At 36.0% G+C, this 72,089-nt stretch overlaps 2 protein-coding genes across 5 annotated transcripts; both read left to right on the top strand.

Moving 5' to 3' along the window:
- The first annotated feature begins 16,044 nt into the window (after window positions 1-16,044).
- On the top strand, window positions 16,045-59,275 carry LOC125665761 (uncharacterized). 3 transcript variants are annotated; one of them, XM_048898584.2, is made up of 9 exons: window positions 16,045-16,206; window positions 33,243-33,506; window positions 34,091-34,213; window positions 39,669-39,917; window positions 41,584-41,676; window positions 47,911-48,089; window positions 49,013-49,148; window positions 50,475-50,513; window positions 56,426-59,275. In XM_048898584.2, exons 1-9 carry the CDS (start codon window positions 16,155-16,157, stop codon window positions 56,509-56,511), a joined length of 1,221 nt encoding a protein of 406 aa, XP_048754541.2. In that variant the 5' UTR covers window positions 16,045-16,154; the 3' UTR covers window positions 56,512-59,275. The 3 variants fall into 3 exon arrangements, with proteins under 3 accessions (XP_048754541.2, XP_048754540.2, XP_048754542.2); XM_048898583.2 differs by having other exon boundaries at window positions 16,060-16,206; window positions 50,475-50,525; XM_048898585.2 differs by lacking the exon at window positions 50,475-50,513 and having other exon boundaries at window positions 16,061-16,206.
- A 3,661-nt stretch (window positions 59,276-62,936) lies between these two features.
- LOC130050749 (uncharacterized) lies at window positions 62,937-71,362 on the top strand. Of its 2 annotated transcripts, none has more exons than XM_056151106.1 (3): window positions 62,937-64,223; window positions 69,400-69,618; window positions 69,797-71,362. In XM_056151106.1, the coding sequence occupies exons 1-3, from the start codon at window positions 64,088-64,090 to the stop codon at window positions 69,967-69,969; spliced, it is 528 nt and encodes a 175-aa protein (XP_056007081.1). In that variant the 5' UTR covers window positions 62,937-64,087; the 3' UTR covers window positions 69,970-71,362. The 2 variants fall into 2 exon arrangements, with proteins under 2 accessions (XP_056007081.1, XP_056007082.1); XM_056151107.1 differs by lacking the exon at window positions 62,937-64,223 and adding an exon at window positions 66,887-66,940.
- The last annotated feature ends 727 nt before the right edge of the window (window positions 71,363-72,089 follow it).

The raw sequence follows: 72,089 nt of genomic DNA, 5'->3' as shown, positions 1-72,089 counted from the left end.
AATATGGACATACAGAGACCGTAAATAATTATGTGGTTCCCAATGAAACAATAAAACTATATTTTCGTTTATACATTTCCTTTTATATGTGTCTTTGTGTAATCAACTGTTTATTATGGATTACAAATGTAATACCCGCATTTTTAAACAGATGTATATTTTCGATCATTATTCCCTTATTTGTATATCCAAATTTGTATATGATCATCGATAAATTTTGAATTGAGCACGCAATATATCCAACCAGATGCTCAATGTATATGATTAGATTCCCGGTTTCTATCAACTGCAAAACTTCGACCAGACAAGCATTCAATGCAGGAAAAATTTTCGACTCTGACATCTCCCCTGATTGAAGACACCCTATTTGGCACGGGTGAAGTGTGTCGCAGTCTGTATAATAGAATGACAACGTGTTGTAAAGTTCTAACGAGATACAGATGGAGTTTATCATTTTGTTTCGTGGATTTATCAGAATAAAGAGAATCTAATATTTTCGGTAAGTGCACATCTCCGATACCTGTTGAATAGACGTCCGTATTTGATACGGTGTTTTTTGTGGCGAATATGCCATGTGCATTAGATATTATGCATATGGCATGGACCTGTATTTTGCAAGAATTGATATAAATAATATATTTTATGCTCTTTGCTTATTCCATTCTATCAGTATGTAATTGGCAAATGATTTCTTCGCATTTATTTCATAAGAAAATGCAAATACTTGCTTGCACTTGCAAGTATGCAAGAAAAACTTTTTTGTGCATTTTTTTTCTAAATTATCTAATCTTTCGGAATGTTGCATTGGTATACAATAAATATTTTGTAACTTTGAGCAAAGCATAATGTTTTAAAATGTGATTTTATTTGTTTCGCATTTCCCTATATATTACTATCGGAGATGTGCACTGGTCGAGTCCACCTAGAAAAATCACTCAGGTGTGACAATCACATTTGGGGTATATACGGGTAGAGTAAATTAGGCTACCTGAGAGAAATATGGCGGATAAGATGAAAAAGGTGTACGTATTTATTAATTCATGTCAGCTTTAAATCTAAGAAGGAACTATTCTTAGCGAACAAAAAGAACAAGCAGGCATTTAAAAAAAAAATCTGTTAAGCGAAAATTAACAACCAGTGGACTACGGACGAAACCCGCGGAAAGCGGATGCTGATGTTTGATAGCACAAACAGGACCAACAAGTACACCGTATTACTAGAAAATACAGACCTTGTCATTCTTTTGTACCATGCTAAATTGACTTCCTATCAGATTTTTTTTTCAAGACTTTAAGTTCGTCAAAGCTTACTACGAAAATATGGGATGTTTGTGAAGACGATAGTTGTGCTTGATCCTAAAATGTGTTCTCTGTTGCCATTAATACATGTTATAAGTGGTTGTGACACAACCTTATACATGTTTAGTGTCCGAAAAGGAGCTGTGCTAAAAAAAATCGAAGAGAACGATTTTGTAAAATCACAAGGCCACAGTTTTTGCAACGCTCACGCAAGCGAAGAAATAATTAGTGCAGGTGGACGCTCACGCAAGCGAAGAAATAATTAGTGCAGGTGGACGCTCACGCAAGCGAAGAAATAATTAGTGCAGGTGAACGCTCACGCAAGCGAAGAAATAATCAGTGCAGGTGAACGCTCACGCAAGCGAAGAAATAATCAGTACAGGTGAACGCTCACGCAAGCGAAGAAATAATCAGTACAGGTGAACGCTCACGCAAGCGAAGAAATAATCAGTGCAGGTGGACGCTCACGCAAGCGAAGAAATAATCAGTGCAGGTGGACGCTCACGCAAGCGAAGAAATAATTAGTGCAGGTGAACGCTCACGCAAGCGAAGAAATAATCAGTGCGGGTGGACGCTCACGCAAGCGAAGAAATAATTAGTGCAGGTGAACGGTCACACAAGCGAAGAAATAATTAGTGCAGGTGAACGCTCACACAAGCGAAGAAATAATTAGTGCAGGTGAACGCTCATGCAAGCGAAGAAATAATTAGTGCAGGTGAACGCTCACGCAAGCGAGGAAATAATCAGTGCAGGTGAACATTATTTTTTCTCTTTATGGTGGAGTACCCTATGAAGGATTGAACGTATTCCGCTACAGAGAATTTGCTGGCAGAGTTTTATAAAATAAAACATGTGTCCAGATTTACCCCTTACCACCAACATCTGACGCAGCGAAATTTCATATCCTGCGAACATATTTGCAAGTACAATGTTGGATCGGAACTGAATAGTTAGATCCTTTTAAATGGGGATGGAAACGAGTAAATGAGAAGCTTCTCCCAATTAAGTGTCTCAAAGGTGCAGCACCACCATATCTGCTTAATATCATAAGATGTAATTGTAAAACCAATTGTGATACGAAAAGGTGTTCATGCAGAAAGATTGGGCTTAAAAGAATGGTCCTCGGCATGTGGGGAATGTAAAGGAAACGGTTGTTCCGCTTCAAATACGGACTTTGACGAATGAAATGCTGATAATCTACGTGTGGCTGTCGTTCTGTCTGAGAGAAATCTTTTGAATGTTTTTTTAAATCAAAACAGTATTTCTTTATAACTCTGATGTCCTCTTATTACAACAGCAAATTATTACGCAGCAATTTTTATACCCCACACCCCAAAAAAATCTTCGCACAAGCAAAACACATGTAAAATATAACAACGTTATCACTTATTATTACTAGTATTTAATGTTATTTCCAAGGTCAATCGTTAATGTCACAAAGCCAAAAATATTGTTTCCAATTTTGATACACATATGAAACCTGAAAGCACTGTCACTTACCAATCAAAAGTTATGTACGGCCAAGATTAAACATTTTGCGGATTGATACACAAACGACAAACCAAACATTTATCACGGGAGCATACACACTCCTGGATATTAAAATCCCTAAGGGTCTAATTATTATGTAAATTAATTATCACTTCTTTAACGTTTTCTTGGAAATAGTATCTCATTTTGTTCCAACAATAATGCTTATGAATTTCACATTACCTCTTTCCAATTTTCATCGATTTTTCGTCCAAAATAAGGCATTTCATCCCCAAGTTCATTAACTTGAAAATCTGGTGTGTGAATGTCAACATCGTTCTTGATAATTATAATAATGGAATAACTTATATTTCAGACATGTGTGAAGATAACTCCCAGTTTTGGACGATTTTTGATCAGAATTAAAGATTTTGCCCCCAAAATACACATCTTCCCTTTTGTGTGGTCTCGGTTTTTAATATACACCAGAGGATCCCTTAATTCACCGTTTGAAGACAAAAACATTTCTGTTGCAATTAGTTTGAGGTTCAATCTAATTGAAGTCAGATCCTCACAATCACTACAATAGTAGAATATATGGCGCGGATCTAAGAAGTCTGATTTTAATTAGATTGGTTTGAGGTTACAGATGTTTAAGCAAAATGCTGTCTGATGAGTTTCATATCAATTGAGGTCGTTCTTTGCACATTGATTTTGACGATGGATTACTCTGTTTACCCGATCGAAATATAGTGCTCACGGCGGGTGTGACCGATCGACAGGGAATTCTTCTCCCTCTTAGGCACCTGATCCAACCTATGGTATGTGCAGGATCCCAGGTTGCCCTACTCTTAATTTTGTATTCTTTATAGGAGTTATGAGATTTACCTTCACCTTCTCATAGGTACAGTAACTCATATTCATTAAGTTGTCCCATTGTCTGGGATATTAAATGTGTTTAAAATGAAATGTGATTTTGAAGAAATTGTTTTTTTTTGAAAGAAAACTTGGATTATACTACAGTAATTTGAATTACCAAATATGGTAAAGTTCGTTTAAAATAAAGTTGCAATGATGAGCATTACAAACAAAAGACAGTGTTGTTACACGCTTTGTCAACTGGAACCAATTCCTCATATAACATACATGTATCTCATCACTCCTGGTTTACACTGGTCGCTGTAGTTCAGTGGTAGAGCGTACGCTTCGTAACCGGGAGGGCGTAAGATCAATGGATCCCAAACTCGTGCCATGGCCGTGTCAAACTTAAGGAGTAAAATAGGTAATGGTGGTTCCTTCACCAAATGCTCGTGATCACGGGTCTTTCGGTTATGACTTTAGAAACAGAGTCCCATATCGCGGCAGGCGTTGGCACGTTAAAAAACCCTACCTGTTACAGCCCTGAGCGCCAACCGTAGGTATAAAGCTGTGGTACTTCACCTATACAGCTGTTGGTGTCTCAATATGTGTGAACATTTTTCGACTACATATACATAGTATATGCGAAATCCCCGGAAGCTCCTGGATTTTACAGATTTTATAGGGCTTGAAATATGTCTCCTATGTAGTCATTTTCACTATTTTTTGTCATTCTAAATAAGGTGAAATTAATAATATGATGCAAATTTTAAGGGTTTTTGGAAAACGTGTAAGTTCTCCGAATAAAAGTAATTCAATAAATCAAATGATTTTGTCATTTATTTATTTGAGAATGGACGAAATTCTTGCTTCTTTTATCGTTTACATTATTCTAAACAAGAGACCACGCTTTGCCTTAAATTTGAAAAGTTTAGGGGCTGTGCCCCCTTAAATCCGCCACTGTGTACTGTGACACGGGACCTCGATTTTTGCGGTCTCATCCAAATGGCCGCCCCATTAGCCACCTCTTACGACAAGCAAAGGGTAATGAGGACCTATTCTAACCCGAATGCCCACGGGTCCATATACAAAGGACTTTGACTGCTCGACTGTATAATGACGAAGTAATACAACCCCAGTAATGTAGCACCCAGTAGCCGTACTTCAATAAGACACAGTACTACTATACACTGCATAACTGACACGCTAAACAACAGCATGCACGGTTCCTCCTTGGCCTGGATGGAAGATTGGATTTGAATTCTGTCGAACATGCATAGGGACGAACTGGAAGGCGCATCCGCAAAAGACAACCGCAGCCTCTACTAGAATAGAACATCGTTCCTAGACAGTGGTTTTTAGGTTGTCATTGATGTACAGAGGGGGAATTTTTAGATATTGTTAAAATCCACTTCATAAGTGACCCTGAACTACTTGGCATCCATGACTGTAAAATGTTTATAAATGTTTGATATCAATAAATCAATCTCTTAAGTACTCTTCATTTCTTAATATGTCTATAAAATTTTATTGTGCGTCCATTCCCGTCACATAGTAAAAGCACATCGAGCATTCGATTCTAGAGAAGTTGATCCTGCCGCTTCTGTAGTTAATATTACCAGTCGAACAGTATATGACGCCAGAAATTAATTCATTTATGCGGGATTTTTCAACCATTCTTCATTCAGTGACTGTACATTCAATTTCTCGAAGTGACAACATGGCCTACTGGCACCCGTTCACTACTTTTTAGTGATTGTACCTAAGCTGTTTACATGAATATGAAAAACATGCACTGTTTAAAGATCCGATTGTACAACTCTGTTAATTCATATAATTTACTGTTTTTGATATTTAATTGAAAAGCAATCCAAGAATTGGATCATTCATCATTTTTCAGCATTGTGCACTATTTTCTTTAATGATATGACATCATATTGTTGTTTCAATGGCCGTTAATTGCTAATTATCCAAAGGATTATGTTGGAATATTAGAACAGAGATAAATTGATTGATTGATTACGAATTTATGCCGTTTTGGAGATGCTTCAGCCATTTAAGGGCGGATAAAATACCACACCTTAAGGGACTGGTTCACGTTTTGCGAAAGGAATGTTTTTCATTTTTTATATTAAAAATTAACAATGTGGCTCAATTAATGTTGACAACCAAAATTTGGACGGTCTGAATGCAAAGATAAGAGCAATATTTTAGCTTTGATTCTGTGTTATGTAAACAAAGACTCGAGTCTTTTTTTGTAAACAAACAATCCGATGAAACGATAATTTCGTAATTTAAAGCATCTTCTTTTTGTACAATCACAAATTTTAACTTTTAAATAACACATTTTACCTAAAGTATACTTGAGATGTGATATATATATATATATATATATATATATATATATATATATATATATATATATATATTATATAATAAACATGGTCAATATCCATTTATTTTGAAAACCTATAAACAATAACACACCTCAATCTTTGTTTTCAAAACAAATAATAAACCCTCTATAATGAGCTTCGGTCATGATGAATAACCTTAATCTTTTTGTGACACCTTCTAAACATATTAGACTGTAAATTTTGATCATTTAATGAAATTAATAAAATCGTGAATCAGTCCCTTTAAAAAAGGTTTTTAAAAAGTAAATATAGGCAATAAATTGCATAACGCGCGTTATGCAAATTGTATGCACACATCGTTGCAGTTATGAGACTACATCTTACAAAAAATAAAAAAAATTATATAATGGAAAATGGTATAAGAGCGTCACGATAAGGAAAGTCGGAGTCATCCTCCTCAGTTGTCTACAACATCAATAACTCTTCATAGTCATCCCCCTCAGTTGTCTACAACATCAATAACTATTCAGTCATCCTCCTCAGTTGTCTACAACATCAATAACTCTTCATAGTCATCCCCCTCAGTTGTCTACAACATCAATAACTCTTCAGTCATCCTCCTCAGTTGTCTACAACATCAATAACTCTTCAGACATCCCACTCAGTTGTTTACAAAATCAATAACTCTTCAGTCATCCTTCTCAGTTATGTACAACATCAATAACTCTTCAGACATCCCCATCAGTTGTCTACAACATCAATAACTCTTCATAGTCATCTCCCTCAGTTGTGTACAACATCAATAACTCTTCAGTCATCCCCCTCAGTTGTCTACAACATCAATAACTCTTCATAGTCATCTCCCTCAGTTGTCTACAACATTAATAACTCTTCAGTCATCCTCCGCAGTTGTCTACAACATCAATAACTCTTCAGTCATCATCCTCAGTTGTCTACAATATCAATAACTCTTCAGTCATCCCCCTCAGTTGTCTACAACATCAATAACTCTTCATAGTCATCCCACTCAGTTGTCTACAACATCAATAACTCTTCAGTCATCATCCTCAGTTGTCTACAACATCAATAACTCTTCAGACATCCCACTCAGTTGTCTACAACATCAATAACTCTTCATAGTCATCCCACTCAGTTGTCTACAACATCAATAACTCTTCATAGTCATCCCACTCAGTTGTCTACAACATCAATAACTCTTCATAGTCATCCCACTCAGTTGTCTACAACATCAATAACTCTTCATAGTCATCCCACTCAGTTGTCTACAACATCAATAACTCTTCAGACATCCCACTCAGTTGTCTACAACATCAATAACTCTTAATAGTCATCCTCCTCAGTTGTCTACAACATCAATAACTCTTCAGACATCCCACTCAGTTGTCTACAACATCAATAACTCTTCATAGTCATCCCCCTCAGTTGTCTACAACATCAATAACTCTTCAGTCATCCTCCTCAGTTGTGTACAACATCAATAACTCTTCAGTCATCCTACTCAGTTGTCTACAACATCAATAACTCTTCATAGTCATCCTCCTCAGTTGTCTACAACATCAATAACTCTTCAGTCATCCCCCTCAGTTGTCTACAACATCAATAACTCTTCATAGTCATCCTCCTCAGTTGTCTACAACATCAATAACTCTTCAGTCATCCCCCTCAGTTGTCTACAACATCAATAACTCTTCAGTCAACCCCCTCAGTTGTCTACAACATCAATAACTCTTCAGTCATCCCACTCAGTTGTTTACAACATCAATAACTCTTCAGACATCCCACTCAGTTGTCTACAACATCAATAACTCTTCAGACATCCCACTCAGTTGTCTACAACATCAATAACTCTTCAGTCATCCTCCTCAGTTGTCTACAACATCAATAACTCTTCAGTCATCCTCCTCAGTTGTGTACAACATCAATAACTCTTCAGTCATCCTACTCAGTTGTCTACAACATCAATAACTCTTCATAGTCATCCTCCTCAGTTGTCTACAACATCAATAACTCTTCAGTCAACCCCCTCAGTTGTCTACAACATCAATAACTCTTCAGTCATCCCACTCAGTTGTCTACAACATCAATAACTCTTCAGACATCCCACTCAGTTGTCTACAACATCAATAACTCTTCAGTCATCCCACTCAGTTGTCTACAACATCAATAACTCTTCATAGTCACCCCCTCAGTTGTCTACAACATCAATAACTCTTCAGTCATCCCCATCAGTTGTCTACAATATCAATAACTCTTCAGTCATCCCCCTCAGTTGTCTACAACATCAATAACTCTTCAGTCATCCCCCTCAGTTGTCTACAACATCAATAACTCTTCAGACATCCCACTCAGTTGTCTACAACATCAATAACTCTTCATAGTCACCCCCCTCAGTTGTCTACAACATCAATAACTCTTCAGTCATCCCACTCAGTTGTTTACAACATCAATAACTCTTCAGTCATCCTCCTCAGTTGTCTACAACATCAATAACTCTTCAGTCATCCTCCTCAGTTGTGTACAACATCAATAACTCTTCAGTCATCCTACTCAGTTGTCTACAACATCAATAACTCTTCAGTCATCCCCCTCAGTTGTCTACAACATCAATAACTCTTCAGTCATCCCCCTCAGTTGTTTACAACATCAATAACTCTTCAGACATCCCCCTCAGTTGTCTACAACATCAATAACTCTTCAGTCAACTCCCTCAGTTGTCTACAACATCAATAACTCTTCAGTCATCCCACTCAGTTGTTTACAACATCAATAACTCTTCAGACATCCCACTCAGTTGTCTACAACATCAATAACTCTTCAGTCATCCCCCTCAGTTGTCTACAACATCAATAACTCTTCATAGTCATCCCACTCAGTTGTCTACAACATCAATAACTCTTCATAGTCACCGCCTCAGTTGTCTACAACATCAATAACTCTTAATAGTCATCCCCCTCAGTTGTCTACAACATCAATAACTTTTCATAGTCACCCCCTCAGTTGTCTACAACATCAATAACTCTTCAGTCATCATCCTCAGTTGTCTACAACATCAATAACTCTTCAGACATCCCACTCAGTTGTCTACAACATCAATAACTCTTCATAGTCATCCCACTCAGTTGTCTACAACATCAATAACTCTTCATAGTCATCCCACTCAGTTGTCTACAACATCAATAACTCTTCATAGTCATCCCACTCAGTTGTCTACAACATCAATAACTCTTCATAGTCATCCCACTCAGTTGTCTACAACATCAATAACTCTTCAGACATCCCACTCAGTTGTCTACAACATCAATAACTCTTAATAGTCATCCTCCTCAGTTGTCTACAACATCAATAACTCTTCAGACATCCCACTCAGTTGTCTACAACATCAATAACTCTTCATAGTCATCCCCCTCAGTTGTCTACAACATCAATAACTCTTCAGTCATCCTCCTCAGTTGTGTACAACATCAATAACTCTTCAGTCATCCTACTCAGTTGTCTACAACATCAATAACTCTTCATAGTCATCCTCCTCAGTTGTCTACAACATCAATAACTCTTCAGTCATCCCCCTCAGTTGTCTACAACATCAATAACTCTTCATAGTCATCCTCCTCAGTTGTCTACAACATCAATAACTCTTCAGTCATCCCCCTCAGTTGTCTACAACATCAATAACTCTTCAGTCAACCCCCTCAGTTGTCTACAACATCAATAACTCTTCAGTCATCCCACTCAGTTGTTTACAACATCAATAACTCTTCAGACATCCCACTCAGTTGTCTACAACATCAATAACTCTTCAGACATCCCACTCAGTTGTCTACAACATCAATAACTCTTCAGTCATCCTCCTCAGTTGTCTACAACATCAATAACTCTTCAGTCATCCTCCTCAGTTGTGTACAACATCAATAACTCTTCAGTCATCCTACTCAGTTGTCTACAACATCAATAACTCTTCATAGTCATCCTCCTCAGTTGTCTACAACATCAATAACTCTTCAGTCAACCCCCTCAGTTGTCTACAACATCAATAACTCTTCAGTCATCCCACTCAGTTGTCTACAACATCAATAACTCTTCAGACATCCCACTCAGTTGTCTACAACATCAATAACTCTTCAGTCATCCCACTCAGTTGTCTACAACATCAATAACTCTTCATAGTCACCCCCTCAGTTGTCTACAACATCAATAACTCTTCAGTCATCCCCATCAGTTGTCTACAATATCAATAACTCTTCAGTCATCCCCCTCAGTTGTCTACAACATCAATAACTCTTCAGTCATCCCCCTCAGTTGTCTACAACATCAATAACTCTTCAGACATCCCACTCAGTTGTCTACAACATCAATAACTCTTCATAGTCACCCCCCTCAGTTGTCTACAACATCAATAACTCTTCAGTCATCCCACTCAGTTGTTTACAACATCAATAACTCTTCAGTCATCCTCCTCAGTTGTCTACAACATCAATAACTCTTCAGTCATCCTCCTCAGTTGTGTACAACATCAATAACTCTTCAGTCATCCTACTCAGTTGTCTACAACATCAATAACTCTTCAGTCATCCCCCTCAGTTGTCTACAACATCAATAACTCTTCAGTCATCCCCCTCAGTTGTTTACAACATCAATAACTCTTCAGACATCCCACTCAGTTGTCTACAACATCAATAACTCTTCAGTCAACTCCCTCAGTTGTCTACAACATCAATAACTCTTCAGTCATCCCACTCAGTTGTTTACAACATCAATAACTCTTCAGACATCCCACTCAGTTGTCTACAACATCAATAACTCTTCAGTCATCCCCCTCAGTTGTCTACAACATCAATAACTCTTCATAGTCATCCCACTCAGTTGTCTACAACATCAATAACTCTTCATAGTCACCCCCTCAGTTGTCTACAACATCAATAACTCTTAATAGTCATCCCCCTCAGTTGTCTACAACATCAATAACTTTTCATAGTCACCCCCTCAGTTGTCTACAACATCAATAACTCTTAATAGTCATCCTCCTCAGTTGTCTACAACATCAATAACTCTTCAGGCATCCCCTCAGTTGTCTACAACATCAATAACTATTCAGTCATCCCACTCAGTTGTCTACAACATCAATAACTCTTCATAGTCATCCCCCTCAGTTGTCTACAACATCAATAACTCTTCATAGTCATCCCCCTCAGTTGTGTACAACATCAATAACTCTTCATTCATCCCACTCAGTTGTCTACAACATCAATAACTCTTTATAGACATCCCCTCAGTTGTGTACAACATTAATAACTCTTCAGTCATCCTCTTCAGTTGTCTACAACATCAATAACTCTTCAGTCATCCCCCTCAGTTGTCTACAACATCAATAACTCTTCACTCATCCTCCTCAGTTGTCTACAACATCAATAACTCTTCAGTCATCCCCCTCAGTTGTCTACAACATCAATAACTCTTCAATCATCATCCTCAGTTGTCTACAATATCAATAACTCTTCAGTCATCCCCCTCAGTTGTCTACAACATCAATAACTCTTCAGTCATCCCCCTCAGTTGTCTACAACATCAATAACTCTTCAGACATCCCACTCAGTTGTCTACAACATCAATAACTCTTCATAGTCACCCCCCTCAGTTGTCTACAACATCAATAACTCTTCAGTCATCCCCCTCAGTTGTCTACAACATCAATAACTCTTCAGTCATCCTTCTCAGTTGTCTACAACATCAATAAGCCTTAAGTCATCCCCCTCAGTTGTCTACAACATCAATAACTCTTCAGTCATCCCACTCAGTTGTCTACAACATCAATAACTCTTCATAGTCATCCCCCTCAGTTGTTTACAACATCAATAACTCTTCAGTCATCCCCCTCAGTTGTCTACAACATCAATAACTCTTCAGTCAACCCCCTCAGTTGTCTACAACATCAATAACTCTTCAGTCATCCCACTCAGTTGTTTACAACATCAATAACTCTTCAGACATCCCACTCAGTTGTCTACAACATCAATAACCCTTCAGTCATCCCACTCAGTTGTCTACAACATCAATAACGCTTCAGTCATCCTCCTCAGTTATCTACAACATTAATAACTCTTCATAGACATCCCCCTCACTTGTCCACAACATCAATAACTCTTCATAGACATCCTCCTCAGTTGTCTACAACATCAATAACTCTTCATAGTCATCCCCTCAGTTGTCTACAACATTAATAACTCTTCGGGCACCCCCCTCAGTTGTGTACAACATCAATAACTCTTCAGTCATCCTCCTCAGTTGTCTACAACATCAATAACTCTTCATAGTCATCCCCTCAGTTGTCTACAACATTAATAACTCTTCAGCCATCCTCTTCAGTTGTCTACAACATTAATAACTCTTCAGTCATCCTCCGCAGTTGTCTACAACATCAATAACTCTTCAGTCATCCTCCTCAGTTGTCTACAACATCAATAACTCTTCATAGTCATCCCCCTCAGTTGTGTACAACATTAATAACTCTTCAGTCATCCCCCTCAGTTGTCTACAACATCAATAACTCTTCATAGTCATCCCCCTCAGTTGTCTACAACATTAATAACTCTTCAGTCATCCTCCGCAGTTGTCTACAACATCAATAACTCTTCATTCATCCTCCTCAGTTGTCTACAATATCAATAACTCTTCAGTCATCCCCCTCAGTTGTCTACAACATCAATAACTCTTCAGTCATCCCCCTCAGTTGTCTACAACATCAATAACTCTTCAGTCATCCCCCTCAGTTGTCTACAACATCAATAACTCTTCAGACATCCCCCTCAGTTGTCTACAACATTAATAACTCTTCAGTCATCCCCCTCAGTTGTCTACAACATCAATAACTCTTCAGTCATCCCCCTCAGTTGTCTACAACATCAATAACTCTTCAGACATCCCCCTCAGTTGTCTACAACATTAATAACTCTTCATAGTCATCCCCCTCAGTTGTGTACAACATCAATAACTCTTCAGTCATCCCCCTCAGTTGTGTACAACATTAATAACTCTTCATAGACATCCCCCTCAGTTGTGTACAACATTAATAATTCTTCATAGTCACCCCCCTCAGTTGTCTACAACATCAATAACTCTTCAGGCATCCTCCTCAGTTGTCTACAACATCAATAACTCTTCATAATCATCCCCCTCAGTTGTCTACAACATCAAAAACTCTTCAGCTGGGAAAATAACATGAGACGTGCACTACCTTCTTTTGAACAGAAAATCTAGATATCTAAAATAGATATAATAAGTACTCATTTAAAGATTCAAATCAGTATTTTGAGCTCTCGGAAATTCATAATCATGGTCCTGGGTTTAATATGAGGCCTCAACAAGGTATCAAACTTTGATATGCCGGTAATGTAAAAGTCTTTTAAAATCGTCTTTTCAAGAGCAGCAGGGTCGTGATTATGCAAACAATCTCAGGTAGCGCGAATTCCATATCATTCAAGGCCCCCCCCCCGGGGGGGGGGGGGGGTATAGCCAAATAGGGGGTCAGCGTTTTACATGACAATATAAGAGGCTAAACATCTTCTCATTTCCATTCCATGATCAGTCATATCATTATATGTCAGCAGCTTTATCAAACACAGTTAGATGAATTAGAAATACACTGATTCCAAATTAGATTGTAGACTGAAGCGAACAGCAGTGTCACCTAAGTGCACATTAATTGCTAGAACCGGCCGAAGCTGAAAGTAAATTTCCAGACATGAACTATGAAGGACTGCTCCGAGATTCGATGAAGGCGTCAGTCCAAATATTCAGCCAAGCCGAATCTCAGCCGAGATTAAAGTTTTAATATATATATGAATCTCTACAGGTCATGAAATCATTGACATGTACATAAAATGTGGGCTCCAAAGTCCAACCCCTCGTCCTCGCCGTGGAGCCTGGAAACGGCGTTAGCCGGCTAACGGGGCTCTGGTGAAGCTGGAGGGCCAACCACCCACCAGTGGATAAACGTCTACAGTAGCAAAAAGCCACTGTAGCCGCCCTATGTCCCCCATGGGACGAAGTGGATTAATGATGATGATGATGAAATTGGATGTATGTACATGTACACGTACACCACTTACGCCAGTCTAAGTAGATGCAATCTCATAAAGGAACTAATAGATGCCGTCCCAGTAATTTTGAAAAAGGAGAGAGGATAAGGAAAAAATTACAAATTCATGAAGGTCGGTGGAAAAAAACCACAACCCACACCACAAAATCTCAACTTAAAATTTGACTGATAAGAAGATAAGAACACCCAGGAAAGAATTGATATCGGATATTCATATCTCACGGAAGCGTGGTTCCGCATTTACATTTTTCATATATATATATATATATATATATATATATATATATATATATATATATACACACAGTGGCGGATTTAGAGGGGGCGCAGCCGGCGCCCCCCCCCCCCCCCCTAAAATTTTCAAATTTAAGGTAAATCGCGGTATCTTGTTTCGGAAAATGTACTAAACGATAAAAGAAACAATAATTTCTTCCATTCCCAGAGAAATAAATGACAAAATCTTTTGATTTCTTGAATTGCTTTATTGGGAGAACATAATTTTTTCCAACAAACCCTTAAAATTTGGGTCATATTATTAATTTCACCTTATTAAAATGATAGAAAATAGTACAAATGACTAAATAGGAGAAATATTTCAAGCCCCATAACATCTGTATAATCCAGGAGCTTCCGGGGGCTTCGCCCCCTGGACCCACTGCCTCATAAAGTGGTGCCCCTCGTAACCGCAATTCCTGGATCCGCCCCTGTATATATATATATAGATACACAAAGCACTAAAATAACCAACGACACGAACAACCAGATTGTCAAATTTTCGGGACGACCCGTCCCTTCTTCGGGACAAACGAAAGAATTACGTAATGTAGCCAATATCAACAGAGAATAATGACAAATACTACACAACTACAAGTTCTACACTAATCTACAAACGTATTTACAACGCAGACTACCTGATTTTTGGTCTTTAGGCTTGTCAATCAATGTTAAAAGTGGAGCGAATTATTCGTCCAAAGAGCTGATCCAAAATGTACGAAGTGATAAAAATAGACTTAATTAATCTCAAGTGGAACGAGTTAACCCTATTACGTTGACAAATAGTAAAGTTAACCTGTACCCTGAGAGATTCTATAAAAGATAATAATAAGAAAAAAATATTAACACCCCCCCCCCCCCAAAAAAAAACCCAAACAAAACACACCCCAACCCCTAAAAATAAACTATGTAAATGAATGAACACTATAAAAAATGAAATTAGAAATGAACAAAATTTGAGATAGATAGGCCTGGCCCTTCTCGGATTTTTTCTACACCCCATACACTGAAATTCGGCTGAAACTGCTCCAAATGCTATGCAGTATTAATGCATTCTAAATGTATATTTAAATTCATCATGCATGTTAATGGCCTATATATATTTTCTGGGTTTCATTTTAACATCCTGGTCTCTGCACAACTTAATTCCTCTCTATCACGTACACTGCAAACTTGTACAGTATTAACAGTAAATCTTATGGCAGGACCTTAAACAAATCAATGGTTCAATCCCGGGAATTTCAGCCATTTTTGAAGTGATGATGAGTGTGCTAATGTTGTGTTACTGTATCGACATTAAAGCTGACAGTATGTACATGTATATAGCCATATAGATATGTAATCTCAAAATGGTCAAATTTCAGCTGAGTCTCAAAAGGAGTGTGTGGTTCTGCTTCAGCTTCCTGTAATGAGGTACCCCCTTTCACATTAATAATTAATCGTTATGCAATGGATACGATGGCATCACTATTAGCATATCGATTATTCCGCCAGAAATCGCCAAATCCGAATCGATATCAACTGTTTTCACCCTAGTATTATATAAACCATTGTTCCGCATTATTTCAAATGTTTATAAATGCACTTTAAAATGATAAAGTTCTGCCAACATGAAATGACAATAACGACGAATAAAATGAAATAAAATAGGACTGCCACATTATGCATGCATTGAAGTATTTTCCATAGAGGGCACTTGCTTCTGTGACGTCACGGTCTCACAGCGTGGAGTCACTGATGTATTTTTGAACTTGGACAACAGTACAGTGTTCGAAAGCGAGAAAAATGGGATTTATGAATTATTCTCTGGTCGTCTTTATTTTCTTTTATTTGCAAGGTATGTTATGTAATGAGTGTGTATTGCACGTATATCGTAATAGGATTGAAAGTATTACTTGACTCGCTTACCTGTGAATTTTCATCAATGCCGGTAAAAGGGTGACGCCATATAAACGCCATTTTTGGCGGAAAGCCAGTAGCATGTTGATATCGAAAGTATTTAATCAGAACGGATAAAGGAGAATCTCAAATATAAATATGATTTATGTCTCCTCCATGGCATATTTTATATTTTTGCATTCTACCGCATGTCATTGTCTCATGTGTATCCTAGTAGGGTAGGATTCCTACTCTGATTAGGGTAGTTGCGTAATATTCAGTGTGTTGTGTCTATATTTGGGGTAGCTGCGAAATTTTCAGTCTAAAATTAGATTAGTTGGAAACCACAGAGTTTCAGTATTTTTGAGCTTTGCAGAGCACATCACGATACATGTATACATATTGAGTGTCACCCCTCAGTGTAATAATAATCTGTGATTTATGAAGGCTAGGTTGTTGCCCCCACAATTAGGCCTATAAGATATCTCATACATCCCTTGCATTATTTAAAAGAAAATGACATATTTATGAAGTTGTTGATGAACTGCCCACAGGCAAGCATAGAATGCAATTTCATCCAGGTGGAGCACATTCCTGGGTCTCCACAGAATTTAGATCATAAATCATACACATACATACAGGACCTATGTGGCATATTAGCTATGTAGGGTACAGCCAAATTCAGACTGTTTAGGAAAGGACACTGGTGCATTCACATGTTAATATTGCCTTAAAAAGTTAAAAGATGCAAATCATTTCTTTGATTAAACTGAGCAGATTGAAGAAATTTCTTGTACAATATTTAAAATTTGCTTACTGTTACAAAGGTTTTCATTGTCTTAGTTTGATGGTTTTGACTTTAAAAATTTGTGTTCATTGTTACATACAGTACCATCCCAAAAGTATATTCATGTGAAAAGAAAATGGTGGATGTTGTAAACAAATATTGTTTTGAAAGCTCTGAGCAGAAATGAATTAATATTAGAAATGATGATTAGACTTGTGATTGGCTCTCCTGGGTTTCTTCTTCCGAGCCACAGAAGTCCCACTTTTCCAAAAACTTTGACTACTTTTCCTGAGATATTAGCAAGGTTTTTGTCTTGGTACGTACACCAGCGAAAATCTGTGGTGCACATGACATGAGGTGGTAGGAGTTGACTTAAAATAACGTAAACAAGTTAACTAAATATAACTGCATGAGTTATCAAAGTACCGCATGGTATTTGATGAAGGAGTTAGAAAGACAGGAGCAGAGAGAGGTAACACATTGATACAAGAAGATATGTTGCATGTGTTATTTCTCTAATATCGTGTTTGCATTATGCTCCTGACTGAATATATTAAAAGGAACAGTTTGTACAATGGAGAAACTAACTGCATGTACATGTCTTAGCTAGGACTTCATTATCAAAGCTATATTATAATGCCATATTCTTTGGATTTTCCATATTAGGAATATTGATTGTATATTGTAAAACATCCCTCTTGAGAATCTTTCACTCATATGGAGACGTCACCATTGCCGGGAATAGCTGCAATATTAGGCTTATGCTCGGCGCTTATGGTCATTGAGCAGGGAGGGATCTTTATTGTGCCGCACCCGCTATGACACGAGACCTCGGGGTTTTTTTTTTGTCTCATTCGAAGGACTAGCTGCCCCATTTTGTCGCCTCTTATGACAAGCAAGGGGCACTGTCAGGGTTGGCCAAAAAGTGGTCAATATGAGTATTGACCAGGCCGGTGGTCAATACTGGTTAAAACCAGTCAATAATGGTTAATACTGGTCGATTGAAGATTATTTGGTCATTATAGTCTGTTATTTATTTTAAATTTTTAAGTGACCATTATGGTAAATACTGTAATTCATAACATGCACTGTCAGTTTATAAAATACTTATAAGTCATAATATTAGATAAATAATGTACAAATGACTCTGTTGAATTGGGGAAAATGTAAAAGTTTCTGTTCAAATTCCTTAGTTTAACAAGAACTACCTATAAGTATTGTTTCATCAATTTTCATTTTAACTGAAAGTTGAATAAACATTTGAGGGGGTGTGTTGGTCATGCTTTCATAACAACAGGGACTGACACTAACGGCTGTCCGATTGTCCGGGACAACTTAAAACGGTGGTCGGACAACTAAGTTCTGTAGTTTACCTGTCCGATGGGACAACCAAAAATAAATGAAGGGTATCCGTGAAATTTTAATAAATTCTACGTGAAAAGAGTCCTTAAAGTTTTTGAAGTACATCTCGTCGATAGAAATAATCTGATAATCAATATGGCGTTTTTCTGGTTTTCCCTGATCTAAATTTAGATTGTTCATTAATATCGACCAATCAGCTTCACGGTGTATTTTAATCGCGCCAATCAGATGTCTCTATTGTCGCGTGATTCTTGGAAGTGAACAAACAGATATAGAACACTTTTTCCGAAGTTAAAATTCAGTAATTTTTACGAAAAACATGTCCAAAATGAAAAATTATCAATAGGTTATCAAATAATAATTTATTAAAAAGAATTTAAGGGGAATATTCTCTGATTATTTGATCCATTATAGTCTTAAATAAAACATATTACGACGTAAGAAATGACATGTCAGCTTGATGCCAGAAATGAGTGTCATTCAGATCGGGCATCATTTCTACATCATAATCTTTATTAGTTTATAAGTTGAAGACCGTCTGACAGCAGACATGGCCCAACAATTATCGTTGGCAAAGTATTTTAGTGGGGTAAAAGATCGTGAAAAGCGACAAGTTTCGGACAAGTACATTTTCCATTCGGACAACCTAAATTTCATGTTAACTTGTCCGAAGGGACAGGTTGGTATTAAAATTAGTGTCAGTCCCTGAACAATAACAGGCACACTGGTCATCTCTAGTCCCAGCCTGCTTATTAACACCTGTTAACTCTGCTTCCTGTGCTCAGGTAATGCCCAGCTATCTTTTATTCTTAATCTGTCCAGTACATGTATTAAGAGGTCCATCTCCAATCCTCAAGCTATGGTATGGAACTTTGACCCTCTGGTAGCTAGGTACTGAAGATATTTCAGTCAGTTTCAGCAAACCAAATATATTAAACTTATGAAATTACATTTGATTAGCTAATGAAAAATATTAATTAACAATTGATCCATATAATGAAAAGACTTAATTTATCTTTATCTTTGCAAGAAATGTACAAAAATAGGAAAATGGACAGTTTAAATCTGCAATTGACCACTTGGGGAGTATTGACCAGGACGGTTAAAACCACTGGTTAAAACCGGGGGTGGTTTTAACCGGCCAACCCTGGGCACTGAGGACCTATTCTAACCCGGATTCCCATGAGAAACCATAGGAATAAAAATAATGTTTTTATATCAAACTATATAAATTATACACATTACACAATTTAAGTCAATGAGATTAAAAAGTCGATAATCAAGCTAATTTCTAATTTATTCTCTTGATTTGGTTAGTGGTCATCCCTTTTCTGATTATTCATGATCACATGATGTGTTTGAATACAATTCTTTTTTTTTAAATTTTCATCCACCTCAACAACAAAAAAATAGCACATATCAAATTTTTTAGTACAACTAATTGATATTTTTCATAAAAAGAATCTTTCTATTTAATAGAATTTAAGTGTGTGCATATAACAGATTTATGAAATAAAGGCTCTTAACTCTTTTCAATAGTTTGAAATTGTCTGGGTTTTTATTTGTTTTTTTTTTGTTTTTTCATTCCATCTCAGCCTAGATATTGCTATTTTTTTCATTTGGAAAGGCCCAGGCCCCTGGTTTTGAAGGGGTTAAGAAAGAACTTAACTGGCCCACAGTCAGCCGGCCTTCAAAACATGAATTAACCTGGCAGGGAAACAGCTGAAATAGGAGTGTGTGTGCAATGTGAAATATGATTAGTCACATTGCTACTGGAGATATAGAGTTTCTATTTGTGACACAATAGTTATTAAAGGCCAAAAATGTTAACTGTTGAGTGTTTGTCCTTACCCCGGTTCATGTTCGGAAATTAATCTTTTCCATGTCAAGATATTTTACTTCTCTTAATCATTTTTTTTTACCTGTTTATAACTGCCTCTGTGTGAAAGTTGGATGTAAATATAAATTCTCAGAAGAAAATTTCCTATCGATAGTCACCAGTATTTATCTAGATATTTTTAAGGGTTGCCTTGCTGGCCTTGGCTGTTTAATTTATTCACTGTTTTACACCCAACAAATTATGCATGTCCTCTCTCACCGCTTCAGGTTAACCAGGCCCACATTCTTACAATGTGTCAGATTTTACATTATTAAAAGGTGTAACAAAGCCAACTAAAAGCTGTCTACTAATATTTTTAGGACGTGTGATTGATACATATATATCACTATTTGCCTGTATTGTCATTTTTAAAGTGTACATATTATCAAAAAGGTAGCCAGTCTTGCACGAAATATTTTTGGGTGAAAGGGTTCGTTTCATTTTTTAATTATAATCAACTCTAGACACATGTGTCCTTTTAAAGGGAATTTGGGAAAGATAGTAGATTGTTTAAAAAATCTTTGCTGCTATAGAAACTTTACTTTTTAGTAATATTGTTCAAACCATGATGTATAATCCAAATAGAAAGAGTTGATATCACACAGTCAAAATAATTTCCTGCTTTTTTGGAACTGCATATTTTCCTGCTTTTTTGTTGAATTATATTATATATTTGAGTTTTAAACTCAATATATTTCCATAACAGTGTCCTCATAAATTCTCATAACATTTATCAGACGTCGACGTTTTGGATAACTATTGCTTTAAACCTAGAAAATCGGCATAGAGAATTAGGTATAGACCGGTGTCATTTGACTTAGTATCAGTCTATGGTTAATTTCAAGCACTGTACATTGTACAATGATAAACAAAATATGATATAAATTGGATTAAATAATGAGATATGATATATTTGTGTGTATCAGTCGATAACTGCCTGCTGATCACACATATTGCTAGGAGATTTGGAGGTCATGAGTTTAATCCTGAGTAGGGGCGGAAATGGGTATCCAAAGATAGTGGATTCTTCTGTGGGGATTAAATATTTCTTCACTAAGGGCAGTTATGTTTATTTAAGATATTTATGCTAAGTTCCAACAATACCCAATACATAGGGGTGTCGGATCCATGTCAAACACAAAAATTATACAAATTGCTAAAATGACCAATGACACGGACAACCAGATTTTAGAAATAGGTATAGAGAAATATGTACTTAGTAGTGTAGAGTATTATGAAAATATAGTATAGAGAAATATACACAAGTAGTGTAGAGTATGATAAAGATATATAGTATAGAGAAATATACACAAGTAGTGTAGAGTATGATAAAGATATATAGTATAGAGAAATATACACAAGTAGTGTAGAGTATGATAAAGATATATAGTATAGAGAAATATACACAAGTAGTGTAGAGTATGATAAAGATATATAGTATAGAGAAATATACACAAGTAGTGTAGAGTATGATAAAGATATATAGTATAGAGAAATATACACAAGTAGTGTAGAGTATGATAAAGATATATAGTATAGAGAAATATACACAAGTAGTGTAGAGTATGATAAAGATATATAGTATAGAGAAATATACACAAGTAGTGTAGAGTATGATAAAGATATATAGTATAGAGAAATATACACAAGTAGTGTAGAGTATGATAAAGATATATAGTATAGAGAAATATACACAAGTAGTGTAGAGTATGATAAAGATATATAGTATAGAGAAATATACACAAGTAGTGTAGAGTATGATAAAAATATATAGTATAGAGAAATATACACAAGTAGTGTAGAGTATGATAAAGATATATAGTATAGAGAAATATACACAAGTAGTGTAGAGTATGATAAAGATATATAGTATAGAGAAATATACACAAGTAGTGTAGAGTATGATAAAGATATATAGTATAGAGAAATATACACAAGTAGTGTAGAGTATGATAAAGATATAGTATAGAGAAATATACACAAGTAGTGTAGAGTATGATAAAGATATATAGTATAGAGAAATATACACAAGTAGTGTAGAGTATGGTAAAGATATAGTATAGAGAAATATACACAAGTAGTGTAGAGTATGATAAAGATATATAGTATAGAGAAATATACACAAGTAGTGTAGAGTATGATAAAGATATAGTATAGAGAAATATACACAAGTAGTGTAGAGTATGATAAAGATATATAGTATAGAGAAATATACACAAGTAGTGTAGAGTATGATAAAGATATATAGTATAGAGAAATATACACAAGTAGTGTAGAGTATGGTAAAGATATAGTATAGAGAAATATACACAAGTAGTGTAGAGTATGATAAAGATATATAGTATAGAGAAATATACACAAGTAGTGTAGAGTATGATAAAGATATATAGTATAGAGAAATATACACAAGTAGTGTAGAGTATGATAAAGATATAGTATAGAGAAATATACACAAGTAGTGTAGAGTATGATAAAGATATATAGTATAGAGAAATATACACAAGTAGTGTAGAGTATGGTAAAGATATAGTATAGAGAAATATACACAAGTAGTGTAGAGTATGATAAAGATATATAGTATAGAGAAATATACACAAGTAGTGTAGAGTATGATAAAGATATATAGTATAGAGAAATATACACAAGTAGTGTAGAGTATGATAAAGATATATAGTATAGAGAAATATACACAAGTAGTGTAGAGTATGATAAAGATATATAGTATAGAGAAATATACACAAGTAGTGTAGAGTATGATAAAGATATATAGTATAGAGAAATATACACAAGTAGTGTAGAGTATGATAAAGATATATAGTATAGAGAAATATACACAAGTAGTGTAGAGTATGATAAAGATATATAGTATAGAGAAATATACACAAGTAGTGTAGAGTATGATAAAGATATATAGTATAGAGAAATATACACAAGTAGTGTAGAGTATGATAAAGATATATAGTATAGAGAAATATACACAAGTAGTGTAGAGTATGATAAAGATATATAGTATAGAGAAATATACACAAGTAGTGTAGAGTATGATAAAGATATATAGTATAGAGAAATATACACAAGTAGTGTAGAGTATGATAAAGATATATAGTATAGAGAAATATACACAAGTAGTGTAGAGTATGATAAAGATATATAGTATAGAGAAATATACACAAGTAGTGTAGAGTATGATAAAGATATATAGTATAGAGAAATATACACAAGTAGTGTAGAGTATGATAAAGATATATAGTATAGAGAAATATACACAAGTAGTGTAGAGTATGATAAAGATATATAGTATAGAGAAATATACACAAGTAGTGTAGAGTATGATAAAGATATATAGTATAGAGAAATATACACAAGTAGTGTAGAGTATGATAAAGATATATAGTATAGAGAAATATACACAAGTAGTGTAGAGTATGAAAAAGATATATAGTATAGAGAAATATACACAAGTAGTGTAGAGTATGATAAAGATATATAGTATAGAGAAATATACACAAGTAGTGTAGAGTATGATAAAGATATATAGTATAGAGAAATATACACAAGTAGTGTAGAGTATGATAAAGATATATAGTATAGAGAAATATACACAAGTAGTGTAGAGTATGATAAAGATATATAGTATAGAGAAATATACACAAGTAGTGTAGAGTATGATAAAGATATATAGTATAGAGAAATATACACAAGTAGTGTAGAGTATGATAAAGATATATAGTATAGAGAAATATACACAAGTAGTGTAGAGTATGATAAAGATATATAGTATAGAGAAATATACACAAGTAGTGTAGAGTATGAAAAAGATATATAGTATAGAGAAATATACACAAGTAGTGTAGAGTATGATAAAGATATATAGTATAGAGAAATATACACAAGTAGTGTAGAGTATGATAAAGATATATAGTATAGAGAAATATACACAAGTAGTGTAGAGTATGATAAAGATATATAGTATAGAGAAATATACACAAGTAGTGTAGAGTATGATAAAGATATATAGTATAGAGAAATATACACAAGTAGTGTAGAGTATGATAAAGATATATAGTATAGAGAAATATACACAAGTAGTGTAGAGTATGATAAAGATATAGTATCTGATGAAGTATTCTCTTTCTTCATATAAGAAACTGGTTAAGGTTGAAGTATACTTAATCAGCTCTTTGATACTTTTGTTATTCAAATTTTCTTATTCAATAATTTTATGATTATGAAATTTATTAATTCAAATTTATTATTAAGATCTAGAGAGAGAGAGAGAGCTGTGATAATTATATATATAGAGAGAGAGGGGGGGGGAGGGAGGGAGAGCTATGATAATTATATATATATATAGAGAGAGAGAGAGAGGAGGGAGGGAGAGCTATGATAATTATATATATATAGAGAGAGAGAGAGAGAGGAGGGAGGGAGATATAGTGTACATGCATACATGGTTGTCGAGTGCTTCTCAGCTGGCTTCTTAAAAAGTCTGCTAGCATGAAGTGTTGTCGTTTATACCCTCTGTACTTTTAAAAATGAAAATTAAGATAGGCATACTAGATATATCAAGATGTTAACACTTGTAATGCACTCATGAGGAAATTGATAAAGCACTTCAAGCAATGAGAACTCGATCTATTTTAAAGTAGCCATGCAGTACCAATTAGTCATAGGATCAGATCATTTACAATACATATTTTTAACTTATCAATGTTATGAACTCTATCTCTGCAAGATGCTGATGTTGCAGACAAGCAAATCTTCCCTTTTTTTTTCGTTGTTATGGAAATGAACAAATAACTTTATTAAACATGTTAAAGTGGCCGGGTAATTGTGATGTTCACAACTGCAGTTCAATCAGTTATGCATAAATATAAACATCCCAAGATAGGGATCGTGATGTTAAGATTTTGTTGTAATTAATGGATTATTCTTCCATATTTAAAGTCATGTCTGGCTTGGTGTATTTACTGTGAATTAAGATAAACTATACAGATAAACTAATCAGAAATTTCATAATTTGACCCCCAAAATAAAAAAAATCAACCATGCATGTTTTCAATCAGAACAAATTTCCAATCTTTATGTAACATGGATAGAATATCTGTGTGGTCAGGGCAGGGCCAATTAATTAGGGCCATGTAAACAAGCTTGACCACAATGGATGTTGAATATAGTTTCAAATGGAAATGCAAATTGTTCAGGTTAACAGTTAAAGATGTAGTTCATTAAAACTCTCATTTCTCTCTTGTCAGGGGATCTATTCTATACATGCATGTACCAAATATGTATTGCTGAATAAGGCTGGTTGAAAAGTTTTTCCCTCTTCAGGTGACAGTTTGGTTGAAACTTAACATAGATTTTTCCTTTTCTCAGGGAACAATGACTGATATATTGCCACAGTCACAAAGCGTTGTTTTAATCTGGAGTCCACTGATAGCAGTGGAGATTTTAATCAATACAGATGTAGTTTGGGGCAGACTAACTGTACAGAGGCAAATAATAATTAATGCATTGATTAGTTTGAAACCATTACACTGTGTTTTTGGAAGGATATCATATGTAGGAGAAACCGGTAATATATTGATTGGCAAAAGAGGAGATTATAGGCTGTTTTTTTCTGTAATGTGTATCAGAATCATTAGCAGTATATGTATGTATATGCATGCTTCCAAATCTTTTTAAAACTTTTTAAAAATTCATGAAGTATAACAGTCCCAGAGTTTTCAAAATATTTGTCATGTAATATTATTAATGATAAAAGAATGATACATAGGATATCTTTTTTTATTTATTTACATTTTTTTTCATCATTAAATCAGATACATATAGATCTATAACAAAGAATGATTTTCATTGCCTTATACCTATACCTATAAGCACACACACACACACACACACACACACACACACACACACACACACACACAGTCTATATAGAGTTATTTTGTTGCTTAAATTTGCATATATATGATACAAGTAGATAACGGGTTAAAAGTCAAAAATATTTTTCAGATCTATATATACATCACTGTTTTGAATAGCAATATGCTTTTCAATGTTGAATTTGAATTTCAAGTGAGATAATAACCCATTTATATTTGTTAGTTTGTTCTGTTTTAAACTTGAAAAAAATATACTGTTTTGTGTAAGGATAAAAAAATTCAGTACTTTGTTTCTTTTTGTGAGTGGAAGATCACCAAATAACACATTTTGCACATTAAACCCAACTCTTTCTTTGGTTTTTACATATATATGTAAACTAAAACTACTCCATAATGACATAATTTTTTCACAATCAATAAAAAACTTGATATTTTTTCTACTTCTTCTCCATAATTGCTTGGTCAATTTTAATCAGATTTGCTATCCTTGGTTGAAGGAGATTGAAAATTGCTCAAATGACAAATTACAAACTTTATATATTATGTGGAAATCTTTAAAAATCTTCTGAACAAGGATCACTGGGCCAGAAAAGTAGAAATTTATGAAATATAAAAGCTTTCTGACATATGATAGAGTAAATGATCAAATAATTTGTTTGGATCCTAGCCCCTGGGTATAGGGTGGGGCCACAATAGGAGATCAAAGTTTTACATGCAGATGTAATATAAAAATATTCTCCAGAACCTTGAAGTGTAGTTGTTTAGGGTACTTTGTTGTTTGGGATGAAATCAATTATTCATTGGGATTTTCTACTTTTTATACAGGTAAGAATTGATTTGCATAGGATGAGAATGTTTCTGAAGGCTGTGTATGCTACTAATTAAATAGCAGTGGTATAGAATTTGAGTCGAGGCACCTTGGTTTTGGAATGAAAAAAAACCAAACTCTATAGTTTAAAGATGTAAATGCATTCTAGTATTTCAGTTGGTTGTACAATTTGCAGTTCTAATCCAAGCTATAACTGTCCTAGGAGAGATGATACTCATCTGTGAATGCAGCCATCCATGATCGACCAGAAAAAAATGGCTTCTTGTCAGGGAAGGTGGTGGAGACAGACTCTGCTCACTGAGATGGGGGACTTTCAGAACAAAGGGAAAATATGAGGCCATTGATAAATCTTTAAACAAGTGTTAGGAATGTAACACTGATAAAATCTGGATTTTATGAAACATTAATGAAATAAGTTCCATCTTGGTACAATTGCCAATGAAGGAGGGCTGTGCATGGGTGTGGTAAAGGGAAGCTTTTAGGAAATTAGAAGCACATATGCTATCAAGGATTCAGGGGTTCACTAATGTAATTCAGATTATGGGATACATACCCTTGATGGGATATTTGTCATTCCAAAAAGAATTGATTTTGCAAGACAAACAAATTATGTCCCGTGCGATGTATAGCAGGATTAGCAATGTGGTCCACGGGCCTCTTGTAATCAAGCTGCAGATGCGTTGACAAGGTGTTGGTCTATTTGCCTAATATGAGTCTCAGATTACCATAAATATATACCACATCATCAGTCACTTCAGTTACAAGTTTAATCACCATACATAGGACCACATTTAAAAATATGTTTGTTTCCCCTCTCCCGACCCTAAATTTCAGAGGAAGGTCAGTAGGTAGGTAAAAAGTTTTTTTTTAACTAGCAGAATTTTATTTATTATGAAATTCCCATAACCATTAACAATGCCCGATACCAAACGTCGTGAAGCACATCATCCATGTTTCCTCATCAAACTCGTATAGTCAGTTCTCGCGTAAATTCTGCTTTGATTGCCACGTTTTGCAATTAGGGAAGGTGTCGATATTTCGGACAGTACTTCATGTATTTTGGAAATGCTCATTATCTAACCACCAAACTTAGGCATTGGACTACATGTATACATATTGGTTGATTCGACGAACATTGGGTTTCATCAGAATTTTCTCTGCTGTTTATGCCACATACTAACACTTAAATAAAGTTAGGGAGAATGTTGCAACTATGGACAATGGTGTTAGTTTTGGACACATGGTGTTATAAAATTGGTAAACTCGGTTGCTGTCTTTTATTTATGGTTCACTGACATTTTGTGCTTTTGTTTTTTGCACATTATCTTAATTTATATATGATAGTGATTTTGATTATATTTTTAAATGATATCGGTAGATCTAGTTTACCAGAAAACGTTTCAACGGGACTTGATTTTGTCGATCAAACAAAATGGATGCTGACATCAACCAATCAGAGCTGAGTTACACATGTGCATATAATTAGGTGTTTTCCAGTTTGTAAATATAGCATTAGTTCAGAAATAAGTTAAATTGAGAATGCTTCAGATTGACTGTCAAAAATATCGCATCCGTCTGAAATATCAACACTTTCCCCTACTGAAGAACACAACTTGCACACTGGATGCCCCGAATTCTCTTGTTTCCTCGCTTCTCGTATAGACAACATTTCTCCATCTCGATCTTGCAGATCACTAGTCTGAATTGCGAGCCGAATTCAATGTTTAACTCACTTGTAACTAATCAATAAAACAATCATGATTCTTGTACTTATTAATATCGATTAAAAGAAAATATCAATCCAAAATTCGATATTAAACAGAAGCCAACAATTGTAGTCAACCGAATTTTCACTGCCATTTGAGCAAACGAGTCTCGTGACTCAAAACAAAGCTCGACAGTTTGATAAAATGTTTTCAAGAGACTGTTTATGTGATGAAAGAACCCATAAAATCGATATTAGTAAGTACAAGAAGAATCGTTTTATTGATTAGTTATGAGCTTAAAATTGAATTCGGCTTGTAAGTATTTGAAATCGGCCAGAGAATGCCGCCTCCAGCTGGAGGCGGCGAAATTTCTAGATTTCGGACCAGAACACCTCCTGTATTCGTATTATTATTTTTTAATTTTGGATCGAAACCAAAGAAGATATAGAAAATTTTTGTCATTATAAAATACTGATCTGCACCAGAAACGACCTTGAAATTTTCTTAAAATTAAAAAAAAAAAAACTTCACCAGAATGGCGTAATAAAAACTTATGGGTCGGTGTGAATATTCAGACTCGGTCGGGCGAGGGGAAACAAACAATATTTTTATTTTGGCCTAGTGCAATTTACTTCACCATCATCTTCTAATGTATGGCACACAAATTCAATAAAGTTTGGAACACAGGACACGGCACAGCGTTGCATAATTTTGTATTCGATGGCATGTCCATTACATCAGTTTTAGCTAGCCCTACTTATGCAGTCACTTGATGCATGTACCTTTATGATAAAAAAAATATGTTGATCACCATGGTGGGTCAAATGGGGAAAAATTAATTCCAATATTCAACACATATAACTTGACAAATATGACAGAATTCCTGTGGTTTTTAGAAATGAGAATGACATAACCTACAAATTAGTATGAAGGTCAAGTGACCCTGACCTCTGACCATGAACATAAGAAACCTTTAAAACCGGGACTAATAGTGGCATTGGGTCTTCAGAAATGGTTATAGGATGACAGAACTTACAAACTATAGTATCAAGGTCAACTGACTCTAGTGCCCTTGACCTCTGACCTAGGAACATAGCATTGGTATTAGTTCAGAAACAGGTCTGATGGAGACATGGGGTCTTCAGAAATGATGAAAAGATATTGGGATCTACAAATTAGAATCATGGTCAAGTGACTCCATTGACCTTGACTTCTTACCTTGAACATAAAACTCAGATAACTTTAGAACTGGCAATTGTAGAGACATGGAACCTTCAGAAATAAAAAGGGGATGATGAGGTCTACAAATTTGTATCAAGGTCCAGTGACCTTGCCCTCTGACCTTAGATCATAAACTTGGTTTTACTGAAGAACTAGGTATGATCGAGAGATGGGATGGTATAACTTTAGAACCAGGACTGATAGAGTTATCCTCCCTTTACAGAAAAAGAGGCAAGTAATGACTCAAGTTCACCTCATCTCAAGTTATTGAATGCTCCATGTCTTTACGACTCATTGATTGACAGACATCTAATAAATTGGTTTTGGCATGACCTGTAGATAATCCTTATTGATTTTGAGAACAAAAGTTAGAACTAAGTGTTGTCCATTTCAATTGATTGACAAGACTTCAATGTTGCTACTTATTTTTATCAAAATAGAGTAGCTAGCGAAGTTTTTGATCCCAGTATTTATTTTTGGGATAGAAGGTCACAAACTGAAAATGATTTTAGTGGCTTCAATGATGGTAATATGATTATCTGTTGTTTATCAGAGCATTGTATCACTCGTAAGATAAAATGGCTTGGTATTTGTGTATGTTATATAATCAACACATACACACTGCACATCTCATTGATTGTGTGTAAGCACATCTCATTGGTTGTGTGTAAGGACATCTCATTATGTTCCTTGCATTGTGTGTGTTCAGCTAAATGTGGTTGTAACTATAGTCTGCTGTTATTATCAAACTTTTGTTTGTTGTATAAACAATTTTGTTTAAAGGTCTCTGAATGGTTTCATATTAAAACTGCACAAGAATCTGTGTCTGGAATGCGTATTTGATATTGTTGAGAGTAGAATTATCAGTGTAGCATAACTACCTTAATTGTGTCATGATCATTTATGCATGCAACATTTTCCCAGGGTACATTCTGGTATTTTGTAATATTGATCTTTGAGACAGGTTTTCGGGGAATTTCTGAAGTCATAGTTTGCACAGGTCACTGAATGATGGCATTTAAACAGAATACATAATATCGTATACAGGATGTGAAATATCAAAAGGGACATTTCTCAACATTTTAGATTTAAAGACTCCGTTTGACACGACTTAAGGCGCCATTTCCTAGAACCTGCACTTTCTGCATACAATTCAGTTAAACTGCATCATTGTACATTCAATTACCTTGAAATGCATCACCTGAGACCTCTATTTTAAGGTAATATCTGAAAGGCATATAATGCTGAGCATTTTGCAAAGGAGCAATCTCTACCAGGCCTAGAGGTTATGTAAAACTTTTTTGAGCACGTTTTCATACTCAAAACTCTGTGCTTTAAATTGTACTCAACTCAAAAGTGAAGGTTATAAAGTTTTATAAAATCATTCTCATACTAAACTGGATTGCATGCTCAAGATTTATCGAGTATGCGAGGAGCTTGCTCAGAGTTGTACTCACAACAAACATGGGTGAGTATGATACTCATACTATGATGAGTATGGGAAAAGTTTTATAACATCCAGCACTAGCAGGCCACTTTCAATCTAGTTTCTGTGGAAACGAGGGGGTTATTATTTATAGTAAGACCGAATATAAATAATCCCCTCGTTTCCACAAACACTACTTTCAATCAAACGTGGTACAAATCATCTTGGTTGAAGGGGATTCAAGTTTGTTCAAATTAAGGGCCATGCCACCTTCAAAAGAGAAATAATCACAAAAATTGGGTTTTTAAACATTTTAAACTCTTTTTCTGAATAACCACTAGGCCAGAAAAGTTCCAATTAACATGGCAGCTTCCAGTCATGTTTGTTAAAATCATGGCCCATAGGGGGGGGGGGGGGGGGGGGTAGTTGGTGCCACAATAGGGGATCGGAGTTTGAACATGCAAAGATATTGGAAAAATCTTGAAAATCTTTTCAAAAGAAGGGTGGAGCCAAAGTTTTACATGTGAATATATTGGGAAAATCTTTAGATATGGGCCAAGGTGAGCGATGTGGCCCATGGGTCTCTTGTTGATGTAAGTGATTTTATATTTTCATGCAGTATCATCAACTATTTATGAAATGTGCTGTCAAATTTTTTGTGATGTATATGTAGATCCCAAACTTTAAATTAGGATGATGTCAGAAAAAGTTTTAATACAGTGTCTGACATCAAAGTGATTTAGAACTCTGAAACAAAGTTTTTGGGACATTACTAATGGGAAATATAGAACTTTTGCCAATGCTACATCATAATGACTTTAGATTAAATTTAATTATCAGAGTACCACATATCAAATTAAAAAAATTGCATAATTATTCTAGAAGTTTGGATGCAACAAAAAAATTGGGCTATTTTTGTGTACATGCAGTAATAAATGCTTTACTAGCTGTGTGTAAAATAAGCATAGAAATTAAAAGATCTCTGCGTCAAAATGACTCCTGAAAAAATACATTTGATTTGAAAGTTCTGCAACAATCTACCCATTCTAAAGAAAACTGGAAGTTCAAATAAATAGAATGGTGATCTTTACTTCAGTACATGCTTTGTCAAATGGGCTATAGAGATAGGAATAAAAAGAAGTTTTTGAAAGAAACACCCAATAAATCTGCCATTATAATGAAGATCTGATGATGATGTATCAAGTTGGCATCAAAGATTTCAAAGTACATCTTCCAGTGATTCTGAAGGTCCAGTAATTTTTGTTTTGGTCCGATCAATATCAGTTGTTGGCCGGACCAAGTGTCCGATAATTTTTTAGCAGCATGTCCCAAAATTTATTCTGTTCTTTAGTCAAATGTTGCAAACAGAAAATGTGTTTACGTTTAACTCCAATATTTATCAAACAATGATAGTACAAACTGAGCAATATATTGCAATAGGGGATCAAAGTTTTACATGGGAATATATAGGGATCACCTTTTAATCTTCTTCTCAAGAACCACTTGCCAGAAAGTTCAAATTTACATGAAATTTTAAGCTTCCTGATATAGTGTAAATTCAAGTTTGTCAAAACTATGGCCCCCAAGGGTAGGATGGGGCCACAATAGGGGATTAATTTGCATATAAAATTTTGGTCTGGTATAATGTGATTTGGTTCAGTAATATCTCAACCATTACTGGACCAAATGTCCAGTAAGTACCATAAGACCTTGGGAAGCACTGATCTACACATCAAACAATATGTCAAATGATTAGATGTATATAGATCTATAAACACTGAAAAATAGAGAGTAGAAGCTGCTGAAGCTGTTTACTGCATGGGTATGTCATAAGAGAAAGCTCCCTGTTATATCTGTAGAAATCTAGATGCTGTACTGAGTCGCTAACTTTATATTTTAGGGAACGTGCAGGCTCAAAGGTACTCAGTAGAAGTGACCTCTGCAAACTCCATGGTAAATCAAGGAGATAACTATGTAGCTCTCTGTAACATTCCGGGTCACGGGGCACTGGACATCATCTCCAATTTAAAGGTGAAGTGGTACCACAATTCAAAGCATGTCACCAATCTGTGCACCTTGGTGGAATCCTCAGAAGCGGAGAAATATTCATGTAAGGTGCTCTCCCCTCAGCCGAACAACATTAGCTTGGAGTTGACAGTAATGGGTAAGTATCTAATTATGTGTCACCTGTGTAACAGTTATTGTTGTTTATTAGTCAAAAGCAAATACAGCTTATAGACTTAGTATCCAATGCAATAAATCTAAAATCATATAAAGGTCAAGAAAGAATAGAAATTGTGCTTATACATTGGTATTTCTAATTTCAAAGTTAACTGAGAAGAAAATTGTTTGCCAGTCAAACTTGCTACAATTGCAAGTGAACAATTAAAATGTATCTCACCCATTCTCAATATAAGGCAGGGTTTTATCCGGCATTTAGTTACTACCCATTTTATATTTATGGGGAATTTTTGAGAATGTAGTCATGAGCTTCCAGGGGATGGGGTCATCCATGGAGTATGATATCCACAGATTGTAATAAGGAATCGCAACAGTTACTGTAATAATTTCTGTGAATTATTGCATGTTAGCGAAAAGAGCAATTCTATGCCCTTGTCTTTAAAATTTGGAAATAAAAAATGGTTGGTTTGGTCATGCTTATGACTTGATGTTACGCCATGCTCCCATATCTAGGTCATTTTGGCGAGGTCACTGGGGGAATCTAAGCAATTTTCATATGTCATTTAGATGTGCAGAAAAAAGATGTTGGAAACTTATCCTGTGAAGTGCTGGAGCAAATCAAGGATCAGAACAGTAAATGGGTGAGAGACGAATTGGTAGCGAAAAACTCCGTGGCAATCAAAGTGAGAGGTAATGAAATATGTGTGTGATTAGTTATTGTGTATTTATGAATGTTGCTCTGATTTGAATGGAGGCAATGAAATCTGTATGTGATTAGTTATTGTGTATTTATGAATGTTGCCCTCATGACTTGAATGGAGGCAATGAAATCTGTGTGTGATTAGTTATTGTGTATTTATGAATGTTGCCCTGACTTGAATGGAGGCAATGAAATCTGTGTGTGATTAGTTATTGTGTATTTATGAATGTTGCCCTGACTTGAATGGAGGTAATGAAATCTGTGTGTGATTAGTTACTGTGTATTTATGAATGTTGCCCTGACTTGAATGGAGGTAATGAAATCTGTGTGTGATTAGTTATTGTGTATTTATGAATGTTGCCCTGACTTGAATGGAGGCAATGAAATCTGTGTGTGATTAGTTATTGTGTATTTATAAACCTTGCCCTGACTTGAATGGAGGCAATGAAATCTGTGTGTGATTAGTTACTGTGTATTTATGAATGTTGCCCTGACTTGAATGGAGGCAATGAAATCTTTGTGTGATTAGTTATTGTGTATTTATAAACCTTGCCCTGACTTGAATGCAGGTAATGAAATCTGTGTGTGATTAGTTACTGTGTATTTATGAATGTTGCCCTGACTTGAATGGAGGTAATGAAATCTGTGTGTGTTTACAGTTACTGTGTATTTATGAATGTTGCCCTGACTTGAATGGAGGCAATGAAATCTGTGTGTGATTAGTTATTGTGTATTTATGAATGTTGCCCTGACTTGAATGGAGGCAATGAAATCTTTGTGTGATTAGTTACTGTGTATTTATGAATGTTGCTCTGACTTGAATGGAGGCAATGAAATCTGTGTGTTTACAGTTACTGTGTATTTATAAATGTTGCCCTGACTTGAATGGAGGTAATGAAATCTGTGTGTGTTTACAGTTACTGTGTATTTATATACCTTGCCCTGACTTGAATGGAGGCAATGAAATCTGTGTGTGTTTACAGTTACTGTGTATTTATGAATGTTGCTCTGACTTGAATGGAGGTAATGAAATCTGTGTGTGATTAGTTATTGTGTATTTATAAACCTTGCCCTGACTTGAATGGAGGCAATGAAATCTGTGTGTGTTTACAGTTACTGTGTATTTATGAATGTTGCCCTGACTTGAATGGAGGTAATGAAATCTGTGTGTTTACAGTTACTGTGTATTTATAAATGTTGCCCTGACTTGAATGGAGGTAATGAAATCTGTGTGTGTTTACAGTTACTGTGTATTTATATACCTTGCCCTGACTTGAATGGAGGCAATGAAATCTGTGTGTGTTTACAGTTACTGTGTATTTATGAATGTTGCTCTGACTTGAATGGAGGTAATGAAATCTGTGTGTGATTAGTTATTGTGTATTTATAAACCTTGCCCTGACTTGAATGGAGGCAATGAAATCTGTGTGTGTTTACAGTTACTGTGTATTTATGAATGTTGCCCTGACTTGAATGGAGGCAATGAAATCTGTGTGTGTTTACAGTTACTGTGTATTTATGAATGTTGACCTAGCTGACTTGAATGGAGGTGGTAACAAAGTAAAGAACATCAACATTTTAGGAAGATGTATGCTCAATGTGGCAATTTATTGGAAAGTCTGGAAGAAATCCAGGTGCTTTAGTTCCAAGCAAGATCACCTGAATAATTGAAGCATCATCATTTATTAGATCTGTATAAAAATTTTAAACATGCAACTTCATTGATTTCCTTACATTTAATCAATCATTTACTTAAATTCTAATAAATCATTATATTAATATTAAGATTTTACACATATGTATGGTTTATTGCAAACAGTGAAACAAATAAATTTACATGCAAATATCATATGATAATAATTATACATACATACACATGTGTAAATAATATGCCAGTTTCGAGATAAATGCTCTTCTGTGTAGGAGGTGCATTTAGTGGAACTTTGAATGCCTAAGTGGGAAAGAGTGGATCTATACAGTCAGTGAGGAAGATGATAGAATGCATTAAAAGTGGCTTCTCTTTAATATGTAAATGTAGGAAATACAAATTACTATCGAAAGAAATGTTTTACTAAAGCGGAATCGTAAAAACAACGTTATATTTGAAAGTAATATCCTGGATATGATAAATATGACCAACGAAATAACATGATGAATAATAATTCTATGTATTTAATTACTCCCTGAATACTTACCATTTACTTAGTTTATGTATCAGTTGAATTTGGATGATGAAACGGCGTTATAATGAGAAACCTACTGAGTACATTTATTTATATTCAATGATGAATATTTGTCCCACTCTCTCATGTAAACAAATTGTTTCGCTTTGCGCCTTACTATACATGCAAGTTCTCCAAAGGGAAATAATTCATGTATCTCATAACCGGAAGACTTTGTGTGGTGTTATTTAGATCAATCAGTGTAGATAATTGGAATATGAGTTTTAATTGAATTAAATCTTTCAGTTTAGATACCTATCTTATTTCTCCTTTGTTCTTCCTTTTCTCTCTCTTCTTTCTCGCAGCTATATAACACCTGTCCAGCGCAGATCTCTGAAATGGTTTGGTGCATGTTCACAATATTTTATACGATAGGCTTAGATGTTTTTAGGTGATATTAAGCATTCATGTTTTGCAATACTAGTATGTGGGAGTTCTAGTTTAGAATCCATTAAAGTAGGTACATGTATATAATTCTCAAAGGTTTACTTAAAAGGGATGCAATTTTTGTAATAGGTGAGTCCCATTGGGATCCGGGTTAGAATAGGTCCTCAGTACCCCTTGCTTGTTGTAAGAGGCGACTAAATAGGGCGGTCCTTTGGATGAGACCGCAAAAACTGAGGTTCTGTGTCACAGCAGGTGTGGCACATTAAAGATCCCTCCCTGCTCAAAAGCTGTAAGCCCCGAGCATAGGCCTAAATTTGCAGCCCTTCACCGGCAGTGGTGATGTCTCCATATTAGTGAAAGATTCTCGAGAGGGACATTAAACAATATTCAATCAATCAATCGTAACAAGTGTTTGAAACATATCATTTCTTGTTGGTTTGACATAGTTGATATATAAAATACAATGTCTTCATTAACTAATAGCACTTTTAAAGCTTTTTCGTCTTACACATATTACACGTATGCTGAAAGAATTTCCTGTCATTTTAAAGGATATCAGGGGAATTAATTTTCCAGGATTTCTAGACGAGTGTAAGTAGAAAAAAAAATATAGTTGGTTTATTTTGCAGAAAGTGGACTTCAATAATTTTTATTTTAAGGGGAGACTTTTATGCCCCCCTTTGAAAAAGAGGGGGCATATTGTTTTGCAACTATTGGTCGGTCTGTCTGTTGGTCGGTCTGTAGACCATGTGTTGTCTGCTCAATATCTTTCTACCCCTTTGCTTGATAACAACCAAACTTGGTACAGGGGTTGGCTCTGGAGAGTAGATGATCCTTATTGATTTTCAGGTCACATGGTCAAAGGTCAAGGTCAAACTGCTGGTCTTTACCCCATGTGGTAGACCATGTGTTGTCCACTCAATAACTTTTGATCCCTATGCATGATAACTACCAAACTTGGTACAAGGGTTGCCCTTGGAGAGTAGATGATCCCTATTGACCTTCAGGTCACATGGTCAAAGGTCAAGCTCAAACCTCTGGTCTTAAGCCCATGTGTTGTCCGCTTAATATCTTCTGACCCCTTTGCTTGATAATAGCCAAAATTGATACAGAGGCTTTCCTTAGAGAGTAGATGATCCCTATGGATTTTCAGGTCACATGGTCAAAGGTCAAGGTCAAACTGCTGGTCTTAACCCCATGTGGTAGACCATGAGTTGTCCGCTCAATATCTTGAGAACCATTCACTTTGATTGTAATGCTATTTCATATGTGGGTTGGTTATAAAAAGAGGACCCCTATTGTTTTTCAGGTTAAAGGTCAAGGGTCAATCTACTCTGGACATAGAAATATACTCTCCGCTCAATATCTTGAGAACCCTTTGCTTGACAGACATCAAACTTGGTACACTGGTACATCTTCAGGAGTTGATGACCGCTATTGATTTTTAGGTCACATGGTCAATCCACTCTTGACATAGGAAGATATTGTCTGCTCAATATTTTGAATTGATGATACTACTCTCAATTAAATGATGTGTGTGTGTGTATAACCCTTTTCAATTTTGCACCATGGAGGGCATATGTGTTTTACAAACATCTCTTGTTCTAACAACATCCTATAGTAATAAAAATGAAAGTTCCACAAATGAATGCTCTTAAAAAAAATTATCATTGAATTACAACATATTCAAATATCATATAATATATATATATATATATATATATATACATTTATATATATTTGCCATTTATAGTCACTACCCGTATTAACATGCATATTAAAGCAAATATTCATATGTATTCCTGAAGAATTGAAACTAGTCGAGTATTTTCATTTGGCTTTGTGATATTTTTATTTTATATATTAATATCACACAGCAGATAGAGTGGATCACTACTTGACTATAGTTTCTCTAATTCTTCAGGAGTGTAATCTATGTATATATATATATATATACTATATTTTACACAGGGGTTTGACACAATCTGAGCAAACTGGTATAAGAAGTATAGTATAAAAGGAGTTTGCTCAGATTGTGTCAAAACCCTGTGATATTTTATATAATATTATACTCCTGAAGAATTATAGAAAACTAGCCACACAATTTATAGGGTATCAAAGTTTTACATGGGAATATGTAGGGGAAATCTTTACAAATCTTCTCAAGAACCACTGGGCCAGAAGAGCTGAGATTTACATGAAAGCTTCCTGACATAATGCAGATTCAAGTTTGTTCAAATCATGACCCCTTGAGGTAGGTTGGGGCTACAATCTGGGATCAAAGTTTTACATGGGAATGAATAGGGAAAATCTTTAAAAATCTCCTTCTCAAGAACCACTGTGCCAGAAGAGCCGAGATTTACATGAAATCTTCTTGAAATAGTGCATATTCAAGTTACCCCCAGGGGTAGGGTGGGGCCACAATAGGGAATTAAAGTTTTACATTTAAATATGTAGAGAAAAATATTTAAATATGAGCCAAGGTGAGTCAGGTGAACTATGTGGCCATGGGCCTCTAAGTCTTGTTAAAATTTGACAACTTACAAGAATGCTACCACACAACTGACATGAAATATAGAAAATTTATTCAGGTTGGCCTATGTTGAATGTATATATACACCGTATTTTATCAAGCATGTTAGGAGAGGGACTTGTAAGTTGTTAGAATTTGTTCCTAGTCCTTTTGATTTGATCAATAAAATATGTTCAAAACAAACATGTTCATGGTAGTCACTACTTCGTGAAATGTGTTCAGTCACCACAATTTTAAACATGTTTAAGTGAAAGGTAATATCTTATCACAAACACCCATCACTTTTTCTCTTTATCTTTACAGAACCCATCAAGGAGATGTCCTTTAAGTTTGATATGACCATTATGGAAACCTTAACACTAGACAACAATGTTGCACCCCATCCTCTGGAAGTCTTGCCGGGGATGTACAGACCCATCTGCATGGTTAGGGGAAGTACACCTCCTGCGAAAATTATGATCATGATGGACAATAAAGAGATGAAGGGACGAGTGGTGACAGCATCAACAAAAGATGGAATACAGTTTGTTGCTGACGAGACTGAATTCAAAGGTTTCCTTACTTTAATATTGAAAATGGTTTCTATTTCACTTCATAATGGTGTTTAGGAGAATTTTAGATCTGCCCTGAGGATATTCATTAGAAGCTACAGTCTGCTGCATTCATATTGAAATCACTTGTATTGAACTACCTGTATTGAAGTCACTCATTGAAATAGCTGTTATATTAAAGTAATTTATATTGAACTCCTCTCTAATATTTAAGTGAAAATTAAATTCCTAGTAACATTATTTATATGATTCAATGCTGTTTTTTTTTTAAAACTTAGGATGAAATGAATAATTTAGATTCAATATATAATATCACCCCCAACCGTAACCTCACCATCACCACCCCAACCCTAACCTGCTCACCATCACCACACCAACCCTAACCTGCTCACCATCACCACCCCAACCCTAACCTGCTCACCATCACCACCCCCAACCCTAACCTCACCATCACCACCCCCAACCCTAACCTCCTCACCATCACCACCACCAACCCTAACCTCCTCACCATCACCACCCCAACCCTAACCTCCTCACCATCACCACCCCCAACCCTAACCTCACCATCACCACCCCAACCTTAACCTCACCATCACCACCCCCAACCCTAACCTCACCACCCCAACCCTAACTTCACCATCACCACCACCAACCCTAACCTCACCATCACCACCCCAACCCTAACCTCACCATCACCACCCCCAACCCTAACCTCCTCACCATCACCACCACCAACCCTAACCTCCTCACCATCACCACCCCCAACCCTGCCCTCACCATCACCACACCCAACCCTAACCTTACCATCACCACACCCAACCCTAACCTTACCATCACCACACCCAACCCTAACCTTACCATCACCACACCCAACCCTAACATCCTCACCATCACCACCCCCAACCCTAACCTCCTCACCATCACCACCCCCAACCCTAACCTCCTCACCATCACCACACCCAACCCTAACCTTACCATCACCACACCCAACCCTAACCTTACCATCACCACACCCAACCCTAACCTTACCATCACCACACCCAACCCTAACCTCCTCACCATCACCACCCCCAACCCTAACCTCACCATCACCACCCCCAACCCTAACCTCCTCACCATCACCACCCCCAACCCTAACCTCCTCACCATCACCACCCCCAACCCTAACCTCCTCACCATCACCACCCCCAACCCTAACCTCACCATCACCACCCCAACCCTAACCTCCTCACCATCACCACCCCCAACCCTAACCTCCTCACCACCCCAATGCTAACCTTACCATCACCACCCCAACCCTAACCTGCTCACCATCACCACCCCAACCCTAATCTCCTCCTCATCACCACCCCCAACCCTAACCTCCTCACCATCACCACCCCCAACCCTAACCTCCTCACCATCACCACCCCCAACCCTAACCTCACCATCACCACCCCAACCCTAACCTTACCATCACCACACCCAACCCTAACCTTACCATCACCACACCCAACCCTAACCTCCTCACCATCACCACCCCAACCCTAACCTCACCCTCACCACCCCCAACCTCAGCTTTGCACTAGTTCTGTTAAGTTTGAATGCCTTTTAAGACAAACACTGTAAAAGATGTTCAATATGAGTTAGTAATGGAGATTTTACTTGAATATACTGTTGTTTAACAGGTAACACACAGACTAACATAATGTGCAAATCTAGTGTTGATGGCCTGTCAAACTCGGATGAGCAGAGAACATTTCAGGTTGTCACCCGTGAAGGTAAGAGTATTCATCGTTCTTATATAACTTTAAAATTTGTCAGAATGATTGAAATTTACAATTGATGCTTCATGTTATTTTCTTGATATTTTATAAAGATGAAATGCGTATTAAGGAAAAACAGAAGGGGATTGGCTACAATTGTCAACTTCAAAACCCCAGGGTTATGACTCTAGGGCAGGTCCAAAATAGTCAGATAGTGTTAATATAACTTATATTATGTAGTCTTCCATCAACGTGAGCACTTTATAGGGCATTTACACTGCTGCCGAATTTTAGAATTTAGCTTAGATATGTATAAGATTTTGCAGTCCTTGGTGCTAGTTATGTTTTTAACTAATACACAGGTGATCAATAAGGCCAGTGGGCCTCTTATTACATAGGAATAAAAAGAAAAATCCCCCCCCCCCCCCCATTAATGTATTTTAGGCCTCTGGCCCTGTTGGTAGTCTTTGAAGCTCTATATATATAAGAGAAATCTTATTCTCAAGGAATATAACAAGACAGTTAATCAATTACAAAGTCGCTTGTTAGCTCACCTGAACCGAAGGCTCTAGTCACTTTAGCATTCGGCTCAGGTGAAATGAGCATTTCTGATCAAAATTTGTCCGTTGTCTGTCGGTGTCGGCGTTGTTGTTGTAAACTTCCCATTTTCATCTTCTCCCCAGAACCACTCGGTCAAACCACTCAGTTTATTTCAACCAAACTTAGCACAAAGCATCCTTTGGTGAAGGGCTTTCCAGTTTTTTCAAATGAAGGGCCATGCCCCCTTCAAAGGGGAGATAATCACAAAAATGTAAAATTAAGGTAGGGTCATTTAAAAATCTTCTTAAGAACCACTTGACCAGAGGAGCTGACATTTACATGAAAGCTTCCTGACAAAGTGGAGATTCAAGTTTGTTAAAATCATGGCCCCAGGGGGTAATTTGGAGCCACAACAGAGCTGCCAACCCTCACGATTTTGGCGTAAGGCTTACGGTTTTAGGGCCGAAAATACGCCTTACGATTTCACTGTACATCTTCCGATTTTCGCTTATTTGACATTTCGAAATGTTTAGAGCTGTCCGTCATTGGTTTTTACTTTTATAATAAACAAACTATAGTCATTACTACGTTTGTTTACATAGTCTATATCTATACAGAGTCTCGATCATTTTAATGCTTTGAAATAAACAATATGGCAGCTGCTACTAAACGTAAAGCATGTGTTGATGGAAATAACAACAATACTCCCCCAAAGAAGAAAACTTAATGGAGCTAGAAATTCAAAGAACAATATGCAAGTACACTATAAACATCTATTCGTTTCAAAGTCAGAAAGGGGGAGTTTCTATAAGTGTACAATCTGTTTGACAAACTTCAACATTTCTCACGGCGATGAAAATGACATTAAAAAAACTTGCCAGAATAACTGATTCAGTAACTAAAATTATACATATATATATATATAAAAAAAAACTTGCCAGAATAACTGACACAGTAACTGTAAAATTATGTAATATACTAATGTAACAATATTTTTATGCCCCTGAGATCAAGGGGGGGGGGGGGGGGGGGGCATATTGTCTGAAACTTTAACCTTGCTAATAACTTTTGAACAGTAAGTGATAGAGCTTTGATATTTCACATGAGTATTCCTTGTGACAAGACCTTTCCGTGGGTACCAACATTTTTGACCCCTTGACCTTGGAGTTTGACCTACTTTTTGAAAACTTTAACCTTGCTAATAACTTTTGAACAGTAAGAGATAGAGCTTTGATATTTCACATGAGTATTCCTTGTGACAAGACCTTTCCGTTGGTATTGAACCTTTTGACCTTGACATTTGACCTACTTTAATTTTTAACTCTTCTGAGCCGAAGGCTCAAAGAGCTAATGCTATGGCCATTTGTGCGGTGTGCGTAAACTTTTTAGAAAAAGGGCCATAACTCAAGAACCCCTTGGCCAATTTTTTTCAAATTTGTTACAGGGTATCATTGGCCCAAGGGCTTTCATACATACTAAATAGAGGGATGTGACCCTTTAACAAGGGGAGATAATCAGGAAAATACAAACAAAAGTAATGGTTGCTAAAAAATCTTCTTCTCAAGAACCACAGGGCAGATTATCACCAAACTTACACATAAGGATGAGGATATGTTGTAGATTAAAAAATGTTCAAGGCATTACCCTGGGGCAAAGGGCGTGGTCTCAAGGTCACTTCAAAGTTGACCTAAATTTATATTTCCTTAAATCTTTGATATTTTAGTCATTATAAGGACTAGGATCATCAAATTTTGACAGTTGATGCATCTTAGGACCTTGTGTCAAGTTGTCTCAAAAGTAGGTCACGGTGACCTACTTTTTGAATTTTGCAGGTATTTATTTTAAAATTAATTTTGATGCATATCTTGAACACTTTGAAGCCTATGATCATCAAAACTTGTCAGTTGGTGGATCATGGGACCTTGAAATGCGTCAACTGAAAAATAGGTCACCGTGACCTACTTTCTGAATTTTATGGCTTATCATTTATAGATATATTTTAAGTTGTTATTTCAAATACCGAGAGGTTTAGAATCATCAAATCTTGTAAGTTGATGCATCTTGAGGCCTTGAAACATATTTATAAAAAAGTAGGTCACATTGACCTACTTTTTGAATTTTGCAGATATTCAAATTTCACATTTTCAATTTTAGATGCATATTTTGGGCACTGTAAAACCTAGGATCATCAAACTTTGTCAGTTGATGCGTCTTCAGTCTTCGGTTTGTGTCGACCAAAAAGTAGGTCACCGTGACCTACTTTTGGTATTTGACAGCTAAATTACTATATTTCAGACACTATTTGACCTACAATCATCAAACTTTGTCAGTTGATGCATCTTGAGTCTTCGGAGTGTATCGACCAAAAAGTAGGTCACTGTGACCTACTTTTGGCATTTAACAGTTATATTTATATATTTCAGTCAATAATTGACCTACAATCATCAACCTTTGACAGTTGATGCATCTTGAGTCTACGGAGTGTGTCGACCAAAAAGTAGGTCACCTTGATCTACTTTTGGAATTTGACGGCTATATTTATATATTTCAGATACTATTTGACCTACAGTCATCAAACTTTGTCAGTTGATGGGTCTTGCATGTTCGGAGTTCGCTGACCAAAAAGTAGGTCACCATGACCTACGATTGGAATTTGACAGCTATATTTCAATATTCAGATACTAATTGGCTTAAAATCATCAAACTTTGTCAGTTGATATTTCTTGGGTTCTCAAAATGTGTAAACCAAAAAGTAGGTCACATTGACCTACTTTTTTTGAATTCTTAGGATTTAACTAAAGATTTAGAATACTAAGAGGCTAAGAATAGAAATGGTGAGGTTGTACAATTTATCAGAAGAGCGATTCTAGGCCCTTGGGCCTCTTGGTTTTTTTTTTACATTGGTCATAACTTCCAAATGGTAAATATTAGAGCTTTCATATTGTACATGAGCATTTCTTTTGACAAGATCTTTCTACTGGTACCAAGATATTTGCCCTTGTGGCCTTGGCCATCTTCGGATTGGCCATTATCGGGGGCATTTGTGTTTCACAAACACATCTTGTTTACACAAGTTTTAGAAAGTAAAATCAATAAAAGATGTATTTAATCTTTTGCAGTTGTAAAATGCATAACAATTAGTATGTCTAAATTCTTTAAATTTGGATTTGAAATGTGCCTAAAATTGCTCGGGTTACATATTTATTCATAAAAGATCTCCAGCGGCAGGGGTCCTAGGCGGCCCCCTGACCCCCGCCTTACTATTTCCATTTTATAATGTTGGCAGCTCTGCCACAATAGGGGATCAAAGTTATACATATAAATATTTAGGGAAAATCTTTAAAATTCATCTTTTCAAGAAACAGTGTGCCAGAAGAGCTGAGGTTTACATGAAAGCTTCCTGACACCGTGCAGATTCAAGTTTGTTAAAATCATGGCCCCCAGAAGTAAGTTGGGGCCACAATAGGTGATCAAAGTTTTACATACAAATACATAGGGAAAATCTTTAAAAATCTTCTCAAGAACCATTGGGCTAAAGAAATTGACATTTACATGAAAGCTTTCTGACATAGTGCAGATTCAAGTTTGTAAAAAAAACATTGGCCTCCAGGGGTAGGTTTGGGCCACAATAGGGACTAAGGTGTTACATGCAAATATATATGGAAAGTCTTTAGATATGGACCAAGGTGATTCAGGTGAGCGATGTGGCCCATGGGCCTCTTGTTATCCTTCCCAGGGTCCCTTGTCATGTTTAGGCACAGCTATCTTTTGATGAAAGCTTACTATGATTCGCCATAATTGTAACAATGCATCTCCGTAAGGTCACAATGCATTAGTTGTGTTTCCTATTTCACTCCCAAAAAATAGGGTAAGTAGATAAAACCTCATTATCAATCAGTGGTGCTGCAGGGGTGTGCAATTACAGACGCCCTAGGCTATCAATTGTAGAGTGTGGGCTAGCAAATATCAATGCTACATTGAAAATATAAAGCATAAGTAAACATTAGGTCACCTGAATCAATCACTCAGGTGACCTATTGTCATTGGTCTTCGACCGTCATTGTGCATCATCCTTCGTTTGTGAACAATTTTGCAACAGTCATGTGGTGTTTTCCACTGTATCTGTCTAGCTAACATTTTCTCTTCATAATTGTGAAGTGAAAAGTAAAAGGTAAAGATATTGAACATTGATCAAAAATTCTATAAAGAATAAAAAATTGAGGACAGAGAAAACAGTGAAACACAAACCCCAAGAATCTCAATTTTGTCACTGAGTTGACTATTGCCATCAATACACGATGCATATACGCTAAAATGGTTTGAAGATCTTGACTTGGCAATAGAATTAATTAGATCATAAATCAGTCGACATAATACTTTCAGTTGTACAGTGAAAAATGTGTACTTTCATTTTCCATTTGCTAGCCAGATGGCTGACGCCGTATGGTAGTCAGGTGACTGTTAAGGCCTGTGGGCCTCTTGTTCATTGTGCAGCTGTCTCTGTATCATACTCAAAAAGAACTCACTGAGTGAGTATGTTGACTGACTTTACATACAAATTGTGTTTTGATGGCAACAGTCGGTCCAATGACAAAATGCAAATGTACCAGTGTTTCTGGAGGTCCATATGTTTCACTGTTCAGATGTATCAGTGTTTCTGGAGGTCCGTGTTTCACTGTTCAGATGTGTCAGTGTTTCTGGAGGTCCGTGTTTCACTGTTCAGATGTGTCAGTGTTTGTGGAGGTCCGTGCTTCACTGTTCAGATGTGTCAGTGTGCTTCACTGTTCAGATGTGTCAGTGTTTCTGGAGGTCCGTGTTTCACTGTTCAGATGTGTCAGTGTTTCTGGATGTGTCAGTGTTTCTGGAGGTCCGTGTTTCACTGTTCAGATGTGTCAGTGTTTCTGGAGGTCCATGTTTCACTGTTTGTCCTGTCCTCAATTTATAGCATTTTTTGAGATTGATTATCTTTTCTTTTTTTCTTTTCACTAACCAATTACAAAGAAAAACCGTTACTTTGACAGATATTTTCAAGATTTATTTCTACTCAAAAATATACTGAAAATATAATTTCACTAAGAAATAGCTCATAATCCTACCTAATAACTCTAAAGTCAGCTTAGTAAGTGAAAATGATTTATGACTCTACATTATAACCAATATTTTCAAATGAAAAATGGAGGAAATTCAGATTTACAAAAAAGTTGGTGATATTTTTCTTGTATTTAACACTGGTGCATGATTTAGATGGCAGAAATCTATGAACAATAGTACCACATTACTTGTATCTTTCCAAGAGAGTAAGCGTGCAGCAGTAAATCTACTGTTTACGAAATGTACATTGGGGGTAAAAATTTAGGCTATTTCCAGTTGGAAATGTGGTGAATTTTGTTTGGTCCTTTGGACGATATTCAATTATTGATATATCCCTACACTTTTACTTATCAAATGCTCTGAAGATCATTAGTAGTCTTAATAGAAATTTGAAACTCAAACACAAAAGGACAGGAAATTCCGGTTTGAAAATTCTGGGTTTTTTTTTATCATCAATAAAATATTTAAGGTCAGCATTGAAAACGGAGGTAGGATCCGGGAACCAGAAACACACTCTTGATTCTTTTGGCCTTGCATGATATGATAATCTACTGTGATGCACTATGGCCTTGAACTCAAGGCCAAATTATTGAGGTCATATTGCTTATTCTTTTGTAGTTGATCCCAAATTCAAGTGCTCCAATGATTCAGCTATTGTGAATAACAAACGCCATAAGATCAGGTGTCAAGTTTTTGGAGTTGAGGGTATTGTGTGCAACAAGATTCTTTGGCAGAGGGGTGATGATGGAGAAAAGTTCAACCCAGGAAATCATGAGAACATCAACATAGAATGCAGAGTAGGTAGCAGCTAATATATGGCCGTATAATGAAATGTCTGAAATCTTAAAAAATCTTCTCTCCTCCCACATGTGTATGAGAAAAACTAAATGTATGCATGGTAATGATGTCGAAGAAGCCTAAAGGTACCTGTACTTGTGAAATGCATTGCCCCTGACCGGATCAGGGGTTCAGACTTGGGGCGGGGCTATTATGGCTATAGTGGAGATGTAATGAATTTTAGAAAATCTTTTTCTCTACTTCTGCAGCAGAAATCTCCATTAGTCTTATGTATTGTGACAATCATTTTTGTGCATAATGATTATGACAATATCCATGCCCCTAATGGTTAGGTCAGTTAAAAGGGGGGGGGGGGACAACTTAGCCATATGGTCAGAGTATATAATGCTTAAATGGTTTAGAAATCTTCTGTTGTTCATTGAAAGATGAATACACATTCAGAGGAGAGGATGCATCTGTCTACAGATATAATTCGGGGGGGGGGGGGGGGGGGGGGGGGGGGGGTGAATAAGGGCTGATTTAAATGCTTCAGACTTCATCTTTCCTTCTTTTATAATTAAAGGGAAATGGTATACATATTTTAAAAAAAAAGATCAAAAAGCTGTGCACGAAAGACTCCAGAATGAGGCTTAAATGGAAATATGAGACTTCCTGATGGGTTACGGTACTCAGGTGACCGTTAAGGCCTGTGGGCCTCTTGTTGTTCAACCCATGACTTTACAATGGAAAATATTCATTGTGAAAAATGTTCTCAATTTTAAGTTCGAAAGCTGCTCTCACTTCACCATGCAACACTTCTGATGTACACTCATGCAATGTTTTTGTATGTAATACTCATGTTTAGACCATTGAACCTCTTGTAAATTTTCAATAACTCCTTGTGGTTTATGCAAAATACTCCAAAGTTTGTTATTTTGTGCAGAAAGTGGATGAATCTGAGATAGAGACAACCTTGGAGATCCTTCGAGTGTCCCAGAATGATTTTAAAACGCCATATCGTGTGATATACAACGATCCTAGCGCCAAGACAAATATGCATCAACTCAGCATTCCACAGGGTAACTTTTTATTGATTGTCGTTCTTCTGCTCTACAGATTTGTTTCTTGTCCAGTCCTTTACGTCCATTTGTCCAGTCTTTTACGTCCATTTGGGGTAAAATCTAACAACATATTTCTATACTGAACTAGCGTTGAGAGGTCATTTGTAGATGTAAAACTTATACGGTACCAATTTTGATGCACCAGATGCGCATTTCGACAAATTATGTCTCTTCAGTGATGCTCAACCGAAATGTTTGAAATCCAATATAACAATGAAGTTTTAGAGCTATTAGAGGCAAAAACAGTGTGCCATAAAGGTGGAGTCAAATTCGTTTAAGGATAAGAGCTATGCGTGAGGGAGATAATTCTTGAGAAATATATCAGGATGATCAAATCTCTAGACTATGTATATTTATATAGACAGTCATTAATGATACACTTATTAACTAACCCTTTAACTACCAGAAATTTTCGAGTTCTCCTTCAAAGCTGATAAAAAAATTCAAATTGAAATTAAAGCATTTTCTAGTCACATTTTCATAATAGCCTATACATAATCTGAAAGGAAAAATCTTGAAGATTTTAATTATTCACTAAAATGTGGTGTAACGGTTGCCATGACAGCGAAAATAGTCCACAAATCCCAAAAATGTGTTTTTTCTCCTTTTTCGTCATATAAAACACACCAATTGAATGTTTATCAGCCATCATTTAAATAAATTGTAGGATAATTTGTATTCATATACATGTATAACAAACATTTATGAAATTGAGCGTCATTTATTGTAAATATATACATAAACATTAAAGTACAAGATGCGCATAAGTTACAGTAGACCGTAGTAGACCTGTAATTATTTTAAAATTTTCCTTAAAACTTGATGCAGAAAAAGTTCAATGAAAATTAAAACATTCAACACTAGGGCTGTGCGGTGCACCGAAAATTTCGATACACTGCGATTCATACCATTCGATTCGATGCACCGATTACAAATTCCGGATTTCGGTTCGGTTTAGATTTTACATACACCATCTTGTTTAATGCAATAAGCCGAATACATGTATATTGCATATCTGCCCTAGCCATGCTTTAATACAAAGTCCGGGAGTACAGTACAAATGTACATATATATTGGGCATGGTTTGCGACGATGAAGCAGTGTATCATATATTTACAGTGTTATACATGTATGATCTATATCAATTGTTCTATTTATATCATTAAAAATAATATATACTTACAAAATGGTGTGTAATATTGAACATGTGGGTATAATGGTATACATAAACGAAACAAATTTAAAAAACATTCAAAAGTTAATGAGAAATATTCTGGTTCTCAGCCAAGAACAATATCACTACAACTAGTCATGGAGTATCAGGTAATGAACATGGTATGTGTGGAAACAGGAACGTTTACACTGTCTCGCCTCGATCACGCATAAACTGCACCATCTGCATCAACGCTTTTTTCGCTGGTGTGCCTCATATGCAAGCCGTTGTCTCATCGGACTGAAGAAGTTCCGATTAGACACTGGGCAACGTCTAGTGAGAAATCATTTAGAGAGTAATGCCTGTGAGGTTTCGCGGTACCTGGGGTGTTCAACCATAGAATACTAAACGTGTTTCCTGCAGGCACATAGAATAGGGGGAGGGGTGTTGCCGTCCCCCGACTTTTCTCAACAACGACCTTTTCCTGTTAAAAGATATATTTGGTGACCCCTTCCCATTTCTTATTATTGTATTGAATATCGGGTGATTGGTTAATTCCCATCGAAGATACGCATGTCGTTTGTCGGGGTCCAGTATTGTATATATTTGTATATCAGGGGTCGAAATTAACTTTCTTCCACAGGCTAATTTTAGCCTGTGGGTAAAAAATCCACAGACTAAAATGAAAACCTACCAGCTAAAATAAAAATAATAAAGCTGTGCTCTTTTTTCATGTTTTATTTTTAAAATCAATGATTTTCCCCACCATTGCTGAGCCCAGTGGGTCAACAGGCATCGTTTGAACAAAACACTAATTTATAGGGCTGGGACGATTCAGGGTTAGCTCGATTCGGTTCGGTTTCGATTCAGAACAGCACGGTTCGGTTATTTTCGATTTGGTTCATGTTAGGTCCAATTTATCTAATGACACCACAAAAATTAACAATTTTAATGAGTAGCATATTTGATTTGATTTAATTCAAGTTATATAACTATATGTTGTCATTTGTAAACATCATATTCATAATGGCATTTTATAACTTTGATAGAAAAAAGAAAACACTGACAGTCTATCAAAATTTGTTATATTAATGTGCTGCATAAGTTTTGGATTATTAAACAAATCTATAGTGAATCTAAAATGTATATAATATTGTTTTCATTGATATGCAAAAATTCAACAATTCTATCAATTGAGAGTCTTTGAAAATCTCTCCTTTATTGATTTACTTCTCTCATGTTAACGTAGTTCCACACTCCTGTGACGTCATAGGATTTTGCAAAGTCAATGATTTAATGATAGGAACATAAATTTTGTTGGAATCTTTTTCAATAGTTATTGTAAAAAATCTTGTTAGCCATAAAATATTTCAAAAGTCTTAGTTAAATTTGAATAGTCAATGATATGTTTCAAAATATTGAATCCAAGGACAATAACTCTGTTCTCATTAAATTATTTATCAAGTCCATAATGCGATAGATTTCCTTTATTTTTGACAAACATTTTACCAAGGTGATAAGGAATCATTATCTGTGTCTTTTCATGAAATTACATAAAATTTTAATCCCGAGTGATTTTAAATAGCTCAGCTTTATGGTGCCATACTTCAGTTTTTGATGGGGGTATATATAATCTGGAAGCTATAGATTTGAAATTATTAAGGAAAGGTATGGATTTTTTCCCATGAATAACTATAACAGATGTAACTTTACTAATATACACAGAAAAAATGATATGTAAACCATGCTATAAGGAAAGTGCGTCCACATTTGTTTGTTTTTTAACATTTTGGAGAATAACGCTAATTCAATAATTTTGCACATATTATTCTAAGACTTGATGAACATATTGAAAATGACATGTGTTTTAGTTATTGACATGTTTCCCGATAAATAAATGCAATTCAAAAAATATTTTGTTGTTTTTATATTAAAATAAAAACAAATAACTGTTTCCAATGAATTTCATAAAAAATCTACATCGGGGTACATGACTTTAGTGGTGTATGTAATGAAAATTAATATGGAAATCCTTAACTGTTTTGCCTTTTTTCATTACTCTGAATGTTAATTTATTGATTCCAAACAAAAAAATGCTACCTAAACCCCAAAAATCCAGGACTAAGGACCCACCTTAACTGTCAAATCTGTGTCATTACCTACGATGTTGATTTCACTCCACCACTGACAGAAATGCTATATGTCATGTAAAGATAAACTGCAATGGTCTTACGGACCATATTCTGTTGGTATCTGAGTGGTGAAAATGCTAACTCTTAACACAGTAGTGATTTAAATATCCGTTGCATAAAAAACCACATGTTTTCAACATCACTCGGACGCCATATTTGTTGTTTTGGTGTAAGTAAAATCTAAACCGAACTGAACCGAAATCCGGAATTTGTAATCGGTGCATCGAATCGAATGGTATGAATCGCGGTGCACCGAAATTTTCGGAGCACCGCACAGCCCTACTAATTTACGTACGAAGTCATATAATGCAATGTTTAGGTCTCTTGACCATTGCACCTCTAATATTCACAACCTGTTTACCGCAGGTCTAGATCCAATGTCTTCCAATTTCATGCCACGTCAGGGTTGTCACGAGTAATTTTTCAAAGCGAGTCCCAGACTCATGGTTTATAAGCAACACGATCACGAGCCCCATGATTTTTTTGGTAATTGCTTACACGGTGAGCAGTGCACTCGTGCCATGACTACAACCCGACCTCAATATGAAAATGAATTAATGTAGACAGAAAATTCTGATTAAATTAACTACCGGAAGACTTGAATTCCAAGTATGAGCTTTTTGTTATTCATTTATCTAACAAGAAATTGGAGTCTATGTTTTACCAAGTCAATTTAATCACCCCTATAAGTGAACAGGTCTATATTTTTCATTATAATGCGATGTCCGACCTCTAAAGCATTTGTTTGACGCCGAGTTTCTTAAAAAATCATAAAAGAGAAATCCGGATAGAAACGGTTGTTGAAATCGGTCATTCATGTAAACGTTTGTATGATTTTGAGTGCAAGATTAAGAAAAGCGAATGGTGCATCGCGGCTTAAAACGGATAGGATACGATCATGGTTTGTAAATCCCCACTCGCTAAGATTTTCGAGTGTCCACTATTTTTACTCGCTATTTTTCAAATCTACTCGCAATTCGCAAGTGTTTCTCGCTAATTTCGAACCCTGTATATACATGTATGTCTCTGTACATTTGGATATCGGGTGATTGGTTAATTCTCATCGAAGATACGCATGTCGTTTGTCGGGGTCCTGTTGGGGTCAGGCCGTCCTGTACTCGATCTGCTTTCTGTTCCGTACATATCTGTATCTTTTGCTATTTCCCCAAAACAGATGGGAGGTAATATCAGCAGAAAGTAACAGGATACATGATATAAGAGGCCCCGGGGCGGACAGGGTGAGGGGGAGGGAGAGAAAGAGGGTTAGTCGGGAGGTTCTTATACTTCTTTTTTTATATCACTTTCGTTTTTCCCTTTTCACCACTAATCTGCATCAAACTGATCAGACCGGATATACATATTCGATGTCGTACCCATTGTGTTTTGCCATATAAAAGAAACAATTTATAAATACAGAATATAAAGAATACATTTGCAATAGATCATGTAAGCCTGTTATATTTATATGTATTATAATTGTGGAGTGCATATGGATAGTAAACTGGCATGCAATACGCTTCAGTACCCAAATGAAATATGCAATTTATCACTATTCAGGGGAAGAGAGAGGGAGAGGGCTACCCTCCACCCACACACACACACACACATGCACCTTAAAAGATTTGCTGTGCACAATGGATATTGTGATTTTATTATTTAATGTCTTTCAAATTGAATAACATATTTCCAGCATTTAATAGGTCACCTGAGTAACCTCAGGTGACCTATTGCAATACGCAAGTTCCGAGTTACCCAAAAGTTATTTCCCTTTGTCAAACTCTTTCGCATTTTATGACGTATGGTGGGTACACAATGTATACATTATATCGTAGACTGGCATTATACATAACGATTACGTACGATTAATATAATAAAAGCGTAACTTTTGTTTATATCAATCACTGGTATGCATATTCTGGCCATATCAAGCATAATTTGTTTGAATAAGATCATCAAATTGGCTATTGAATCATTATTCGTTTCCTCTTCTACATGAGTGACGCTTTTATCAAAAAAAGATGGCAATTAACAATATTTGTTTGAGCCATTTTGTTATCCAATACTCATAAACTCACTAAAATTGCCTTTTCCCTGAGATAGGATGGTCTCAGAAACTCTGGATATCATCTTTTAAGAAATAATACAACGATAGTAATTAGCAAATGTACCCACTGTCATCATATTTTACGTCATAATTTACGAAAGAGTTCGACAAAGGGAAATAACTCTTGGGGGAACTCGGAACTTCCGTGTTGGTTGTCGTCCGTCACTGTGTGTTAACAATTGAACATTTTTAACTTTTTAATAACTACTATTCCAATTCTTTTCAAATTTGGTATGAAGCATCATTGGAACAAGGGGGATATAAATTGTAAATTTCAGGACTCCAGCACCCCTGGGGCCCTAGGTGCGGGGCAAAAACTCCCCTAAATTGACCAATTTTCAAAAATCTTCTCATGCAAGAACCACACAAGTTAAAGAAAAACTAAATGCATAGAGATGTAGAGCAGGAAGGCCTCTACCTAGACTGTAAATTTCATTATCCCCGGGGTAGGGGTTCTGACTCCAAGGCGGGGCCAAACTTGGTATATGGTGTTTATGTGTAAAACACTTGAATAACAGTGCTATTTATACTAAATTGAAACTAAATGGATAGAGCATGCAGGTAGTCTTTTACCAAAATCATAATTTTAAATTTGTTGATCCCCAGAGTAAGTGTTCTGACCCCAGGGTAGGGCCAAACTTAGTATATAGTATTTATGTGTAAGTTTGCTGATACTGTGTAAAATCTAAATGCATACTTAGGAATAGCAGAAAAGGATGTACAAAAAATGGTGAATTTCACAACCCAGGGTTATGACTTTAGGATGAGTCCCAATTCGTCATATCTTTTGATGTTTTAAAGTTAATACACCTATTATTTAAAGCCTTTCATCAGTGTATGCACTTTTGAGGGCTGTGGAGTTTTAAGAACACATCTTGTTTGGTACTGTTGCTAAACATTAGAATTTAGCTTAGATATTCAGAACAGGAAATTTTTAGATTTCATAGCCCATGGAAGTAGTGATACTTTTTCACTAGTATTCAGGTGACCGATAAGACCTGTGGGCCTCTTGTTGTACAAACGGAGACGCAACACTTCATCGCTTGCTTTCTTACCACCAGACAAGCATCGCATTTTTAGTTACAAGTAGACTATACCTAAATACTCTTTACAACAACATGTTTACAAGTTTTAGAAAATTTACATGCAGTTCATTAATGAGATTTAAATCTCATGTAAATGTGTAATATGAAATGCCTGTTATTTTATCATTCTTAAACAGATTAAATGTAATTTTTGATGAATAATATATTATGATACAACACATTGTTTTCTAGATTTTACTACAGTGTATTATTAATTTTATTTTACAACTATTAAAACAGTACTTGATATTCTTAATGATCAATTCCAAATACATGTTAAGTTATTTTCTCCCTTGTACAAACTATTTCTGTATATTATTTGCGAAATTTTATGCATTAACTGCGGAAAATAGGCAACCTGTATTAAGAGACCACCTGTCATATGTGACCTTTTTTCCATTCTCCAATGGACGGTCTCTTAATACAGGTTTGACTGTACAGATATTCTTGTTGATGCTGCTGTCGGTGCTTGTGCATATGTATGTAATTATAAGCATGTATTATTGATATTTAAGAAATGAACAGATGATTTTGAATTAATTTCAATTTTTGCCAATAATCATTTATTAAACTTTTTGATTTTAAATCATTATATGTGTTAACTGGCAAAATGTGTTTTTCCTGAAAACCACATAAATTGTTGCTCATGAAAGGAAACGCAATCCCTGTAAAATTAATTAGTATGTGATTTTAAATTTCAGAATACAGCAATTCGGCGGTGCTGAAGAGAGCCACGTGGACATTTCTTCTGTCAGCTGTGTACACTGTCCTCTATGTGGTGTTGTAACAAACAGTGCCATAGGTCATTTTTAAAAAAAATTACGCAAGCAGCTTGTGCCTACAGAAGACTTTCATACGTTCTCATATTACCTGTAGTATAATTATATGTAACACATACTTGAACATGAAAAATATGAAATCCAGAAACAAAAAGGGAACAAATTTTAATGGAAGATCTTATTGTATTATTGAGATATGAAAAGGAATTGTGATGAGGATTTCTGCTCCATATTTCACAGCTCAAGTCCCTATTTTATGTTCGTCTTTGTAGAAACTAATGTAGCACTTTGTTGGTATGGTAGATTTGGACACTTGTAGAGGTGTGTTTTGTAACAGTAGCCCAAAAAAAAGCTTTGTCAGATAGATGGTCACTGTATGTACATGTAGTGTTTAATGAGTAGTAATGGAAGGTCTTGTATTTCAGATTTTATTTTTAGCCAGGCATAGGTTTTATTTCTGTAGCTAAAATGCAAAAATGTCCCATTTTTAAAATTAAAAAAAAATGTAGCAGCTGTTTGAAAGCTTGGAGTGTTTTTTATGGGCTAGATATTTCATGATTTAAAACGATAAAGGGGGGGGGGGGTGTCATGTTGGTAGTTTGAGTTGATACAAAGCTTTTGTCAGACTGAAATAAGTTTAGTTTTTCTTACTGCATCCTCATCAAGGCATGAAATCTGAACGTCATTTGTTTTTAGTCTGAATGAACACACAGGTTTGTTATGTCGACTTACTTTCACTTTTTAACAGATTGAAATTGTAATGCATGTTACATGCTCTGTCATCTGTGTGTTTCACATCCTGATTGGATAAATATTCTCATTACGAAGTCTTGGTGTGTAAATATTATTGATTGTATTGCCTATAAATATAATGTATTGTTAAAATGTTGTCAAACAAGTGAATTTGTATATTATATATGCACATTGGTCATGGTTATGGATTTCATAGTTGTATACATATTATGCAAACATTTTGTATGTAATTTTTAAAGCGCGAGAGTGAACTGTAGTTAGAAAATTCACTGCTTCCATCATGTAGGATGTTTAAATAGGACATTCCTCTGTAAATAATATTCTGATGTGGCTGTACCTCTTTCATGTGTTACTTCAGTTTTACTTCTATGAATACATTGTCCATATTATATGTATTATAACTAAGGAAGATTTTGAAACATTCCAATTTTTTATTTTTTAGAAAATAGCCAAATAGCTATATATGTAAAGTTTGTATATGTCAACAGAAGTGCTATGCTTACACATAAAAAAAAATTAATTCATATTTTTAAAAAAAATATATGTGAAATATATTTTAATTTTGTCTTTTTTGAAAGATTTTCAGAGACTGGATCTTGGTTGTAAAAGCAATCAATGTAAATTTTATATACTTACTTTCATTATTGCAAAATTTGATGGTTGCTTGCAAGAGGGAAAAGTTGTAACGTGATTTATGTAATGTACCTGTATTGAAGGAAGTGCAGGGAAGGTGTAATGTAACGTACATGTATTGAACGAAGTGCAGGGATGGTGTAATTTGGCCCTGTGAATTTCCAAATTTCAAAACGATTGATAACATGTAAAGGACCCAAAAGTGATCAGTGGGATTGGCGTAGTCGACGTTTGTCTTAAACCATTTGATGATGTCATAAATTCAATTGGGAAAACACAATTGGATTGGTTCATCTGCATTCATCAAACCATATCGTATGAAATGGTCACCTGCTTTTTCTGTGCCATATGATGGCTGTGGACGACGTCGCGGCTGTGGATAACGTCGCAATGTAGACGTCGATAATGTTGCCATACTGATATTGAATGTTCCACATCACATGAAAATCGTCTTTTTATGTTGGTATATTATGAATTACATCAGGTATTCTTTTATTTAAGAAATGACGCTAACACTTAATCCTATTAAAAATTGAAAAGGGTTAGAGCAGATCGCACTTATTTGTAAACTGTATAGCATTTAGAAAGTACTTGAAATTATGTAAGGTATTCCATCTAATTTAGACTTGACTATTTTCAAATGTACCCCAACCAATTTATTTTCTTATTAAAGAGTAAAAGAAAAAATTTTGGATTATGGGCAGGGGCAATGTAAATAATTGAGCATTTTATGGGGAAAATGCATGAATTTCAATTCGTTGTGTCAGCTTTTAAGAAAGGAAAGGCATTGATATTTTTGGGCTGAATTTCATTAGTAGCTAGTACAGGGCTGAATTTATACTATTCCAAAAATGGGCAGGAGTACAGAGTGATCAGATTTAAATTTCTGTGATTCTCCAGACATGGTTTATGTAAAATTCGTCGTAATGATCACTTTTATTATGTGTATCCACCATTGTATTTCATCCACTATCAATAAATATTGTATGCTTTAAAGCTTCTAGATATACACGTATGTACAAAGAGAGCGGTTGTTTTTAGAACATGTATGCATTTTATGAATTGTTGCCAACTTTGTCAGATTCTTCAATGTTTTTCAGATATATTTTGTAATCATGCCTCTTTCTCGTTGATTTAGCCAAATACAGTTCAGCATTAAGATTGATTTAATATTCTTGTTGAAATACTTTCATTGTTGCTTGTACTCTTAAACAATACACTTTTTTTATTCTAGAGTTCTTATGTTTCATTTTATCAAATACTGTGTATGTATCATATTTCAAAATGAATGTAAGAGAGTTGATGATTGGTTAGTGTTGTGAATATGTATTTTGATTACAGATAATGTGTATTAAATAATGATACAGGTGTACCTAGTGAAACTGATCCAAATTGAGCATTGTTTTTACACAGGTGGTCAATAGAGCAAGAATGGAATTCATGGAAGCATCAATGCTGGCTAGTCCACTCTGCTTCCTTTACACCTTGGTCAAGTTGTCGGTCAGTTTTGATTGGAGAGGTGCAGTTAGAAACCGTCTTTGCTAGCTAAAAGGTTTTTACTAGCCAAGGGGTTTTGTCCACTCTGTTCCCCATATACCTATGGCGGATTCTAAAATACAAAAAAGTATAAAAAGAATAATTTTGAGTATTAGTTGATGGGGGATTTCTGTCGCTCTTCAAAATGGTGTGTTTGGTTTTCTAGAGGACTTACTAGTTTTTATATGCCCGCATAAAAATGCGAGCGTATTATGCAATACTTTTGTTTTCATAACTCCTCCTGAACCCTTTGGGATATTTTGATGAAACTTGGTACAAAGAGAGATCACAATGTGGAGCTGTGCGTATTTTGTATAGGGAATGCTGTTCAATGTTTTTTTAAGGAGTTGTGGCCCTTTTTTCTATTCAAAGTACTTCGTCTTTGCAACTTCTCCTAAACCCTTTGGGGGAGATGAATGATTTTTTTGGTACAAAGAACGATCACAATGTGCACATGTGCATATTGCAAGGGGAATACGGCACCGCTATATTTGAAGAAGTTAAGGGCCCTTGGACTTGGATTTATATTATGCAAGCATCTTGTCTTCACAACCCCTCATAAAGCCTTTGGGGGATTTCAATGAAACTTGGTACAAAGGAAGATCACAATGTGTAGATTTGATTTTTGAAGGAGTTACATCCCTTGGACTTAGATTTGTTTAATGCAAAATACATTGTTATTGCAACTCCGACGAAATCCTTTTGTGGATAATCCTTTCTTACTTGTTCAAATTCCTGGGTCAATAATACATGCAGGCGTATCATGTACCGGTTTTGCGGTGCCCTATTTTCATACTTTTCGTCCTTTAACATCTACTTAGATTAACAACTTCCACTCAAGAAAGCATCCGGTTTCATTTGATTTACAATTAAATGGTTACTAGCTTTCGAAAAAATAATTGTAACCTATATAGAATCAGAAGAGGTTTTCCTTTTTGGGGGCGATTTTTAAAGACTGAAAAAAAATTAGCCACAAACTTGTAAAATGTCAATCAACTTAATTTGTTAAACCTTCATGTAAATTACTCTGATATGATTGGTCGAAAAGCATTTGAAAAAAACAAGATTTTCCTGTGAGAATAGAAATCACGCACTCGAGAGTGATAGTATCTAGCAACGGGTAACATTATTTGACAACGGATTATAAAAATTATCGCATACGTCAAATTTTTGCGCGTCACTTGGCTACGCCTCGGTTGCCAATAGTTTACCCGGGGTGAAAATTTTCAATGTCTACCATCAATTATACATGTAATATTTATTTGATATTCAGGGGTTACATACGTTCCCAAAATACTTGTTTGAAAAAAGTCAATAACATATCTAATCTGAAGTTTCGGCTATTACTTTTACCAACTCGTGAATGCCCCCACGTAGGAATGTCAAACTGGATTTATAATCGAGGGACAATATACTTTTTAAAAAAATACTCGTTTGCAAAAATTCCTAGGGGTCCCCTATTACGTTTTCTAGCCCGTGACTTACACTCTATACAGTGCTTGTATGAGGCCCGTGACTTACATTCTATACAGTGCTTGTATGAGGCCCGTGACTTACATTCTATACAGTGCTTGTATGAGGCCCGTGACTTACATTCTATACAGTGCTTGTATGAGGCCCGTGACTTACATTCTATACAGTGCTTGTATGAGGCCCGTGACTGACATTCTATACAGTGCTTGTATGAGGCCCGTGACTTACATTCTATACAGTGCTTGTATGAGGCCCGTGACTTACATTCTATACAGTGCTTGTATGAGGCCCGTGACTTACATTCTATACAGTGCTTGTATGAGGCCCGTGACTTACATTCTATACAGTGCTTGTATGAGGCCCGTGACTTACATTCTATACAGTGCTTGTATGAGGCCCGTGACTTACACTCTATACAGTGCTTGTATGAGGCCCGTGACTTACATTCTATACAGTGCTTGTATGAGGCCCGTGACTTACATTCTATACAGTGCTTGTATGAGGCCCGTGACTTCATCTACACTCAAAACAGTGCTTGTATGAGGCCCGTGACTTACATTCTATACAGTGCTTGTATGAGGCCCGTGACTTACATTCTATACAGTGCTTGTATGAGGCCCGTGACTTCATCTACACTCAAAACAGTGCTTGTATGAGGCCCGTGACTTACATTCTATACAGTGCTTGTATGAGGCCCGTGACTTCATCTACACTCTATACAGTGCTTGTATGAGGCCCGTGACTTACATTCTATACAGTGCTTGTATGAGGCCCGTGACTTACATTCTATACAGTGCTTGTATGAGGCCCGTGACTTACATTCTATACAGTGCTTGTATGAGGCCCGTGACTTCATCTACACTCTATACAGTACTTGTATGAGGCCCGTGACTTACATTCTATACAGTGCTTGTATGAGGCCCGTGACTTCATCTACACTCTATACAGTGCTTGTATGAGGACCGTGACTTCATCTACACTCTATACAGTACTTGTATGAGGCCCGTGACTTCATCTACACTCTATACAGTGCTTGTATGAGGCCCGTGACTTCATCTACACTCTATGCAGTACTACCGGTATATTGAATCAACATAAGTAGAATGTCGTCTAAATGTCGAATTGAAAGCCGCAGCAAGAGATTTACCTTTTTCATATCGAAGCTTTGGGGGGAGGGGGGGGGGATTCCGCCTCTTGAGAATATAAAAACAGATCGGCTAATGAAAGAGCACAATTCGTGTCCATGGGAATTCCCATCAAACTGTTGGAATACATGATCACTAAAGACTACGGAGATATTGTCAATGAGGAACTCCAGCATCTTTTTAGTTTCAGCTTCAGAGTACTTGTATGTAGAAACAGATCAGTGTTTCGCAAAGTAATATTTTGGATTACTGATCACTAGATATGAATATTTCCTTTTTCCATCTTTATTAAAGAATCTGTCTATAGTGTCAAAAAGCCTAGTATTTAATTTATCGTGAGGAACGGTGGTGTAAAGTGTTGAAAAGTCGTAGATGTTGATACCGATTTGAGAAAAATTTTGCTAACCGTTCTTTAGAATCCACATTTGATTTACACCACTTCTAGCGTACGTTGTGACACAATTCGTTTGAAGTTACTCTTTCAAAAGTTTTTTTTTTTTTTTTTGGTGAGGTGCAAAGATAGGGGCTTGGTAGAACATTTACTGGGTCCAGTGATGTTTCTCAGTTTGAAAGGGTTTTTGTGAAGTACAGGCACAGTAATTGACCCATTCGTCCCGTTGACTGGGGTATTAAATGCGTTATTCGTTCCATTGACTGGGGTATTAAATGCGTTATTCGTTCCATTGACTGGGGTATTAAATGCGTTATTCGTTCCATTGACTGGGGTATTAAATGCGTTATTCGTTCCATTGACTGGGGTATTAAATGCGTTATTCGTTCCATTGACTGGGGTATTAAATGTGTTATTCGTTCCATTGACTGGGGTATTAAATGCGTTATTTGTCCCATTGACTGGGGTATTAAATGCGTTATTCGTTCCATTGACTGGGGTATTAAATGCGTTATTCGTTCCATTGACTGGGGTATTAAATGCGTTATTCGTTCCATTGACTGGGGTATTAAATGCGTTATTCGTTCCATTGACTGGGGTATTAAATGCGTTATTCGTCCCATTGACATTTAATACAAATGCGTTTCAAAAATTTAAGCATGATTTGGGGGGGGGGGGGGGGGAATCTCCTCATTTGAAAGGGAAGTTGCAGTATAAGTAGAGTTACCAAATGTGGAATTTAAGCCAACGGGTTTAGTAATGAGCCTTACAAAGTAAGACGATACGTATTATAAGTTTTGTCAGCTGAAACCACGTTCCTCATGTAACCTATCTTAATTTCTTTTATCACTTCTGGTTTACTATATATACAGATGGTACGCGCTTATATTTTGATGTATCTATTATTCCTCCTATTAATTCTTTTGATCCATTCTTCTAATCCTCGACAGAATTCATAAATATGGGAAGTTGACAATGGAGAAGCTGAAATCATCCCATTTGTCATAAAGTTGAATTGTTGGTTTGCCGTTTAATAAATTACGTAAATAAATGTACGAAGCAGATATGGGGGACTCTGTGGTGTCTCATAAGTTAAGATCACAGGGATATATCGAATCGACATAATGAAAATTATTATTGTTAGTAAATAAATATAAAACGTCGTCGATGTATACAAATGTCGAGTTAAAGGCCACAACAAGATATTTTGTCTTATTTGTTCTTTTTTCTTTCCCTTTTCAATGTATTTACCGTCAATAACAACATATATTGCTTTAAACAGTTATTTTTTAAACCGAGCTTGGACAATTTATTGCAAAATATTTCACTAAATACCGGTATTTAGAAATATGAGTATGGAAGTAAACGGTGTTCGGTTGGACTAAAACTAAATTTTTGTTATGACGTCATAATCGAAATGTGCACATAAAGACGTCCGGACAATGCGTACTCAAAATCGATGACGAAAACAAACGATTTTGCATCATAATAGAAACAATAGCATGACGTCATAATATATGTTTTGCTAGGTGCAGAATCATCAATCCAGTGTATATACGAAGAAAAAATCCGTTGTTATTCATATTAACGAGTGTTTACGGTTTCTACAAACTTATCTGAATCCTGAGTAAAACCACAAAGGTTACCATCATCATGGATGACTATGAAAATTTGGTTAGAATTTATTTTTCGACCCACTACATGAAAGAACATCCAGACCATGCATTAGCCATAAGCGGGTCCATCCCGGAGCTTGGTCAATGGGATGCAGGGAGTGCTGTCATTGCAGGTAAATTACGTCAGTGATACTTAACTGGTTGTTTTTTAAATATTCATTACTTTCTATCCTTATACATTTTCAATGTTTTTGCCTTTGATATCTCTACAAATTGTACCTAATGATCGCGTTGCATTTGTAAACAATACACGTATAAAATTAAAATTTCTGATTTTGGATCGTGCGGATCTACATGTAGTATAAGTAGAGTGACATATAACATAATGGCTTATCATAAAATAGCTGCGATTCAAAAAACTTTTGAGTAAAAGAAATACTTTGCTTTATTCCCCTAGCTCTTTCATTTTGCAGTTTCAATCCCCGGAAAAGATTATAGATGGGATAACCCCCAACCCCAACCTCCCACCCTTGTGAAAAGTCATGTAAATTATGTAATTTTGTTCATGTAATCGTAGTAACTCGTACTTGGTATGTGTGTTCCTGTGTCCCTGTAAAGTCTACGGAAGCCGATAGGTGCCAGGGTATAGAATTAATATTTATTTAACTGGCGGCCGCCACTTAATTTATGTGGCGGCCGCCACTTAATTTAACTGGCGGCCGCCAATTATTATCTGGCGGCCGCCAATTATCAACTAGCGGCCGCCACTTATTATCTGGCGACTGCCATATAAATTAACTGGCGGCCGCCACTTAATTTATCTGGCGGCCGCCAGTTAATTTATGTGGCGACCACCAGTTAATTTATATGGCGGCCGCCAGTTAATTATATGGCGGCCGCCACTTAATTTATATGGTGGCCGCCACTCAGTTTAAATCATTTATATGGCTGTCACCAGTTATTCAATTCCTCTCTCTTTCTCTATCTCTCTTTTCGATTGTACTGTTAAATACGTAGAACCACGGAGCTGACCCTCCATTCTTTTGACAACGTTCAATTTCTATTATTTTCACATGCAAACTATAATTATTTTAACAATTGGCGGATTGGCCCCCACCCCACTCTTTTTGTGGTAGTATTGATATAAGGTCTGGCGGGGTAATAGTGCATTGTAAAGCGCTTTGAGAAGCATACGCTGGGAAAAGCGCTATATTACGGCGGCGTAGAAAGGCCATGTAAAAAAATATATTATTTGTTCGGACGAATTAGCTGTTTGTTCGGACAAATTACATGTAGTAATTCGTAGTAATTCGTTCGGACAAATTAGCTATTTGTTCGGACAAATTAGTAATTCGTTCGGACGAATTAGCAATTTGTTCGGACAAAATAGAAATTCGTTCGGACAAATTAGCAATTCGTTCGGACGAATTAGCTATTTGTTCGGACGAAATAGTAATTCGTTCGGACGAATTAGCAATTTGTTCGGACGAAGTAGAAATCTGTTCGAATGAATAAGTAAATTTGTTCGGGCAAATTAGCAATTTGTTCGGACGAGTTAGCAATTTGTTCGGACGAATTAGCTATAAGGCAACGCCAATACCGTAGTGAAACATCATAAAGTGGTGGTTGGGAAGCACAAAACGTGAATTGGGGCATATGCTAAAATGGGATTCAATTCCAAAATTTTCCATATAAACATCATGAAGATGGCGACGGTAAATACAGTAAACTACATAATCACCCCCCCCCCCCCAACCCCTGAAATAACAAACTAAAAATGGTGGGAATTCCTACACCTTGCTTAGTCTTAAAAGTTTGAGGTAGGACACATGACTTCATTTAGTTTCTCCTAAAACAATAGTGATGTTCATAATTATTCATCTCAATGCAATGGCGTAGTCACACAAGAAAAGGTTGGGGGGGAGGGGGGCAGAACCCAGAAAGGTTGGGGGATCAAATAAATACAAAAAAGAAAATATACTGCAAAACCTAACATCAAAACCGTCAAAATCCTAAATTGTGGCAGAGGGAGGTTAGTCGTGATGGTACTCTTTCCTGCCCCCCCCCCCCCCCACTTTTTAGAGTGGAGGGATCACACGAGTCTTTCTCCTCCTCCCCCCCCCCCCCCCCCCCCCACTGACCTCTTCTATGCAATGATGAAACCAATTATGAGCCAGTCCCATACAAGTTCAAATTACAAGCAGCGTTGGTCTGTTGCCTGTCTGTTCATTTTTCACATTTAAGTCAAGATCCAGTTTTACCCACACAGGACAGCATTTACAAGTAATTTTCAATAGTCTTTAACAAACAATATAAAATAACCTTTAAACAAAAGTATCTTATTCAAAACAGGTCGTTGCCTTCTGAAATTAGAAGGAGTTCACCATGTTTTTAATTTTATACCCCCGTCGTCAGATTATGTTATGGCGCTGTCTATGTGTCTATCTGGCTGACTGGCTGTCCGTCCGAGTTATTTTTTTCAGGATTTTTTCTATAACGGATGCATATACGGCTTTGAATTCTCTCTCAAAAAGCGTAAGAGTGAGTTTGCATTTCAACTGGATTGGTGCACCTTTACCTACTTTAGGACTATAAGTATGTTAAACAGTTTTCTGGACTTTTTTCCGGTGCGGATACAGATATTGCCCTGGAATTTAGTCATAAGCTTCCTCTCAGAGGAATACAAGTTCAGTTTGCATTTCAACTGGATTGGTCCGTCCGTCCATGACCTATGTTAGAACTAAAAGTAGGCAAACAGTTTTCCGGACTTTTTTCAATATGGATGCAGATATTGCCCTGAAATTTAGTCACAGGCTTCCTCTCGGAGGAATACAAGTTCAGTTAGCATTTCAACTAGATTGGTGCACCATGACCTACTTTGGGGGAAGAAGTAAGTCAAACAGTTTTCCAGATTCGTTTTCTTTATGGATACAGGTATTGCCCTGAACTTTTATCACAACCTCCCTCTCAGAGAAATACCTAATCAGTTTACATTTCAACTTAATTGATGCGCCATGACTTGCTATAGGGCTAAAAAGTAGGTCAAATAGTTTTCTGGAATTTTCCTCATCATAGATACAGATATTGCACTGACATTTTGTCACAACCTCCCTCTCAGAGAAATACATAATCAGTTCATTTGTCAGATAGATGGGTGCACTAAGACCTACTTTAAGGCTTTTACAGGTTGAATTTCACTGTCTGACGGGCGTATGTTGAACCATTGGCGGTACTCTTGTTACATGAATGGAATCAAGTGAAATTTGGTCTAGCCAAAACGTTTGAACAAAGTTCAAGGAGTAAATATTTGTCGAGAAAATCGCCAGTTAATTTATCTTCGTTTTTTAATTCCTGAAAATGAGATATCGAGAACTGCGCGTTGTGACTTCTTAAATATGACCACCAGTCCTCTATCCTCTGATTATGGTTACTTGTGTCATAAAATAAACATCGACCAGAGATCTCATCCTGATGTTCATATCGTAAATAATTCTGCATATTTTCAACATGATACGGCTGACATGAAATAACTTGCAGCAGGGTCATCATTTGTTGTAAACGCCTCCAGCCAAATCATGTATCTAGAGTACCTATCAATGCATCCATTACTGCATACAGATACCAAAGGGTTTTAGTTTGTCGTAAGAGTCTATATGCCACATGAAGTCTGGACCAGGATTTGCACACCCGTAGCCGGGGGGGGGGGGGGGGGGGGGGGAGGGGGGAGGGTTTGGGGTTCGTGGGGTTCGTACGAACAACAACCCCCCAACCCCCCCCCTTGAAAACTACTAAGCACTATTAAAGTTGGCATTTTCCGAGAATATCCTATTAAAGTCGATGTTTTGCCCAAAGTCTTTTCAATCGAACAATTCTGATAATTTTAATGTCTTCTAACCGCTCTTTGATCTAGAAAATTCATAGTAAAAAAGGCATGATTCCAAAATTCAAATTAAGTGCCAGGAAATTGCTAGATTGCAGGATTTTGCACCAAATACCCCAGACCCCCTGCCGTAGTAGCACCTCGCAGTGCGAGGTGATAGACTCGCGTTGCGAGTCTATGTAACCCCCCCCCCCCCTTGAAAAATCCTGCCTACGGGCCTGATTTGTATAAACACGCCGTCTTAGTTTCCCTCTACTACGAAGTTGCACACCTATAACGGATTAATTTTCTGAAGCAGAAATCGAACAGTTTCTTGTGTCACGGTATACCCGGACTGTTGAAAATGCATTAATTTATATCCACGAAGTTTGTCTGATGTCTCCATTTTTCCTTCAATGAATAAAGCCCCTAAAAGAAAATCAGAATATTGCTTTCTTCTAAACAGTTGAGCGGAAGAAAGGACTCTTTTAAGCGTTCTCTTGCTTATCACAAGGTTATTAAACTGTGCCAAATAATGTAAAATTTCACCTTGATTCAATCCAAGAAAATGGTAGAACTGTACCTTTTCCAGTAACTCCATCTTTATCTTATGTTTCTATCATATTTCCAACACAAAAAAGTTCTAATTAGTATTTCGTCCGAACGAATTCTAATTCGTCCGAACAAATTGACAATTCGTCCGAACGAATTTCTATTCCATCCGAACAAATTGCTTATTCGTCCAAACGAATTACTAATTCGTCCGAACAAATTCCTAATTCGTCCGAACGAATGACTAATTCGTCCGAACAAATAACTTATTTATCCAAACAAATTCCTAATTCGTCCGAACGAATAGCTGATTCGTCCGAACAAATTGCTAATGCGTCCGAACGAATTTCTATTTCGTCCGAACAAATGGGTAAATCGTCCGAACGAATTGCTAATTCGTCCGAACAAATTGGTAATTCGTCCGAACGAATTACAATTCGTCCGAACGAATGATATATTTTTTTATTTGGCCTTTATACGCCGCCTTACTACATAAAACCAATCATTATTATATTATTATTAACAATGAATCATTTATCTCCCCTTATTCAATTTAGTAGTATCACCAATTTGAATTCGAATCACTTAAATACGAGCATGAAATATCACCACGTTAATTCAGAACCTGGAGGTTGATATTACCTATTTCATATGTGATATTGGTTATTCAAATACGTTTTTAAGAAAAATAAAAACGATGGAGTGGATTATCTTCAGAACTAGTTTGACATCCAGATTACTTTAACTTATAATGAGTTCACATTGTGTAGTGCAACACCTTCGCTTATACCATTAACGTTTTGTGAGTTTTAATCTCACCATTCTATGTAGTGAATTAGTTAAATCAAATGCAAAAATTTATCTAACTCAATTTTGTAAAACCGATATATCATAATTCATGTCCGACAATATCTCGGTTATTTATTTCAATTTTACAGGTGAAACTCCTCACAAACCCGGAGAATGGGTCCTCCGCATGCAACTGAAAAGCAACACCCAATTTGAGTGGAAATGGGTGGTTATTTGCCGCAAAACTCTCACCATCCTCCGATGGGAGGAACGACCAAACAGGTGCACACAACTCCAGGATAAAATATGGACCTGCCACGCCCCCTGGAACCATGACGTGAATTACAAACTAATGTATAACTGCCCAGGTATCTAGAACACATCTCTACACCATTATATATCCTGTTGTGATATTCCCAGTTATATTCTCTAACTTGTGCAGAACTAGGCTATTTGAGACAAAAACTGAAATAAGTGTTTGTTGTTTTGTTTATTTCTAGGTTTTCAGTAGTTTTGTCTTTCCTAAAATAATCAACTCTATTTCAGTCAGAAAAATGGCAAAAAAGGACAAAGGGAATACTGAAAGTGAAGATATTCCGGAAACAGGAGATGCGCCGCCAGGTCGTCTTACAGCTTTGCGGTCAGTGGTGACGTGGCCCTTTCGCTGCATCAACAGATTCTACCAGTCCATCGCTGGATTGGTCCGGCGAGATAACTAGTGCATGAAAACAGAGATGAACGATTATAAATACATTGTACGGTGCAGTTATAATTAGGAAATTTTGTAATATGCTTGGGAGTTTGATTACATTTAATTATGATATGCTGGCATTGCATGTGGCAACTCTCAAAGTTAAAGAGATATATCTTTTTAACATAGATAGTAAAACGGCTCGCCATAATGCCTGCATATATTACTTTGTTTTATTTTCTAGCCGAACTGATGCACATATGTTCCATCTATAGCATCCGGTTTATAAAATCAAATATGTTATATCTCAAGTATACAATTAGCATAACATGAACCAAACTGCATTTTTTCATTAAACCATGCTGCAAACTTAAGTAGTTTTTTTTTCAACACGAGATTATGAAAGGTGAAGATAACGATCAGTGATCAATCTTATAACTCTTATATAAGCAATGTGAAATAGAGAGTTGGGTAAACACGGATCCTGGATTTACTAGAGGTGGGGTATCTCTCCCCGTCCTCATTAACAGAAAACGGAGATCGTATGTGTAGCTGTAAGATACTAAACAAAGAACACAGGTGCTTATGGATGTGACTTTCGCCCCTCCCCCCTTTTTTGTATTTTTAATGTTTAATTTGTTGGATATTTTGGGTGTATTCTTAATAGAATATGTAACTTCAGAGTGTTTATATTTGTTGTTTTGAAATATAACAGTCCAGGCGTTAGCTGAGGTTTTTGTATTTAAAACAACATTTCAAGGTCAAGGAGGTTATCCTGCAACATACACGAAAACAAGAACGTTATTTCTCAAAAATACACAGCCGATTGTTTTCCTATATCGCTTCGAATTAAATCACTATGACGTCATGATAGTTTCCGTAACGGCCTACCTTGTTTTTTGCTGACGAGAAAGTTGAGATGATAGGGGTATTCTAAAACTCTTTTGAAGATTTTTTTTTTTCCCCATTTAGTTTGATGTGAACGGATTATAAATATCAATTGCTTTGAATACAGTTCAAGAAAAAACTTGTCTGTGCATCGCCATGTTTGCATGCTTGTGTATCGCTCTCGGAATGCAGACGATTGGTTTATACTGAATGGTAATTATGTTCTTCAGTCATTTATGAATTTGGTTTACAACATATATTGATTGATTTTTATGATTATCAGTCATCGACTTTATTGTTGCATTAGCAAAACTCGGAAGTTCAAGCGAGATGTGCATCAATTTTCTCATGTCAGATCAGTCAATACGTATGAAGGTATGTCGTAGAATAATGACCGCGGCATATCTTTGATCTTTGCAATAACCGTGGTAGAATTAAAAATAGCCTTACTCTCACGAATGTGAAATAGAAATAAACCTGATAATATTACTCCAAAGATCATTGCTCCAAAATATGTTAAATGGTAATTACGTGGGGTATTTATTACATTTAGTTCCCGATGTTCAGTAGAATCTGACTTTTTTTTTTAAATAAAAAAAACCCACCTGTTCCTTAAAGGCTAATACAGAGAGAATAACTATCCATTTCCATACCACACTCTGTATCAGCCCGAGACACCAATATCAGCCCGAGGGCCGAGGTCGAGGGCTGGTACAAGGCGTGATATGGAAATGTGTATGTGTTATTATGTTTATTACACACTTAGTAATAACATACAAAATATGTCTACTTGAACAAATAAAATTGAATCAACATTGATTCTAAATCCATCGTAATACAGTAAGAATTTTCACAAACATCAGCGGTATTTAATCCGCACATAATGTAATATATTCAAGTTCGATTAATCTGTTTACCAGTGATTCAAAAGTATTTTTTCTTCCTTCATGTTCGTCCATGTTCACTGGTATTAAACTGATGTACGTAACTGCAGTTACGCACATCCCAAGATGGCGGAAGAAGAAACAGTTAAATTAGAATAGCGATGTTTTTGTCTTTTAGAAAGCAAAGTGAAATACAGTTCAAGAAAGAGGATGTCTATTTATATCAATAGTTCACAATTGTACCCAAAGTCTTCATGATACTGTCCCGAATTTGCTGCAATCGGTATTTGGAATACGTAGATTGATGTACGTAACTTTCACAATATGATGTACGTAACTTTCCAATTTGAACATAAAAGATGTACGTAACTCAAAA

The sequence above is a fragment of the Ostrea edulis genome, chromosome 10, assembly GCF_947568905.1.
Source record: "Ostrea edulis chromosome 10, xbOstEdul1.1, whole genome shotgun sequence".
In the NCBI taxonomy this organism is placed as follows: domain Eukaryota; kingdom Metazoa; phylum Mollusca; class Bivalvia; order Ostreida; family Ostreidae; genus Ostrea; species Ostrea edulis.
The sequence above is the reverse complement of the archived record's forward strand: the minus strand, read 5'-3'. Positions and strand labels throughout refer to the sequence as shown.

Bases quoted from the DNA above. Each gene is read 5' to 3' on its own strand.
- LOC130050749 (XM_056151106.1), top strand. From the start codon at position 64,088: ATGGATGACTATGAAAATTTGGTTAGAATTTATTTTTCGACCCACTAC. The intron at 64,224-69,399 runs GTAAATTACGTC...TCAATTTTACAG, and splicing joins AGGGAGTGCTGTCATTGCAG to GTGAAACTCCTCACAAACCC. The intron at 69,619-69,796 runs GTATCTAGAACA...ACTCTATTTCAG, and splicing joins ACTAATGTATAACTGCCCAG to TCAGAAAAATGGCAAAAAAG.
- LOC125665761 (XM_048898583.2), top strand. From the start codon at position 16,155: ATGGGATTTATGAATTATTCTCTGGTCGTCTTTATTTTCTTTTATTTG. The intron at 16,207-33,242 runs GTATGTTATGTA...TTTATATTTTAG, and splicing joins TATTTTCTTTTATTTGCAAG to GGAACGTGCAGGCTCAAAGG. The intron at 50,526-56,425 runs GTATGTGTGGAA...TTTAAATTTCAG, and splicing joins AGTATCAGGTAATGAACATG to AATACAGCAATTCGGCGGTG.